Source organism: Nicotiana tomentosiformis, chromosome 7, assembly GCF_000390325.3.
Source record: "Nicotiana tomentosiformis chromosome 7, ASM39032v3, whole genome shotgun sequence".
NCBI classification, from domain to species: Eukaryota; Viridiplantae; Streptophyta; class Magnoliopsida; order Solanales; family Solanaceae; genus Nicotiana; species Nicotiana tomentosiformis.
The window spans coordinates 96,601,006-96,673,094 of record NC_090818.1 but is presented as its reverse complement, the minus strand read 5'-3'; the positions used below and the strand labels follow the sequence as shown (position 1 = coordinate 96,673,094).

The 72,089-nt window shown below is 39.6% G+C and overlaps 5 protein-coding genes across 10 annotated transcripts; 2 read left to right on the top strand and 3 right to left on the bottom strand.

Annotated features, from left to right (window-relative positions):
• Nucleotides 1-3,632: 3,632 nt before the first annotated feature.
• Nucleotides 3,633-9,644, top strand: LOC104106641 (protein PIN-LIKES 6). Its single transcript, XM_009615229.4, has 11 exons — nucleotides 3,633-3,855; nucleotides 4,064-4,306; nucleotides 4,586-4,665; nucleotides 4,740-4,864; nucleotides 5,209-5,330; nucleotides 6,033-6,221; nucleotides 7,395-7,469; nucleotides 8,572-8,672; nucleotides 8,917-8,969; nucleotides 9,063-9,257; nucleotides 9,337-9,644. The coding sequence occupies exons 2-11, from the start codon at nucleotides 4,139-4,141 to the stop codon at nucleotides 9,456-9,458; spliced, it is 1,230 nt and encodes a 409-aa protein (XP_009613524.1). The 5' UTR covers nucleotides 3,633-3,855; nucleotides 4,064-4,138; the 3' UTR covers nucleotides 9,459-9,644.
• A 315-nt stretch (nucleotides 9,645-9,959) lies between these two features.
• LOC104106640 (uncharacterized) lies at nucleotides 9,960-14,369 on the bottom strand. Of its 6 annotated transcripts, none has more exons than XM_070181760.1 (3): nucleotides 14,251-14,369; nucleotides 13,545-13,632; nucleotides 9,960-11,847 (listed from the first exon to the last, which is right to left on the bottom strand). In XM_070181760.1, the coding sequence occupies exon 3, from the start codon at nucleotides 11,845-11,847 to the stop codon at nucleotides 10,183-10,185; it is 1,665 nt and encodes a 554-aa protein (XP_070037861.1). In that variant the 5' UTR covers nucleotides 13,545-13,632; nucleotides 14,251-14,369; the 3' UTR covers nucleotides 9,960-10,182. The 6 variants fall into 6 exon arrangements, with proteins under 6 accessions (XP_070037861.1, XP_070037859.1, XP_070037860.1 ...); XM_070181758.1 differs by lacking the exon at nucleotides 14,251-14,369 and adding an exon at nucleotides 13,870-14,197 and having other exon boundaries at nucleotides 13,545-13,674; XM_070181759.1 differs by lacking the exon at nucleotides 14,251-14,369 and adding an exon at nucleotides 13,870-14,197.
• Nucleotides 14,370-27,463: 13,094 nt separating this feature from the next.
• Nucleotides 27,464-30,077, bottom strand: LOC117279278 (uncharacterized). Its single transcript, XM_070180836.1, has 5 exons — nucleotides 30,058-30,077; nucleotides 29,462-29,709; nucleotides 29,042-29,350; nucleotides 28,818-28,877; nucleotides 27,464-27,609 (listed from the first exon to the last, which is right to left on the bottom strand). Exons 1-5 carry the CDS (start codon nucleotides 30,075-30,077, stop codon nucleotides 27,464-27,466), a joined length of 783 nt encoding a protein of 260 aa, XP_070036937.1.
• LOC138896058 (uncharacterized) lies at nucleotides 30,076-55,077 on the top strand. The gene is made up of 5 exons (XM_070180835.1): nucleotides 30,076-30,201; nucleotides 33,440-33,499; nucleotides 34,669-35,124; nucleotides 35,299-35,598; nucleotides 55,021-55,077. The coding sequence occupies exons 1-5, from the start codon at nucleotides 30,076-30,078 to the stop codon at nucleotides 55,075-55,077; spliced, it is 999 nt and encodes a 332-aa protein (XP_070036936.1).
• Nucleotides 55,078-57,039: 1,962 nt separating this feature from the next.
• LOC138896057 (uncharacterized) lies at nucleotides 57,040-57,357 on the bottom strand. Its single transcript, XM_070180834.1, has one exon. It carries the CDS (start codon nucleotides 57,355-57,357, stop codon nucleotides 57,040-57,042), a length of 318 nt encoding a protein of 105 aa, XP_070036935.1.
• Nucleotides 57,358-72,089: the final 14,732 nt, after the last annotated feature.

Genomic DNA, 72,089 nt, shown 5'->3' with positions numbered 1-72,089 from the left:
TTATGGGGCTTTACACTAAAATACTTCAAAATTTTCCGGGGTGTTACATGAATAAGCCTTTTCCTGAGTTTGGGGGTTAATCCCGTTCCCAGGTATACCTTTCGTTCGAGCAAATGCTCGAGTAGTATCACTTGCTCCAATTCTTCAATCGTTGATTGGGGTAGCATCGGAATCATCGGGAACCACGAAGGATCGAGGGATCCTTTGATCATCATCTTCGTCGATCTTCTAATTTTCTGGTTGGGTTGAAGCTAACGTCTGTGATTGCTATTTGGCATCTTGTTCCCCTTTTGAGTCTGACCTCTTTGTTGATGAAGGTGAGGATATCGGAATTGCTTCTTCGACGGCAAACATTTCTCTCGCGGCCGGTTGTTCTCCGTACACTATTTTGACTCCCTTCGATGTTGGGAATTTAAGAACCTGGTGTAGGGTCGAAGGTACAGCTCTCATATTGTGGATCCATGGCCTTCCAAAAAGGGCGTTGTACCTCATGTCGCCTTCGATTACATGGAACTTCGTTTCCTGGATAGTTCCATCCACGTTTATCGGCAGAATTATCTCGCCTTTGGTGGTTTCACATGCCATATTGAATCCGTTTAGAACCAGGGTTGCAGGTACGACCTGGTCCTGTAGACCGAGCTGTTCTACAACATTCGATCTAATAATGTTGGCCGAGCTACCTGGATCAATTAACACACGCTTAACTTTAGTTTTATTCATAAGTACAGTTATTACCAGTGCATCGTTATGAGGTTGCATGACTCCTTCTGCATCTTCATCATTAAAGGACAAGGTTCCTATGGGTGCGTGATCCTGAGTTCGAGGTCGTTTTTCTCTCATAACCGATGTCTTAGTGCGTTTAAGCACCGGCCCTTGAGGGGTATCGACGTCGTCGATGATCATGTGGATGACGTGCTGTGTTTCTTCCTGTTCATTTTGTTTGCCGAAATCCCTGTTTTTGAAATGGTTTTTGGCCCTGTCGCTTAAAAATTCTCGAAGGTGCCCTTTATTGAATAATCGGGCTACCTCCTTTCTTAATTGCCTACAATCTTCTGTTCTGTGGCCATGGGTGCCATGATATTCGCACATTTGATTGGGATTCCTCTGGGCAGGATCAGTCTGCATGGGTCGAGGCCATTTAGTGTCATTGATGGGTCTGATAGTCGACACGATGGCGGATACATCAATGCTGAAGTTATACTCTGATAACCGTGGTGCTTCCTTAGGTCCGGTAGGCCTGTCGAACCCATTTCTGTTCATCAGTCCCCGAGACCCTTGACCTCGATCACTTATTTTGTTGCCTTGTCCGGGGTTATGTCTCGATTTATTGATTCAGTGGTTTCCACTATACGGTCGGTATCAGTCCCTGATCGGACCTTATTCTCGATTGATATCCCTTCTAGCAGCGGGTTCAGACCCCAACTGATCGTCTTCGACTCTAATTTTTGATTGGTACTGATTATGCACGTCGGCCAAAGTAATAGTTGGGTACTCAATCAGGTTATGCTTCAACCGCCGTGAAGCCGTCGAACTTCGTTCGTTCAAACCTCGAGTGAAAGCCTGAACAACCCAATCGTCTGTGACTGGTGGCAGATCCATTCGTTCCATTTTAAAAACAAGATACGAACTCCCTTAGCATCTCGTTATCCTTTTGTCTTACCTTGAACAGGTCCGACTTCCTGGTCTCGACCTTTATGGCCCCGGCGTGTGCTTTTACGAAGGAATTTGCAAGCATAGCAAAAGAATCGATAGAGTTAGATGGTAAATTATGATACCATATCATTGCTCCTTTTGACAGGGTTTCACCGAATTTCTTCAATAATACGGATTCGATTTCATCGTCCTCTAGGTCGTTCCCTTTGATGGCACATATGTAAGAGGTGACATATTCGTTGGGGTCGGTAGTTCCGTTATATTTAGGAATCTCGGGCATTCAGAATTTCTTTGGGATTGGTTTAGGAGCCGCGCTTGGGGGGGAAGGCTTTTGTACGAATTGTTTGGAATATAAGCCCTTCAATATCATTGGTGCCCCCGAGATCTGATCAACCCTGGAGTTATATGTTTTCACTTTTTTGTCGTTTGCTTCGATCCCCCTTTCACCTGATTCTATTCTTTTGGTCAGTTCTTCAAACATCTTAGCAATTTCGGGATTAGTCCCCGACTCTTGCTCATTTGACCTTACTATAGCTGGTTCCGTTCTGTGGGCGATTTCTCGGGGTGGACTGGGCTCCGACCTGCTCGGTATCTGGGTTTGACTCTGTAACTGAGCTATTGCTGTCTGTTGAGCTTGCAACATTTCGAAAATCATGCGTAAGCTGGCGCCGTTTTCTTCGACGATATGGGTATCTCGAGCTGCAGATCGAGTGCCACCATGAATGCTATTTTCATGTTCAGAATGTAGGTTTGCCTCAATGACCACATGCGAATTAACGTCTAATGGCACTTCGACTCGAGCTTCAATGGCGTCGACAAGCGGCCTTTCGGTCCTGGGTGTCAAGTTGTTGTTCTCACCTTGAAGACCGGCTTCGTTATCGATAGGTAAGGCCATTTAATTGATAGCTTGTCGTTGCTAATCCAAAATCAAAGACGCTTCCAGAAACAAGCGTAAAATGGCGTGTTTTGCGGATTTGTACTAAATAATCACTGTTATCCTTAGCCCCACGGTGGGCGCCAAACTGTTTACCCGAAAAACGGATAGAGTTGAATTTGTACGTAGTTCTAAGTGTATGTGGTATAACTTGACACAAATCGTAAGAGTAAAATGGAAATATCGAATATTGATTGCAAAGAATGAAAAATAAGCAAAGTTGGAAAGAAGATGATTTATGGATTAAGCAAGATGAATCAATCTATCAAACCAGAAAAGGATAACTCTTCAATATGTGGATGTATGATATCTCAGTTACAATATATGTAGAAACTTGGTATCTTACAGAAATAATAACAATCCACTTTATAGTGGAGGGATCCTACTTTAGTTATAATTAAAAATACATAGTGGAAGACCCATGATAAATCAGCTTTTCCATAATTCCTGTCAGGATTCTCTCCTCTAGTGCGGTTGCAATGGCTCTTGTCTATGAGTTCGATATTGACTCGAGCTCGACATCGACCCGAGCTCTCTATCAGTACTCGAGCTCGAATGTGATTCGGAGCCTTATATTGATTCGGGGACAGTATTGGTCGGTCTCTACCTCGTAAGAGCGATAACTTCATCATAGTTCGATTTGGATTCGAGCTCGATAATGATATCGAGCTCGACATTGATCGGTTCCTAGGGCTCGAAGCTTGATGACCTGACTTCAGACTTCAATCTGATCTTCGATCCAATGCATTACCATTTCGACCAGTACGTACGAAGTACTAACCACCGTATACAGATAATATTTTTTTTTATTGTTTGATCATACACCGGAAGGATTTTTTGAAGATGAGTTTTCAATAAGTGAAACTTTTTTCCCTCACAAAACTAAACATTTTGTTTAAAATAAAGTACGTGTTCGATGGAGTACAATTTTAATTTTCAAATTTCTCAACTAAACTTCAAAAATTAATTTTTTTCCCCCTTCAAATACTATATGTCCAAACCTTTGCAAATTAAAACTTCTACATCAATCATTTAACTTTTGAATGACAGTTCGCATCATTTTCTTGTCATGAATATTCGCGAAGCTGTACAAATAACTCCTTTAGTATACCCTTTTCGATGATTGCTTTCTGAACTCCCTTCCTCTTTCTTCGTCCTCACCTTTTCTTTTGGTGGGTTTATTTTCACGACTTGAAACTCTTATTTGCATGTCAGTACTAATAATAGACTACATTTGAATTGAATGGCCTGAAAGATTCCCCTTTTTGGTAGGTCTGCTTTTTCATACACTAGTTTCTACAACATCTATCAATTGTGAATCTATAGCAACAGTATTCGTCTTTTTATGTTGACAACCCTTTCCTAAGTTTTTAACTTTTCTTTATCATTAAGATGCTTGTTAATTGAACAGACCAAGAATCAACCTTTGATTTAGAATGATAAGTAATTGGAGCATTGTTTGTTAATTATTTGCAGAAAGGAGCAAAGCTCTTGGAGTGCTACGACCAAAATTAAACTTTGTAAAAGAATCTCAATCTTTAGCCTGAAAAGATGGAGCTTCTTCTGCAACCGCAGCAAGGAGGAGAGTCTTTAATGGGGACCATTAGGATTGCTGTTTTGCCCATAGCAAAAGTTTTTACCATTTGCTTCATGGGATTTCTCATGGCCTCCAAGTATGTTAATATTTTGCCAGCCAATGGAAGGAAGCTTTTAGATGGGGTTAGTTCTTTTTTATATCATCGATCGATCATTATTAGATAGGGAATACATTGTAGGCATGCCGGATCTAGGAATGGTACAATCTTTAAAGTTATTAACACATTGTACTTCTGAGTTCATAATTTAGTATATGATGTTTGTCTCTCTCTCACACACACACACACACACACACACACACACACATATATATATATATATATATATATATATATATATACACACACACATAGACTGCTTCATTTTAATCTCCAATTGATGTCACTACATGGTTTTATGCAGTTGGTGTTTTCACTTTTGCTCCCATGTTTGATGTTCTCTCAACTTGGACAAGCCATTACGTTTGAGAAACTGCTTCAGTGGTAAGGATTGAATACAAACTTCTCAACGCAATTCCAAAATAGTGGATTCAACTGATATTCGTTCATTTTATCAGGTGGTTTATCCCTGTAAACGTTGTCATTGCCACCATATCTGGTTCTATTATAGGTTTAATTGTTGCCACAATTGTACGCCCACCATACCCGTATTTCAAGTTTACCATTATACAGATTGGAATTGGTAAGTGCTGTGCTGTTCCCTTGTTACCACTCATAATTATTCTGAATTGGTGGTTATGGAGTTAACTGCATTTAGTAGTATGGTTGCCTGAAGTTGGTAGTTGGAGAAAATATAATTCAAGTGTCCAGAGTGCATTTACAACTTTCTTTTCACAGTACACCTAACGTCATAATAATAGTTAAAGGTTCCTTCTATGTATGGTATGCTTAAAACATAACTAAATTTGTAATATGGCTGAAAGTTCACATATAAGCTTGTAAATTGTTTATACTATTTATATGTGTTGGCATCTGGAATTCATTACATGATCAGATGCATTATGAATTTTTACACTTGTAATGCAGGGAATATTGGAAATGTACCTCTAGTCCTGATTGCAGCATTATGTCGAGATAAAGAAAATCCTTTTGGTGACTATGAGAAATGCTCTCGAGATGGAAATGCATACATCTCATTTGGCCAGTGGGTATGCAATACTTTAGAATTAATGTTTTGGATCTTTGCCATCCATTTTGATTAATGTAGTTCTATACATCTTTTCTTTCTTGACACTTTTGAGGTTTTCTACTACTACTTATTTTGCATTTCCGTCATTATGAACTTTGGACGCATTCTCGTGTCTGACTGAAACATACTTTAGTGGATATCTCAGTTTCCCGAGAAGATGTAGAAACATCAAGGACAACGCAAAAACTATCACTATATTCCCGATATCCTATTAGCTATGTTCCATTAGAAGCATCAATTGTGTACGAAGTCTAGATTCTTGTGGAGATGTGTACATTATTAATGCATTTAGACACCAAAACATTTGATTCATTTATTTTTTGAAATTTTGAGCCATGTTCCATGTTAAATCGTTTAAATTTCTTATTCACACTATGTCCTGGCTGACCGGAGTGCAGAAATCTCGTGTTCATTTTGGAGTGTATTTGACCAACCAATGGGTCTTCTTGTCCTGCTTCTCATTTTCTGTCAAACCTTCCCCTGAAAAGATAGAACCCCCAGAGTTTTCACTAGAAATTATTAGGCAATATAGTATAGTAGTTTGTGTCAAACACATAGCTCCAAAAGTAATGACTCCTGAATCTTTCTATAAACGTTTTTGAAGTACACAAAACTGTTTTTGCCAAAGTTAACAGTGATTCATTGTCTTATTTGTGCTTAGGTTGGTGCAATTGTCGTGTACACCTATGTATTTCATATGCTCGCACCTCCTCGTGAAGGTACCTTTGATGTTGAAGATGGAAATATTCACATCAAGACTCCTAATAAAGATAGCCATCCAATGGGTAGTTCCACAGAGAAAGTTCCATTACTCACAACAGCTGGCCCAAGTGCTTCAACGGAAGAAAAGGTGAGACTGCCTTGTGCTATGTTTAGATAAATTGCCCCTTTGCCAATAATGTCATTGTTACAAAAAAGATTGCCCCTTATGCAACCGGAGAAGAGCTTTAAAATTTTGGTAGTAGGGTTCAAAGCATGCCGTAAACTGATTTCTCTTGCGATATTCCTCGGTTATTCTAGTAACATGTATAGCTTCTTGTAAACAGAAAATGCTGTTTGTTAAAGACCCTGAATGATTATGGCACTCAGGCTTCTCCTAACCATCAAAAGCTCCTTTACTCTTCAGAGAACTTAATTCAAATAAAGATAATCACAAACCAATTTCACATTTAGGTGCATCTGGATTTGCAATGTTTCAAGTGAATTGAGTTTGAAAATCTAGAGTAATTACATTTGGGTGAATTAGGACTCCTAATAATACCTAGATATCCAAGAGTGGTGGTTAGTACAACCAGTTCACATTTAGGTGCACATGCACTTTTTGCAGTGTTTGAAGTGAATTGACTTTTAAAAAATCTAGACCATTTACTTTTTTGGTGAATAAGGATTTCAAATCCATAGCTAGATATCTAAGAGTCATGTTTAGTACATCTCAAATTCTCGCTTAGGTGTTTCTGGATGAATCAAAATTAATGTGTGATTACTTTAACTGTAATCTACAAATTTCATATCCGTAAATCATGGATTTTCACTGGAATATTAAACTTATGATTTTGAGGTTTTCAAAATTCAACCTTAACTTGCTTGTACATTGAGGCATGACTGTAGCCTTTCACTTTGACCAATAAGATGAAGGCTTTGATGGTGTCTCTTCATTGCTTTTAGGGGTTGAATTACAGTTGATAGATGACTGGATGCTGCCGTAGGTTCATATCTTTTTGTTTTATGCCAACATAGTGATAACAAAAATAATAAATATGCCTCAGTCGCAAACAATTTGGGGAATCCCAAACTAGCTGGGGAACTTTTGATGGATGATTGGATCAACACGAAAGGATCCAATCTCTCTCGTGATGTCAACATAGTGATGAAGGATAATTAATCTTTCTGTTGTTTTCTGGATCCTGGATTCTCATAATGCAATGTGATACTAATATTTTGATATGGATTTCAGTGATCCAAGTTTGATTTTATTGTACTGATACTGACGGTTTCATTGCTCGTCTCTTTTTTTTTTTTGCAGAGTAAAAGTTTCTTTAAATTTCTCTATGAGAAACTGAAACTCAAGCAAATCATTCAACCCCCCATTATAGCTTCTGTAAGTTCAATATGTTGGAATGGACATGCATGATGATTTCACTTCTTTCAACTGACTTCATTTTGGTGCTCCATAATGAATATTTTCACCGACAAAACAACAACACAACAACAACAAATCCAGTGTAATCTCACAAAGTGGGGTCTAGAATATTTTCACTGACAAATTATCTTACAAATTGATTTCGGCTGAAGAACGCTTTTTCTTACTTGTTTAACATATTTTGTAAGATATTATGCTTGGGAAGGCTTCACTTTCTGTTTATAGGCAATTTTTTGCCAGTACATTTAAGCTAAGTTGCTCGGACTCTTCACTTTCGGTGTTGTGTTGACAAGACATGGGTGTGGGTGTGGGTGTGGGGTCCGTACCAGATCTGGTCAACCAATTTTGGGTACTTTGACCAAAATCGATGGAGAAATTCGAGATGGATACAATGTTTTTTTAAATCAAAACAAAAGATAGGGTGAAATTGAAAAAAATAGAATACCTTGTGTATAGAAATTTTTATATCAGTCATTTTCCTTTTTATCTACTTGGATTCTTCTTTTGATCAATATTTTCTCTTTTTTGGAATACCTTGTAAGTTTTCCACATAATGTCTCATAATTTAGACATTTTTATTAATCTAATTTTAGCTATTTGAATTATTTTTAGCCGAATCCCCACACTTGTATCCGTACCTACGAATCTTAAAATTTAGATCATTAAGAATCCGACCTTTAGATCCGCACCCGTATCAGATACCCGCAAACCGAGTCTAAGCAACTTAGCATTTAGAAATAAAAGAGCTTCATAACCTTAATCACAAAGTTCTGAACCATGGGTTCTTACTGACCAAATGTTTAGGTATGGTCTTCTTGGGGTACTATCGAAATTTCATTTAACAGCTTCGACTTGCTGCTTGATGTGTAAATTACTGCGAAAATGCTATTAAGCAGATATACCACTTCTAATGTAACTTAAATTTTCAGAAACAAATGTTTTATCTGTATATCTAACTGTTCTTCAGATAGACGGACTTTCAATGTTTGGAACTTTGGGAAATTATGTTGTTTAGTATTTCATTAATTCAGAGCATATGAATTGTTTATCATTTCAACAGATCCTAGCTATTATCATAGGCTGTGTGCCAGTCTTAAGGCGACAGATATTTACTTCTGATGCTCCATTTTACTTCTTCACTGACAGCTGTTTGATTCTTGGGTAAGTTGATTTCATTACAGAATTTGTTTTATGAAGCTACTAAGGTTTTGCACTACATGCAAAAGTTCCTGCAGTAATGGCATCTATGTTGTTTCTTAAGATTTTCTGTCATCCTAAGCTATTCATATGAAATTGATCCTTCAAGCTATTCTCACATAAGTAAATGTCAATAGAACCTTTTTTATGAGTATGATGATGCTTAGTGAACTAAATAATGTGATGTCTTTGTATTACTTATTACCAGGGACGCCATGATTCCCTGCATATTGTTGGCTTTAGGAGGCAACCTTGTTAATGGCGAGTCCACTCATTTTTTACCTTTTTCGTGATAAAGCTCATTTACGTGTGTCAATATCTTATGCCATGTGCTTAATATTTAATCATGTACAGGACCAGGAACTGGAAGTGCAAAGCTTGGTCTAAAGACAACTGCTGCCATTATTTTTGGGCGGCTGCTATTGGTTCCTCCAACTGGGCTTAGCATAGTTATGTTAGCTGATAAGCTTGGCTTCCTTCCCACTGATGATAAAATGTTCAGATTTGTTTTACTTCTCCAGCACACTATGCCCACATCTGTACTTTCTGGTAAGAATACTGTTTACTTATCAATTAAAAACCTCATTATTTGTATACTGAGTTCGATTATTTCTGGTCTGGTTGGTAGGTGCTGTTGCTAACTTGAGAGGATGTGGGAAAGAGGCAGCTTCTATCTTGTTCTGGGTTCATATCTTTGCTGTGTTCTCTATGGCCGGATGGATAACCCTCTATCTCAACATACTCTTTTGAATCATAAACGAAGGAAGGATTTTGATGAAGATATTTTATATTCCTCTCCTAAGATTCTTCCAGCTTATCCAAAGTTGCTGCTTCTATGCCATCATTGTTAATAGTTACTCGAGAAGATGTATTTATTATGTAGGAAAACCAGCTACAACTATAAATAATTATTGATAGTGAAGATATTGATCATTATCCGCTGTTTGCTGCTTCATATTCTAAAAGCAACTTGTGCTAACTCAGAAAAGTTTATATCAGAGATGGACTGAGCACCACTTTGTAGACTCAGAACAGAAATATCATAATTCAAATATGGCAAAAGCTTGACGTTCTGGAGAAGGCTGTAAATGGGAAGATCTCAAGCATTTTAACCACTATATAACAGCTGGGAGTCAGTAGTACCACAGGATGTGCAACCCTCAGAATCTGTCCAAATTTTGGGTGGTGAATATTAATGAAAATGTGAAAAGCGAATCAACTAGTAAATACAAATTAGCATGTCAACCGAGGTCATCTAACCTGCCCTTATTTATTCAAGAGCAGAATAAGCTCCCACATTGAATACTGATGAGATCGACAAGATCCAAATACAAACCGCTGTGTTCACAACATAGGACCTATATAGTGCCTCGAATAGGTTTCTTCACCGAGTAAAACCTATTCTTTGAAGCTTTACCAATCTAATGATCAGTAACATGTTAAAACAGACGGATCAAAACTAAAAAATAAAAAGTTAAAACAGAGACCACCATTTCCTGCTTCGGTTATTAACCTGCTGAGAGGGAAAAGATTGATTTGTACGTCTCCCTTGTGAGCAGAAAATAGGGAGACTAAGGCTCCTCTCCATCAATGGGTTACCTAACCACAACAGCAGAACAACTCCAACAACACCGACAACAGGTGCAGCAGCTGCAAAAAACCATCTTCCTCGTGTACCCTCACTACCAGATTGTTCATTGACAGCGTCATTATGGATCACTTCCCCAGATTCTGCTCCACCATGACCAAATTCATCATTTTCTTCACCATCAGTGCTACTAGAAGAACCATCTTCATTTATTTCATGCTGTGGGATTCCGTGAGCCATCAAATTGCTACTGGCATTCTGCTTTCTGTACTCATATTCCAGGTCATCAGTTGGAAGTTCATAGCGGCAAAGGGGGCACGAGTTTCTTGACATTAGCCAAGGCAAAATACAGGAGGGATGATACAGGTGAGAACAAGGAAGTTGGTTTACAACTATGCCAACAACAAGAGAATCCTTGCAGATTGCACAAGTCAAACTGTCAAGCTGTTTGTGGTCTTCTTTAACAACCAAACGTGGTAGATGATTTAAAACAGAGACAGCTGCAGGTGGTGCTCCTCTTCTTAAACCATCTGCTTCAGAGAGATGCTCTAGTAACTCCTCGAAAGTTCTAGCATCAAGATAGTCACTGGAATCAGTCCGCAGTTCTAACTCCTGTGAGTTGGCTGACATGTCAGTAACATGTCTTCGACTGCCCTCGGGAATTCTGAAACGAACTGTAGCCTGAAACTCAGGAGAACGTAACTGTCTGGGCCAATTTCCAGGGTGACTGCTTTCATTAAGGTGTAATGACCTTTGAAGTTGAGCTCTAGCATCCAGAGTGTGTACCGCATCAGTATCAACCTCCTCCAATTCATTGTCATCTTCTTCTTCTTCCTCGTTATCGGAGTCCCAGTGATACATACCAGCACCCATTGGGTCAATATCAGTATCAGTTTCGAAGTCACTTCCTTCATCTGAGTGAGCAGAATGATCATTATCAAGGTAACTATTACCATCAACAGAAGCATCAGAGTTCCCTCCATAAGCACTATAAGAAATGGACTCAATTTCACTATTAAAGTTCCTATACCCGTTGAAGGTGACATTTGATTCAGTCTCCCCAAATAGAGAATCAGCACCATCACTTTCAGTGTCAGAATGAACCCTCCTCCACCTCCTAGACCCACTTGGAGTGGTCCGAGAACTGGTGTGCTGCACTGACCTTAAACCAGCATCTCCTTCTATTGATTGATTATCATGCTCTAGACCATTGGCTGGGTTTTGCCTTGCCAAATTTATCATTTGTGAGAAGTGTTGAGAAAAGAGATTCTCAATTGACTCAGAACTACTGTACAACCTTCTTCTCGACACAGGCGTCCTCCTTTGATAATCTCGCATGGGTGTCCCAAGATCCTCCAGGAGTAAAAATTTACAATCAGCACATATATTTATTGCTTCAAACTCACCAGCCTCGTTATCTGATATCAACAATCTATGACATAAAGCACATGAAGGAGGAAGTCCAGCTTGGCCAACAGCCAAAATGCTACTCATGTGGCCAAACACATAATCAGAAAATTCAGGTGAAACAGCATCTGAGTTTGCATCCATCTGCATAAAAACAGAGAGTGCAAGATGAAATCAAAACACAGATGAATATTCAGCAACTGAAACTTGCACAAAAGTAATGTTTTGGACAAGGGAAAGAACAGAAACTACAAGTGGAAAGAGGAGCCACATTCAGATGAGTTAGACATGATGAACTATCTTCTGCTGCTTGAGAATTAGTTCAAAACTACAAATCGTACATGGTTCAACAGCAATGGGGGACTTGGCTGGCTAATTTATAACCCCTATTCTTTACCGAGCTACAATGACATTTACCTCCAAACATTGCGCAAAATACAGAAGAGATATATGTATGATGTATTTGCATGCTCATGCATGATGCATGCATATTTGATGGCTACTACTTAGAATAACTCCAGAATAACCTTAAGATAAAATTTTACAACTAAAGAACAACAACCAACAAGCTTGTTTGAATTGAAAAGGCTGGAGATGCATAATCCACGTCAGTTTGGTGGATATGATCTATTACATATTCTGAGTGTTTTGGGAAGTTGAAAGTTGAGGATGGAGGCTACCGTCTTTGCCACTGAGATTTCGCATAGGTTTTTCTTTCCAAAGGCAGAATAGATACTAAGTTTGAGAACCTTCTCCTGGTGAGTTTGTGGTTTTCATTCAGTTTGACTGGTTCTGGATGGGGCTGCCTTCATTTGTTAAGCGGATATCCTTCCTCATCTAAATGATTTCTCCTCCTTGAAGTACCCTCAGTCTTTGGAATACAACAACAACAACAACAACAACAACAACAACAACAACAACAACAACAACCAACCAACCAGTTGAATTCCACAAGTGGGGTCTGAGGAGGGTAGTGTGTACGCAGACCTTACCCTACCCCTGGGTAATACAACAAAAAAAAATTAAAATTGAATATAGTATCACCTTTCCAAAACACAATCAAGTTGCTTCTAATGCAGCTATTTTTCTATGTTGACCTATATGACAATGATTGCCAATTCACTTAAGCTGCCAAATTCTGCTATGAATACGACCACGTAGTAACGTTGCACAAAATTATCCAAACACATCCCTCTCTACCACAGCCACCATTCAAAGGACATCCGCTTAAGCTACCAATCTTCTTTAACAAGCACATGGATTATTTGTTTAGAAATAACTATCCACTATAGAAACATTAATCGCGATCCAGAGTTTTCTTTCGAAAATAGGGGGAAGAAGGCCAGCCCTCAAATAACTCATTCTTCTGGATAGCTGCTTCACAGATTAAGGATCATCAGAATTAACCTCAGTTGGTGCTCATTCCAGCTTCCTCATTTTCCCATAATCTTTACCATGAAAGTCCAATATAATGGCAAACTGATCAAGCTGACGGTTCATTTTTTAATTCTAACCACTGATCAATTGCCAAAGTTTTCATAATGTAAAGTCTCACTGATCCTCTCATCTAAGTCTTGACAGAATAGAGATCATCATGCCCCTAGTAAAGTTTAATAAGACGATAGAAGACAAAAGGGAGCAAGAAAACAATTAAACTGTTTATAATTGAACAATTAGCCAAAAAGAAGGCAAAGTAATTCACAGAGGATCCAGGTGTAAAGGAACTGGCATTTTTTGCAGGAAGCTAAATTATTAGACTATGAAATCTACAGAGCACATTTGACAATACACACACAAAAAAAGCACAATAATTTTGTGAAAAGGAGTAGGAAAATACACACCAAAAAGATTATGGGTGCAGTCTACCGATCGTCAATTTGTTAATAGAAGCAGTAGCACAGTCGATCTCCTAAATTAAGCAAAAAACAACTGAGGCAAAAACAAAAGGAGAGGATAAAGGGTCAATTCCAGCTGCAATGAGAAAAGACAACGCGCTAAGACATGAAATTTTATTTATAGTAGCAAAAGAGGAAGCAACTTTGGGAATTAATTGACAAATATAAGTTGTTAATAAGCAGAATAACATCAGAATTGAAGATTATTAAGTAACACAAAGCCAAAAAAGGAAAAGAAAAATAGTGAATCAGAGGAGAAATTAGGGCTTACCCAGAAGAAAAGCAGAGATTTTGAACATGAAAAATGAAGAAAAAGTATGAGAGATGGGAAAACCGGGTTGGGCGAGGGTGGGGGTGGGGGGGGGGGGGGGACGATAAAGAAAATGGGAAAAAGAATATTTTAAGTACTAGTCATAAAAGTTGAGAGCATAGAAAATGGGGGGAGCCCCAGCTTAGGAAGAAGCAGTCATTGGTGTGAATTCCGCACCCCACCAAATACTAAAACATTTTTTTTCCAGGACTAGATACTTTTGGGAGAGAGAAAAGATAGAGAAGCTTTCTCCTACGCAGTCTCATCTTGATGACCCACCAATTCCTTTTACCGGAAGACAAATGGAAAAAGAGATTATAAAGTGAATAATTAAATTCTTACCGATAATATAAAAATTCTAGTAGATAATCAACCAGACTACTAACACCTTGACATACCAACTTCAAATGAAATAAAGAAAAGAAAACTTCAAATGAATGTGATATAGGTATGAATATGGTCCAATACATAGACCGTGTCTTTGAGCTTGTCATGATTCTATATTTATTTACTAGATATTATTATTATATCTTAAGGTACGATCTAATTGACAGATATGTGTCATGTCTAATGTATGGATTGGCAGATATGTGTCATGTCTAATGTATGTCTGCAATAGGAATGTAAATAGGGCAGGGCAGGACAAGCCTTGACCAGCTAAAATTTTGACCCGCCCCGTCCTGTCCCATTTACCCTTTTGTCAAAATTTTGCCCCGCCCCGCCTCGTCCTATTAAGAGATGTCCCGTTTAGGCTCTATTTTATTTTTCTCTTTATTTTTTATTTTACAATATGCTTTTAATTTCTTTTACCCTTTCCACTTTCTATTGAAACATTTAAAATATTATTTAGTTGTTTATGCAAATTAATTGAATAAAAATATAATTTTTTATTCATTATTAAAATGTTAGACACGATTTGGACCATAGCAAGTTCTATGAGGTAATATTATTCTGCACTTGCCACTTATTGACTTAAAAAGAAGAAGAAAAAATTGAATAAGATTTGGACCCTACGGAGATCTTGAACAGAGCTTCATCCTTGTCGCAATTCTCTTATATGGCCTACGTAATATATTATTTTTGGCCTTTTATTACGCAAATGTATGATTTTGGATTTTTGACCGCTTCTGTGACATCCACATTTAGAAAAGGAAAGACAAGATTGAAAACTAAAATGGCAAAGTCAAACATATGATACAGAAAAATTTGGACAACATAAAGTTGTAACGACCCGACCGGTCGCTTCGAAAGTTATAGCCCCGTTCCCCCATTTTCTGCTTCTTTTTGTGTTCTTCAACTATATTATGATGTACCGGGTTAGTTGGTTCGAGTCCGGAGTGGTTTCGGAGTGAATTGAGACACTTAGTCTCTTTATTAGAAGCTTAGGTTGGAAAAATCAATCGGATGTTGACTTATGTGTAAACGATCTCGGATTTGAATTTTGTTGGTTTCGTTAGCTCCGTTAGGTGATTTTGGACTTAGGAGTGCATCCAGAATGTGATTTGGAGGTCCGTAGCGGAATTAAGTTTGAATTGGCGAAAGTTGGTAATTTGGCGATTATGTCGGCAGTGAAAAATTTGATATCGGGGTCGGAATGGATTTTCAGAAATTGGAGTAGGTTCGTGCTGTCATTCGTGTTGTCATTTATGACGTGTGTGTAAAATTTCAGGTTATTCGGACGTGATTTGGTAAGTTTCGACATCGTTTGTGGAATTCAGAAGTTTAGAAGTTCTTAGGCTTGAATACGAGGGTAATTTGGTGTTTTGATATTGTTTTGAATGATTCGAAGGCTCGACTAAGTTCGTATGATGTTATGGGACGTGTTGGTATGTTTGGTTGAGGTCCCGAGGGTTTCGGGGTGGTTCCGAGTGGTTAACGGGAGGTTTGGAACTTAGAAAATGTAGCTGAACTGCTGCTGCTGGTGTTTTCCGCACCTGCGGAGAGGGAGCCGTAGGTGCGCGACCGCAGAAGCGCATGGGAGGTCGCAGATGCGGGCAGTGTTAAGTTGGACTGGAACCGCAGATGCGAGAAAGGCTCGCATCTGCGAGCCCGCAGATGCGAGGCTGAGTCGCAGATGCGAAAGTGAGGAGTTGGTCGATTTCCGCAGAAGCGGAGGAAGAGGCGCAAGTGCGCTATCGCAGGTGCAGTATTTGGACGCAGATGCGGAGCCTAGGATTTTAAGTGAGTTCCGCACCTGCGATGGAAATTCCGCAGGTGCGGCATCACAGAAGTGGAAAAAAGGACCGCAGGTGCGGTTTCACTGGGCAGAAAGTATAAATAGAGGACTTCGAGATTTTTCTTCATTTTCACCTTTTTTAGCTCGGACTTTGGAGCTTTTGAGGTGATTTTTGAAGGGGATTCAAGGAAATTCACTGAGGTAAGTCCCTTGAGCCAAAGTACCCTTAGCTATGATGTTTTTCCGTTGATTTCTCATCTAATTAGTGGGGTTTTGAAGTGAAAATTGGGGGTTAGGGCTTGGGATTTTGGAGAGTGTAATTTGGGGATTTGAATGACTAAATAAGGTCGGAGTTTGATAAATTTGGTATGGTTAGACTCATGAGTGAATAGGCTTTCGAGTTTTGTGATGTTTGTTGGATTTCGAGATGTGTGTCTTCGTATTTCACTCATTATCTGATATGCCCCGTGAGTCTCTAGTTTCACCTGTTTATGTGTCTACGCTGGTGGGCGATACTGTCATTGTAGACCGTGTATATCGGTCATGTGTGGTGACTATTGGGAGTCTGGAGACTAGAGTAGATCTCTTATTGCTTAGTATGGTCAATTTAGATGTTATCTTGGGTATGGTGAGTTATCAGATGTTTTGTTATATGGCATTAAGCCAAGTGGGGGAGTCTGCTATCTATGATTAAATTGTTATTTTGAAGGATATAGTGTGTACGGGGTGTGAATTTGATCTGTGGTATTAAGGCAGGGTTACCCCCTTCGAGCATTGTTGTGCTAATGGGGCACGTGTCTTTCAGCCCGCTTGGGCGATGCAATTTAGAATCTAGAATTACATTTAATGGTACCGAGATTTACGGTAATTCTGTATGATTATGGATTATACATTTTAGTATAAGAAAGGTAAGAAGAATAATTTTAAATTCGCATAAGGTATTTTCAGAGTGAGCGTTACAGTTGAGGTATTTATAGAGGTACTTAAGAAGAGTACAATGACTTACGGGCCTTATGGTGGTGTGGTGATATGTTAGGGTATCTTGTAGTGAGCTCTGGGTAAGGATCATGGAGTTCTGACAAGGAGAAATATCAAATTGAGGATAATTCAGAAGAAACTCGAAGTGAATAGGATAACTGGGTAGTAGGCTAGACCAGTATGTTGATGGCATGATAGATGTAGTGTGTTGTGCAGGATTAAGATTTACATGTACAAGGTGTCAATTCATTCTTGAAGGCAAGTTCACGAATTCTGGACAGAATGGTCAGTGTTGTATATTTAGATGAATGTTATAGTTGCTCGGTAATCCCTGAAAGGGGTGCGCGGTTGAAGGGGCATTGTGTTTCGATTTACGGATGTGTCATTCAGTTGTTGTTGAGCTTATTCGTGTTTTGATATTTTCAGTGAGTTGCTCTTCTATGCTACGAGGGGTTGTGATTCGTTGGTTGTATATACCTATGGTGCAGTTCTATTAGGGCCTTATAGCGAAAATGTACGCGAGATGGGTATTTGGGTGATGCATGAGTGGTCGCACATTGGTTATGTTCTTTCGGGTTTGTGTGGAATTGTGTCATTTGCTCTCCATGGTTATGGTAATGCGCTTCGAGTACTTGATGCCAGATTGCGCGTGGTTATTGATTTTGAGCATGGTGGTTGAGGTATTTCATGTGGATTAGTGTTTGGATGGGGTCGCGTATTGCGGCAAAGTTATGTTAAGATATGATCCTTGTGTTAGATTCGTGTGTTATGGTTCTAAGGTGTGTGATGGGTTCTTAGCATTGCATTGGGGTGGTACCCGTCAGGCTTACGGGACAATTCTCTTGTTTGAGTCTTTATTTTGATTGAGTACATTTGGAAGGTTGCTTATTGGTGCACGAATTGCACGGGTTGTGGCTTTAGATAGTGTGGGTGTGGCATGTCAATAGAGTAGTTGGTATTTGATAAGATGAAGTCGTCGGATCTAGGACGGGTGCTATCAGATTTGATTGTGGCATATTTGGAAGGATAATATCGAAAGTCGGCTTAGGAATTTGCTATGGTTCTTGTCGAATGAGAGGGAGCTCCATGACTGGTAGATCTGGTGAATGGTTATGAGTCTCTGTGTGTTTCTTTTATCATCGGTGGTGTACGAAGGTTTTAGAATGGAGTCTTGCTTGATACGAGGTTTATTACCGGCATGGAGTTGTTTCGAGCAGCTACGGTGATTAGAAATCATTGCTTCGAGCATTTGAGCTATATGGTATTTGGAGTTTTGAGAATTTGAGTTATGGTTACGGCTTTTGGTACAGCTTGTCTAGACTTATACAGTGTACAGGTTGCGGGATTCTGACCTTATAAGAAATTTCGGATGTTGGAAATTGGATTCTAAGGCTTGTGAGTTAGGTAGAATTTAAAAAAATTCAGTTATGTGGTGTTATCAGACCTATATGGGATAGGGTGACGTGGGATAACCCCCGGGTTCGTGCGTGGTAAGATGGAATAGTGATTTGGTGGCTTGGAAACAACTCTTGGCACGTTCGAGTACGAACGTATGTTTAAGTGGGGGAGGATATAACGACCCGGCCGGTCGTTTTGAGAGTTATAGCCTCGTTCCCCCATTTCCTGCTTCTTTTTGTGTTCTTCAGCTATATTATGATGTACCGGGTTAGTTGGTTCGAGTCCAGAGTGGTTTCGGAGTGAATTGAGATATTTAGTCTCTTTATTAGAAGCTTAGGTTGGAAAGGTCAACCGGATGTTGACTTATATGTAAACGATCTCGGATTTGAATTTTGTTGGTTCTGTTAGCTCTGTTAGGTGATTTTGGACTTAGGAGTGCGTCTGAAATGTGATTTGGAGGTCCGTAGCGGAATTAGGCTTGAATTAGCGAAAGTTGGTAATTTGGCGATTATGGTCGGCAGTGAAAAATTTGATATCGGGGTCGGAATGGATTTTTGAAAATTGGAGTAGGTTCATGGTGTCATTTGTGACGTATGTTTAAAATTTGAGGTCATTCGGACGTGGTTTGGTAAGTTTCGACATCGTTTGTGGAATTCGGAAGTTTAGAAGTTCTTAGGCTTGAATCCGAGGGTAATTTGGTGTTTTGATGTTGTTTTGAGTGATTCGAAGGCTCGACTAAGTTCATATGATATTATGGGATGTGTTGGTATGTTAGGTTGAGGTCACGAGAGTCTCAGGGTGGTTCCGGGTGGTTAACGGGAGGTTTGGAACTTGGAAAATGCAGCTGAACTGCTACAGCTGGTGTTTTCCGCACCTGCGGAGAGGGAGCCGTAGGTGCGCGACCGCAGAAGCGCATGGGAGGTCGCAGATGCGGGCAGTGTTGAGTTGGACTGGAACCGCAGGTGCGAGAAGGGGGTCGCATCTGCGAGCCCGCAGATGCGATGTTGAGTCGCAGATGCAGAAGTGAGGAGTTGGTCAATTTCCGCAGAAGCGGAGGGAGAGGCGCAGGTGCGCTATCGCAGGTACGGTATTTGGATGTAGATGCGGAGCCTGGGATTTTAAGTGAGTTCCGCACCTGCGATGGAAATTCTGCAGGTGTGGCATCGCAAAAGCAGAAAAAAGGACCGCAGGTGCGGTGTCACTAGGCAGAAAGTATAAATAGAGGACTTCGAGATTTTTCCTCATTTCCACCATTTTTAGCTCGGACTTTGGAGCTTTTGAGGTGAGTTTTGAAGGGGATTCAAGGAAATTCACTGAGGTAAGTCCCTTGATCCTTAAGTACCCTTAGCTATGGTGTTTTCCCGTTGATTTCTCATCTAATTAGTAGGGTTTTGAAGTGAAAATTGGGGGTTAGGGCTTGGGATTTTGGAGAGTGTAATTTGGGGATTTGAATGACCAAATGAAGTCACATTTTGATAAATTTGGTATGGTTAGACTCATAAGTGAATAAGCTTCCGAGTTTTGTGATGTTTGTTGGATTCTGAGACGTGGGCCCGGGGGCCGGATTTGAGTCGATTTCGAATTTTGGCTATAGTTTGGTATTTTTCTTGTGGAATTGATTCCTTTAACCTATATTGACCATATTGTATTACTTATGGCTAGATTCGGAACATTCGGAGGCCGAATTGAGAGGCAAGGGCATTCTGGAGTAGGACTTTGCTTGGTTTGAGATGAGTAACGCTTTCAAACTTGGTTATGAGGGTTCGAAACCCCGAACTATGTGCTATACGAGTGTTATTGAGGTGACGCACATGCCAAGTGACGGGCGTGCGAGCGTGCACAATGAAAAAAGTGGCCTGGTTGATTCCATGGCACTGTATAGTGACTCTATTTTGTTGATATCCGTGTTTTCATCTTGTGATAAAGTAATTGTGCAGTCAATCATGCTAGATATCATGTTTAAGCTTTATGCCGGTACTATTGGGACCCCTAGTGGTTGTTTCTTGCTGTCATCTCACCGATTTCATTGATATTACGTACTTAGTCATGTTCATGCATTTCATATCATATCTCCGTCTCAATTGTTATTTATTGATACATCATATCATTGTTTCGGGCTAGTTTTCATGATATTGTGAGCCTACGTGTGAGACTGGAGAGATTGATGACTGAGTGAGGCTGAGAGCCTGATTATGAGTGACAGTTATGGGATCGGGCTGCACGTCGCAGTGGTTATACTGATTTTGTGATAGCTCTTGGGTTGTAGGAGCCCCCTCGGAGTCTGTAACATACCCTCAGTGAGCGCAGTTGATTTTATTGAGGGATGGATCTTCATGGACATGGATCTTGTCCGAAGTACTTGATACCCGGAGATGGATCTTCTCCATGGGGCTGGATTGGCCTTCCTCGGTATATATTCTGGGATGGATCTCCTCTGGGCCGTATGGGCCATATTCAGTACCGAGTGGTTGAGCATTTGAGAGTGTGAGCACATGAGATTGACAGCATGGTGCATCACATACAACATGTGCATTGCCATGTAGAGATAGCAAAATTATATTCTTTACACTGTTCGGATCTACCTCACTTTACTGTTTTGAGTTGCCTATTTAATTTGGAAGCATGCCTACGTTTCTGTTCAGTTATTTCTATTTTATCTGTATCGGTTGAGTTCGTCACTACCTTTCAGTCTAAATTTTGGACTTGTTACTTACTGAGTATGATGTACTCATGTTACTCCCTGCACCTCATGCGCAGATCTAGGCATTTTTAGTCACGGCAACGGTTGCTGATTGCGGCTTCAGAGTTCGAAGACTACCAAGGTAGCTGCACGGTGTTCGCAGGCCTTGACTCTCCTCCTTTATCACCAGTTGTATTTTCAGTTTATTTCTCTAGACACTGTAGTGGACTGTATTCTAATTTAGACGCTCATGTACACTGTGACACCCTGGTTTTGGGATGGATTTCATCATATTTTGGATATTTCTGTTTTCAAAAAGGCTTTCCTAAATTATTAAATTGCTTCCGTTTTTATGTTCAAAGATTTTTCTATGTTGGGATGTTGAGTTGTGGCTTGCCTAGTTCCATGATAGGTGCCATCACGACGGGGTAGGTTTTGGGTCGTGACAAAAGTTTCCCTAGCACAAAGCAAGAAGCTAGTTACTTATGTTCTAATCAATTCAAAATTTCCATTTCTCACAGAGACAACAAACATATGGATACAAAAGGAAAGCTTGAGAATATTACTGCCAAGTTTATCGATTTAAAAGAATAAGAATATATTTTAGTTCAACCATATTAAAAGTTTGGCTCCTTTTAAGTCAACTCGTGAATGGTTATCATATCAGCAACTCCGTGGAGAGTCCCCTTCTCAACATGGTCCCACCACTTGAACAAAAAGTTATCGATGACAAGTCTAAATAGAAGATAATCAACGATGACATATTTGATATCAGCGACTTCATCTGGGTTCGGGTTCATATTGACATCACGGATGATGAAAAGAAGATAATCAACTGCAATAAAAAGGAAGGATTAGCCACGAGTTATACCTATTCTACCCAATACAACCTACATTCTAGCCGGTCTATGTGATCAAAAGTAGCAACAAATATATATAGGAAGCAATAATGTCAGCGATTATACTATTAAGCGCAACAACCAGTAGTAACAACAACAGTTCTACAGTGGCGGCAACTTTTTCAGTAACAACCAGCAGCATCAGTACTACAACGGTGGTAACATTTACAACGATAACGACAACAACAACAACAATGAGGAGTACTACAATAGTGGCAACACTTATTACAACAACAAAAGGAAGTAATGAGAAAAATGATCAGATAGCAGACCTACTCTATCTGTGGTACATAATTCTAGCTTCAATCCCTGAACAAACACAAGGAAAAATGATCCTATTAGAAATGAAGTCCAAAGCCTACAAGACAAAAAAAAGGCAGTATAAAATTGTCAAAATTTTTGTAAAGTATTGACTAGAAGTTGGATATTGAGTTCCTGAAAATTGTTCAGTGATATGATAAAAAAAGTTTAAGCTTATTAGAAACATCTTCTGCATTACTCCATTGCTCTTTAGTTGGATACGACTGATAATTTGTGTCAGTTAGACTCAACTTGTCAAACACCTCTTTGTATTCTATAGCTATTCTCAGCATTAAATATGTTGAGTTCCACCGAGTAGGACAATCATACTCCAACTTCTTATTACAAGAACAGTGAACCAAACGTGCGGCTTCTTCAAACCTCTCAATTATGCCAGCTGATCCAATCTAATACAAGACACTATCACGTAATTTGCTAATACTATCTCCTATCACCTTTAACCCTTCTTGCACAATCAAATTTAAAATATGTGCAGCACAACGCACATGAAATACTCGACCAGTCAACAACAAATTTTTTTTATTAAGTTTCTCATCCAATAAATTTTTAATCATAGCATTGTTTGTGCTAGAATTATCAACTGTGATAGTTGACATTTTTCATTCAAGATTCCAATCAAACAAACAATTAACCAAAGCACCACACAAAGCATCTTTATCATGTGGAGCAGGGACATAAGCAAATCTCAGTATATGACTTTAAAGCCTCCATGAATCATCAATGAAATGACCAGTAACAGCCATGAACCCTTTTTGTTACTATTGAAAGTCCACATATCGGTTGTTATGGCAATTCTACTCGTGACTTTCTCCAACAACTTAGAAGTTTGCGATTTAAAATTGTCAAAATTTTTTTTTATGTCATTCTTGATTGTATTTCTGGAAACAATCTTAAACATAGGCTGGAGACTCGCAACAAAGTTCCTAAATCCCACATGATCAACTATAGAGAGTGGATACTCGTGTAAAATAATGGCATGTGCAAGTTGTTTACGTAAAATATCTTGATCAAAATAACCACCCCCAGTATCACCCTCATTTTGTACATCTCTTGGCCTATTAGGATACTTAGGTATGTGATCCAATATAGATTTTGTACCATAATTTCTATCATTTTTATATCGGCGATTGCAATACTTACAAACACTAAATGGAACACCATTAAACTTTACCGGTTCGAAATGATTCCATGCTCCGGAATATCTCCTTTTTTCCATTTCAACAACTTCATCAGATTGTAAAGGCCTTTGACTCTCATCGTCTAAGGAAATAGCATTAGAAGATGAAGCTGACAGATTCTTTTCATTTTTGAGATGCCATGATTATCTAGTAAAATAAAGACAAGAAATATCACTAAAAGCTGATATTTAGAAACACAATTACAGGAGAAGCAGATCACAGGGACTGTAACTATCCGTAAATTTATCGTTCAAAACATTTCCTTTTCCCTGATTTTTATCGTTCAAATTGACTGAAGAATCCACCAAAGTGAGTCTTCAGAATCACTGATCATGTTGAACAGTGGAATTAAAGGTTGGGGGTGCTATAATTAATTAGAAAGTTAAAAATTAGTTTTAATTCGCAAAAGTATGATACATAACTAGAAAAAAGGTCTTTGCTAACTACCAAGCAAAACAAGAAATAAAACGATCCCAAGTCAGCATGAGAAAGTATATGAAAGTTGAATATTTGTAAGGTTAACCAGTATTTCAATTGATAATACATCTTCAATCTTGTATTTCATATTCAACAGAAGTTGTGAGTAAGAAGTTGAGAGAAACAGAAATCGAGTGTATTACCTGGATTTGCTGGAGAAAACTTTGCCCCGAGCCCGGAGGAAGAAGAATCGAAGAAGGTTTGAGGTTTGAGGAAGGAGAATCGCAGCAGTTCAAAGAGGAAGAAGAATCGCAGCAGTTCAAAGAGGAAGAAGAAGGGCAGGAGAGTTTCTGAATTTTGAGTTTGGGAATTGGGTTTGAGCATTTGGGGATTTAAGATTTAGGGGAATATAACAAAAGTACGCGGGTCTATCTTATTTTTACCCGACCCAGCTATTAACCCGTATGTGCCCTACCCTACCCTTCCCTATTAAAATTTTTCAAAAATAATAATTTTCCCTGCCCTGCCCCATTTAAGGTTATCCCTGCCCCGCTCTGCCCCAATTGCTATCCCTAGTCCGCTACACATATTTGTTAGCTTTAAGTGTCCAGTAAGTTGGGACTGCAAGATAATGTGTCTAAATAAAAATTCTAAAAAGTTTGAATGGATGTCTATATATTTAGCCTACGAATATTTTGTGCAACTCATTTAAATAAATGAAAAATTATCCCAAAATGGCATACACATTATCCGATATTTGTATATACTACACCATGTAAAGAGTCTGGAACCAAAGTAACGCATAAAATTATTAGAGAATCAAAGTAATGTGAAGGCTAACGGTCCAGTCTAACAGCCGCTAGCCAAGTCAAGCATGTATAGCGCATACCTCGCATGCGCTATATGTCCCCTTATTTTGTTTTGTTTTTCATCCCAAGTGTGTTTTGCATATAGGTGTGACGCTTGTTTGTTCCGAATATGTAACGATTTTTATTCCACGATTTTTTACTTCTTATGCATGGTTACAAATAAATAAAAATAATACGTTAATATTTATATTCATAATAAAAATATTTATACAAAATTTAGCATTTAGTGTAATATACACAACATACTAACCATCAATATGTCCCATAACTTGTATGCCTTAGCTTATTTTGTTGGCCTAAGGAGCATGCCATCCCCACCACCCACATTTACAGGGTCATCAACCTAAACTAGTTTCTTCCATACTTCACATATGGAATTGAATAATATACAAGGATACAATACATTCTGAAATTTCCCTTGAACAACTCTTAAAATATCAAGAAGAATGTCTAGAACATAGCTAAACCAAATCTTGCCGAAAACGAAACGAAAATCCTACATACCTCTTGTATTCTTGCTTCCAAACCTTGTTACCTTTAATACACAACCTTCCTTATGATTTTATAGCTAAAATACAGAGGTGACATGCTTTTATATTTCCAAACCTCGAGTTATAAGGAGAAATGAGGACGACAAAGTCTTACCTATGTCGTAAGCATAGTGTTGATGTGTTTGCTTCTTGATTTTGAGCTGCGGATGATGGACTTGCTTCAAAATCATAAGAAAATTCTCAGAGATATTTGGAAGCTCTTCTTGTGTGTGAATTTTCTGGAGAATGAGGAAAAAGAAGACTAAGTCTTCTATTCATAGTAGGGTTGAAAAGTCAACCACATATGTGCTTCACCGGCCCTTCTTCCGATGCTCATATCTCTTTATCCGGACGTCGTATGAACGAACCGTCAAGAGAGTTGGAAACTAAATTCCAAGTCCTTAAATTTTGTATATAATATTTTCCCAAAATACCTTATATATCATACGAAATTAATTGCTCAAAAAGCTTCATTACAAGGTAAATCCTTAGTCGGTTTTTCTGTAACTTAAATCTGATTTTTCCCAAACTTTATATTCTATATCCAAACATCATATATAGTCATATGATGACTTTAAACTCATTTAAATCATACTTATCAAGTCATTTACACAATATACGATATCACATAAGTACGGGGTGTAACAATCTCCCCCCTCCCCATAAGAACATTCATCCTCGAATGTTGACTGAGGTATACAGAAGCATTAATCAAAGATCCGTATCATACCTGAAGTAGTAAATAGATGCAGATATCTGACTCTCATATCCTTCTCAGCTTCCCAAGTCATCTCTTCAGCATAATTGCTTTGCCATAACACTTTCATTGAAGAAATATCTTTCATCCTCAACCGACAACTCTGGAAGGATCTCTATCACACTTCTGAAGCATGGAGACATGAAACACTGGATGTACCTCCTGAAGGTCTATTGAAAGGTCTAACTCGTATGCTACATGAAAAACTCATTTAATGATCTGATATGGACCTATGTACCTAGGACTAAGCTTGCCCCTATTTCTGAACCTCATAATGCCTTTCATAGGCGACACCTTCAAGAATACCCAATCGCCAACCTAGAACTCTAGATCTCGGTGTCGGTTGTCTGCATATGACTTCTGTCGACTTTGGGCTGCTAGAAATCTCTACCTGATCAGCTTAACCTTATCCACTACCTGTTGGATCAGATCTGGGCATATCAAATGAGACTCACCAACTTCGAACCATCCTATCGGTGGTCTGCACTTGCGCCCGTATAAATCTTTATAAGGCTTCATCTGTATGTTGGAATAATAACTGTTGTTGTATGCAAACTCTATCAATGGTAAGTGTTCATCCCAACTACCTTTGAAATCTAACACACACTCCCTTAACATGTCCTCGAGTGTCTATATGGTTCGCTTGGCTTGTCCATCTATCTGGGAATAAAAAGTTGTACATTCACCTACATCCCTAAACCTTTCTAGAACGATCTCTAGAAGTTATTTATAAATTGTACACCTATGTTTGAAATGATAGATACTGGAACACCATGGAGGCGTATAATCTCCTTGATATACAATCTAGCGTAATCTTTTGTTGTATAGTTAGTTCTAGCATGCAAGAAATGAGCTGATTTATTAAGCCTGTCAACTATAGCCCAAATAGAATCATACATGCTCTGAGTACGAGGCAGGCCTGAGATAAAGTCCATATTCCCTGCTTCCCACTTCCATGTTGGGATCTCTAACTCATGTAACAAACTGCTAGGCTTCTGGTGCTCAAACTTTACCTGCTGGCAATTAGGACACTGGGCCACGAACTCTGCTATGTCACATTTCATTCCATCCCACCAGTAAATCCGCTTACGATCATGGTATATCGTAGTAGAGCCCGGATGAATGGTGTACCTGGAATGATGTGCCTCTGCCATAATTTGCTTGTGTAACCTTGCAATGTCTGGAACATAAAGCCTATCTATATATCTGATGACTCTGTCACTAGTAACTCTGTAAGGTGACTTTTTCTTTTTCCTGGCTACCTGACTCTACTCAATTAGAACTGGATCTTCATATTGCCTCTGTTTCGCTTTAGTCACTAAACAAATGGTAGCTGTATTCTGAATTGCAACTCATGCATCCTCTGAATCTATCAATTTAACTTCTAAACTGGCTAACTGATGGAGTTTATAAGCTAAATCCCTTTTCTGAGGCTGCAAGTAAGCTAAACTCCCCATGGACTTACGGCTGAGAGCATCAGCTATAAAATTAGCTTTACCTGGATGATAAAGAATGTCAATGTTGTAATCCTTTAGAAGCTCTAACCACCGTCTTTGTTGCAAGTTCAACTCCTTCTACTTAAATATATACTGGAGGCTCCTATTATCTCTATTGATATCAACATGAACACTATAGACATAGTGCCTCTAAATCGTCAGTGTATGAATAACTGCTGCTAGCTCCAAGTCATGTGTAGGATAATTTTACTTATGCTTCTTCAACTGTCTAGAAGCATAAAAAATTACCTTTTCGTGTTGCATCAACACAAAACTTAGGCCAATTCGAGAAGCGTCTTAGTAAATAACATAACCCTCAGATCCCTCTAGAAGTGTAAGAACCGGAGCTATAATCAACCTGTTTTTCAACTCTTGGAAACTCCCTCACATTCATCTGACCACTGAAATTTGGCTGCTTTCTGTGTTAATCTAGTAAGTGGCGCTGCAAGGGAAGAAAACCGTCTATGAACCTCCTATAATACCCTGCCAAACCTAGAAAACTACGTACCTCAAGTTGCGTCATAAGTCTGGGCCTATTCTTCACTGCCTATATCTTCTAACCATCTACTTTGATGCCCTCTGATGATACTATATGTCCAAAAAATGCTATCGAACACAACTAGAATTCGCACTTTGAGAATTTGGCATACAACTTCTGGTCCCAAAGGATACCTAACACTGTGCATAGATATATATATATGGATGTTATGATTCAAACTTGGAATAAACCAGAATATTATGAATAAACACTATCACAAATAAGTCTAGATAAGGCCTAAACACGATGTTCATAAGATCCTTAAACACCATTGGGCATTAGTCTGCCCGAACGATATCACTAGAAACTCGTAATGGCCATACCTGGTTCTGAACGCTGTCTTAGGTATGTCACACTCTCTGACTCTAACCTGATGGTAGCCTGATCTCAAGTCTATCTTCGAGAAGTAGTTGGCACCCTAAAGCTGGTCGAACAAGTCATCAATTCTGGGAAGGGGATATCTATTCTTGATCGTGACCTTGTTCAATTGTTTGTAATATATGCACATACGTAGGGAGCCATCTTTCTTTTTCACAAATAAGACTGTTGCTCCCCAAGGAGAAGTGCTGGGTCTAATGAAACCCTTATGTAATTGATCTTTCAACTACTCCTTAATTTCCTTTAATATTGCTGGTTCCTTTTTGTAAGGAGGAATAAATATTGGTTTCGTACCCGACACTATATTGATGGGAAAGTCAATTTTCCACTCTGGAGGAAGACCTGGAAGCTCATCTAGAAATACGTCAGGGAACTTATTCACTATTAGAACTTATTCAAGAGTCGGCATTCCATTCTCTATGTCTCGAACATGAACTATATGATAAGCATCCCTTGGCGATTATCTTCCTCGTCTTAAGGTACAAAATAGATATACCTTTTTCGTGATATAGAAACACCTTTCCATTCTATAGCTGACCCTTCTGGGAAATTGAACTGGACCGTCTTTGCTTTACAGTCAATATTAGCATAGCAAGAAGACAACCAATCCGTACCAAGTATAACATCAAAGTCAACCATTCCTAACTCAATCAAGCCAGCTGTAGTACTACGGTCTCCAATCACAATAGTACAACCTCTAAAAACACACCTAGTTACTACTGAATCACCAACTGGGGTGGCTACCTCAAAACGTTTAATGGCTTCTGGTTCTATCCCAAACTTAGTATTAACAAATGAAGTAACATAATATAGTGTAAAATCAGGATCTATCAACACATACACATTATGAGAATTCATTGACAAAGTACTTATAACCACGTCTTGTGAAGCCTCCCGGTCCTAACGACCAACCTAAGTGTAGTTGCGATTCTGGGGACCATCTGTAGTAGGAGCTCCGCCTCGACCTCTACCACAGCCCGCTGGTGTTTGAGGAACTTGCCCTTGTGCGTGTGCTGGTGCTGGTGCTGGTGCTGAAGAAGCTGCAACTGATCTTGCTGGCTGAGCTGAACCACTACTACCCGTAGACGGGAAATCTCTCATAAAATGGCCTGACTCGCCACAAACATAACATGCATCTCCACCCAACTGGCATCGGCCCAAATGGCATCTATCACAATCAGAACACCTAGGGTAAAGTGAACCACCCTAACTAGAAACACCTCAATGCTGGGATCCTGATGCCTGACTAGCTCTAGACTGTGGGGGTCGATCAGGTTTTGGCCCCAGAAATTGTGAAGGAGTACTAGATGATGGCTGCATAACACTCTGCTGTCTACTAGCACCAGATGTCTCACTAAACAGACATGAAAATCTACCTCTCTTTCTTTAGCTTTTACCTCTATCAGCGCTCTACTTCTGTTTCCTTTCCTCAAGTGCTAAGGCGGATGCCTGAATACGTGGAATGTCCACACCCGACTATATAGATATGATTATACACTCATTTACTAAGTAAGGACCAAGTCCTGCTACATACCTGTGTACCCTGTCCTCCATGTGTGATACAACTGTAGGAGCAAACCTCGCTAAAGAATTAAAGAGGAGGTTGTATTCTACAACACTCATACCCTCTGTCTCAATGTTTGGAACTAATCCAATCGTGCTCTACATGTCTCTACAGGTAAGTCATGGTGGAGGAATGCCTCTGAGAACTCCCGCCATGTAGCTGGAGCGGCATTTTCTCCCCTAGACATCTCCCAAGTGGTATACTAATCTGCTGCTAGATCCTATAATCTTTATGCTGCCAATTACTGACTCTCTATCTGTGGCATGCATAACTCTGAGGGCTCTGGCTTCTCTGTCTAGAAAATCCTGGGGATCCTCTGTTGTACTAGATTTCGTGAAAGTTGGAGGCTCTAATCTGAGGAAATCACAAATCCTAGAACCCGTATCGTCACCCTGAGGACTTGTATGATGTCGTCTGAACTGAGTAGCTGTAATGCTATTCAACAATCTGACGACCTCCCTCGTATCATAGTGCTGAGGAGCCGGAGGTGCGATAGCTAGAGCACCCCTAACCTCTCCCTGAACAAATAGAGTCTGTGAAGCTCCGGATAGAACCTCATGTCTGGACTCCTCATGCTCATCTAACTCAGGGGGTACTCTGCTAGTACCCTGGCCAGCAACGCCTTTGCCCTTCTAGACAGCTGTAGGTCTCTTCGGCGACATCATTACATAAAAAACTTTTAGTTAGAAAGTTGAATTCTTATAACATAGCTCTACCGCACGATCTAGAGAAGAAAGAAGGACAACCATCTTACAATGCCCTATAGCCTTCTGTTCATAAATATGGTGCGCAACATACTCTTGATGTAATGACCCGGCTAGTTGTTTTGAGAGTTGTAGCCTCATTTTTTCATTTACTGCTCAATTTGTACTTTATAGTTATTATGTGACTTGCCGGAGTAATTGGTTCGGGTCCGATGAGGTTTTGAAATGAATTGAGACACTTAGTCTCCAAAATGAAAACTTAAGTTAAAAAGGTTGACTGGATGTCAACTTATGTGTAAACGACCCCAAAATAGAATTTTGATAATTTCAATAACTCCGTATGATAATTTTGGACTTAGGAGCGTGTCCGAAAAAGTATTTGGAGGTCCGTAGTTAAATTAGGCTTGAAATTAAAATAGAAATTTATGTTTGGAAGTTTGACCGGGAAGTTGACTTTTTGATATCGGGGTCGGAATCTGATTCTGGAAATTTGAATAGGTCTGTTATGTCATTTATGACTTGTATGAAAAATTTGAGGTCAATCGGACTTGATTTAATAGGTTTCGGCATCAAATGTAGAAGTTAGAAATTCTTAAGTTTCATTAAGCTTGAATTGGGGTATGATTCGGGGTTTTAGCATTGTTTGATGTGATTTGAGGTTTCGAATAAGTTCGTATGATATTTTAGGACTTGTTGGAGTATTTGGTTGAGGTCCTGAGGACCTCGGGTGAGTTTCAGAAGGTTTACGGATCGATTTTTGGACTTGGAGAACAGTTGAAGAATTTCTGGTGTCCAGCTCTGGTTTTCTTCTTCGCATTCGCGAGAGAGGTCTCGCATTCGCGAAGGGGAACTGGGGCAGGCGAGAATTTGTTCTTCGCGTTCGTGAAGAAGGGACCGCATTTATGAAGGCCAAGTTTGGCAAGGCATTGCGTTCGCGAGGTTGCCTTCGCGTTCGCGAAGAGTAATTTTGGGCAGCACAATTTTGTGCTTATTGAACGCGAGGCAATGGTCGCATTCGCGAAGAAGAAAAGCCTGGACAGAGAGTTTAAGTTCTGAAAATGGGACTTCGTCCCATTTTCCATTTTTACCGATTGGGAGCTCGGGGAGAGGCGATTTTCGGGAGATTTTCAAGGAAAACATCGGGTTAAGTATTCTTAACTCAAATTTGGTTAAAGTACCCGAATCTATGGTAGCTTTTAACATTTAATTGGTGGATTAAGTTGAAAAATTTGTGAAAATCCCTAAGTTTAGATTGAAGATTTGAGGGTCGAGTTGATATTAGAATTTAGTGATTTTGGTATGGTTGGACTCGTGGTTGAATGGGTGTTCATATTTTGTAACTTTTGTCAGGTACCGAGACGTGGGCGCCACAGGCTATTTTTGAGTTAAATTTCGGATTTTGTTGAAAGATTAGTATTTTCTTATGGAATTAATTCCAATAATTTGTATTGATTGAATCAAATTAATTATGATTAGATACGAGGCTTTCGGAGGCCAATTCATGAGGCAAAGGCATAGCGGAGTAAAGAATTACACGGTTCGAGGTAAGTGACTTGTCTAACCTTGTGTGGGGGAAATTCTCCTTAGGATTGGTATTGATGTGATAATTGTGATGTGTTAAAATTTGTGTACGCGAGGTGACGAGTGTGTACATGGACTAAATATGGAAGGTTATGCTTTTAAATTGTGTAGATTACTGTTGCTAATTAATTAAATTATTTTATCTTGTTATATTCATCATCATTGATCTATTTATATATATTTTTGAAATTTGTTTAACCTTTTCTTGCTAATTGCCTTACTTGTTTAGTTGAAACTTTGTTTCTTTGATTCTGTGCATTAATCAAAGGTTGAATTTCTTAATTGAATTAGTATTAATATAAAGTATTTGACATTTTTAAATCTGGTATTAAGGCAACGTGCTAAAAATTGTGAAATATTATTTTTGCTGAGTTATTCATTCCCGAATATTTTGTGAGATTTTTATACTCATGATGTTTGAGCCGTGAGCTCCTTATTGTGAAAAATATTATTGTTGTAGATTTATTTTGGCAAGTTGAAATATTTGGGCACTTGAGGTGCAAATAGTGATATATTGTGATATTGATACGCATGCGGTGGTATGTGGTCTGGGTGTTGAAACGCATGCGGTGAGATAAGGGTGGCTTGATACGCGTGGCTAGTATGAGAACTACTAGAAGTCACACGATGTGATAAGGGTGGCTAAAACGTGAGATCCTATTTCGGAAAAAATATTTTCTTTAAAATTAAATGTGACGGCTCCCGCGGTGAATTTATTTATTATTTGGGACTACGAGGCGGTACCTCGGGAGTGCCCTTGTTGATATTTCTTTATGGCTGCATTTGCCTTTGGTTATTTTGTGTTTTCCTTAAAGTTGTAAATTTCTGTTTTCCTTCCGTGAGGTATTAATTGCCCTTATTCTGTGTAGTTAAATTGTGACATATTATTTGATTCATTCCCATTGTCATTTTTATTATTATATTGTTAAACTTTTCACCCTGTCTTTTTATTATTTCCAGTAGGGCCTAACCTGACCTCGTCAGTACTCTACCGAGGTTATGCTTGGCACTTACTGGGTACCGCTGTGGTGTACTCATACTACACTTTTGCACATCGTTTTGTGCAGATCTTGGTACTTCCTATCAGACCAGGTATCAGTGAACTAGCTGCACGCGGAGACATCAAGGTATATCTGCCAGCGTCCGCAGACCTCAAAGTCCCCTTCTATCCTTATTGTGTTGCTTTCCTTATTCTCTTTAGACTCTGATGTATAGAGACACTTAGAATAAATTCTTAAAAGCTTGTGACTTATTTCTACCGGGTTTTGGGAGTTGTGATTATTTAAGTTGTCATTCTTATTTATTTCAGTTGTTAAGAATTGAGTTTCATATTTATATTCAGTTATTCCGCATAATTGATAGGCTTACCTAATCTTAGAGACTAGGTGCCATCACGACATCTTACGGAGGGAATTTGGGGTCGTGACAAGTTGGTATCAGAGCTCTAGGTTCATAGGTGTTATGAGTCACAAGCAGGTTTAGTAGAGTCTCGCAGATCAGTACGGAGACATTTGTACTTATCTTCAGGAGGCTCTGGAACTGTTAGGAAAATGTTCACTTCTTTGATTCCTTATCGTGTGCATTTGTTGACTTCGAAATTCTAAACCCTTGTCTTTCTATTCTCTCATAGATGGTGAGGACATGCACAACTGGATTCGATGATCAGACACCCACGCCCCATGTTGGAGCCGCAAGAGGCCGAGGAAGACCACGTGGTGCAGCCAGAGCACCTGCACGAGCTGCTGCAGCAGAGCTACCAGTAGCTTCAGTTGGAGAGCAGGCACCTGAGATGCCTGTTACTACCCCTGCACTTCAGGAGACTCTTGCCTAGTTTTTGAGCATGTTTGGCACTCTGGCTCAGGCAGGGTTGATTCCACTTGCTCCTGCCACATCTCAGGCCGGGGGAGGAGAACAGACTCCCGCTGCCCGTATCCCAAAGACACGAGCCCAGGTTGACCATGCCCCAGAGGTTATACTAGTTTTCCCAGTTTAGCCCGAGGCTAGGGCAGCAGTTTTGGAGGGGGAGCAGTTCAGGTTCAAGAGGTACAAGAAGTACCATCCTCACACTTTTAGCGGTTTGGCTTCAGAGGATGCTTAGGGTTTTCTTGAGGAATGTCACCGTATCCTCTGTACTATGGGTATTGTGTATTCCAGTGGGGTTTCTTTCACGGCATTCCAGCTTAGAGGAGCGGCCTACCAGTGGTGGCGAGCATACGAGTTGGATAGTCCGGGTGAGGCAGCTTCACTCACTTGGACTTAGTTTTCATATATGTTCTTAAGGGAGTATGTTTCTTAGAGTTTTAGAGATGCTTGGCGCGCCAAGTTTAAGCAGTTGCACCAGGGCTTTATGACAATATCGACGTATGTTGTCCTATTCAGTGATTTGGCTAGGCATGCACCAGCCCTGGTTGCTACTATCAAAGAGTGCGTCCGTCGATTTATTGAGGGGCTCCACCCTAGTATCAGATTCAGTATGGCTCGAGAGCTAGAGATGTACATCGCATACCAACAGGTGGTGTCAATTGCTAGGAGATTGGAGGGTATGCGGATCCGGGAGAGAGAAAAGAGGGAAGCTAAGAGACCTCGAGATTCTATCACATATAACAATTCTCGTGCCTCAGCTACAACCCGTCATGGTAGAGGCTATGTGGACCGTCCTATTCATTCAGCACTTCCAGCTGCCAGTGGTACTCCGGCTACTCCCAAACCTCAGGTTCCATATTATGCATCGCCAGTTTCTACTGTACCTCCTGTACGGGGTGCTTTCAGCGGCCAGTCCAATAGATCAGGCCCGAGCCGGTCCTAGCTGCCACATCCTCCGAGGGCTTGTTTTGAGTGTGGTGACACTCATCATATAATGAGGGATTACCCCAGATTCAGGAGGGGTGCACCTCCATAAATTTCCTAGGCTCCACCTATTCTGCAGGGCCCTCAGGCTTCTCAGCCCATGGTTACTGCACCAGTTGCCACTCCACCTTCACAGCTAGCTAGAGGTGGAGGTCAGACAGGTAGAGGTCACCCTAGAGGGGGAGGCCAGGCCAGATATTATGCCCTTCCTACTAGGAAGGAGGAAGTTGCATCAGATTCTGTTATCACATGTATTGTTCTGATTTGTCATAGAGATGCATCAGTCTTATTTGATCCAGGCTACACTTATTCTTATGTGTCATCTTATTTTGCCCCATATTTGGGCATACCCCGTGACTCTTTGGGTTCTTCTGTTTATGTATCTACACCCGTGGGTGAATCTATTATTGTTGACCGCGTGTATCGGTCGTGTTTGATTGTTATCAGTGGTTTTGAGACCATAGCTGATTTATTATTGCTCAGTATGGTGGATTTTGATATTATTTTGGGCATGGACTGGTTGTCGCCCTATCACGCTATCCTTGATTGTCACGCCATGACTGTGACGTTGGCTATGCCAGGTCTACCACGGCTAGAGTTGAGAGGTACCTTGGATTATGTTCCTAGCAGAGTTGTTTCATTTCTTAAGGCTCAACGAATGGTTGAGAAGGGGTGTGATACGTATCTGGCCTATGTGAGAGATGTTAGTGTTGATACTCCTACCGTGGAGTCAGTTCCGGTAGTAAGGTATTTTCTCGATGTATTTCCAGTGGATCTTCCGGGTATGCCACCCGACAGGGATATTGACTTTGGAATTAATTTATTACCAGGCACTCAGCCCATTTCTATTCCACCATATCCTATGACCCCAGCAGAATTGAAAGAATTAAAGGAGCAGTTGCAGGAGCTGCTTGATAAGGTTTTTGTTCGGCCCAGTGTATCACCTTGGGTTGCTCGTGTATTATTTGTGAAGAAGAAGTATAGTTCTATGCGGATGTGTATTGATTATCGCCAGTTGAACAAGGTTACAGTGAGGAACATGTATCCATTGCCACGTATTGATGACCTATTTGATCAACTTCAGGGTGCCAGAGTATTCTCAAAAATTGATTTGCGGTCAGGGTATCATCAGTTGAAGATTTGGGAACCAGATATTGCAAAGACTGCCTTCAGGACTCGGTATGGTCATTACGAGTTCCTTGTAATGTCATTTAAGCTGACCAACACCCCAACAATATTTATGCATTTGATGAATAGTGTATTTCATCCCTATCTCGATTCTTTCATCATTATGTTTATTGACGACATTCTGGTGTACTCCCTGAGCCAGGAAGATCATGAGCAGCACCTGAGGACTGTGCTTCAAACTTTGAGAGAAAAGAAGTTATATGCAAAATTTTCAAAGTGTGAATTCTGGCTTGATTCAGTGGGATTCTTGGGTCATATAGTTTCGTGCGAGGGGATCAAGGTAGATCCGAAGAAGATTGAGGCAGTGCAGAGTTGGTCCAGACCATCCTCAGCTACGGAGATCCAAAGTGTTTTTGGCTTGGCGGGGTATTATCGCCGATTTGTAGAGGGTTTCTCTTCTATTGATGCACCTATGACCAAATTGACCCAGAAGGGTGCTCCGTTCAGATGGACCAAGGAACGTGAGGAGAGCTTTCAAAAGCTTAAGGCAGCTTTGACTACAGACCCAGTATTAGTGTTGCCTACAGGTTCAGGGTCTTATACTGTGTATTGTGATGCATCGTGTGTTGGTCTCGGTGCAATGCTATGCAAGATGGTAGGGTGATTGCCTATGCATCCAGACAACTAAAGGTACATGAGAAAAATTATCCGGTCCACGACCTTGAGTTAGCAGCTATTGTTCATGCCTTGAAGATTTGGCAGCATTATTTGTACGGTGTCCATTGTGAGGTTTATACCGATCACCGGAGTCTACAACATCTATTTAAATAGGAAGATCTTAATTTGCGGCAGCGGAGGTGGGTGGAGTTGCTTAAGGATTATGATATCACCATTCTCTATCATCCTGGAAAGGCCAATGTTGTGGCCGATGCCTTGAGTCATAAGGCAGAGAGTTTGGGCAGCTTAGCATACTTACCGGTAGCAGAAAGGCATTTAGCTTGGATGTTTAGGCCTTGGCCAACCAGTTTGTTAGATTGCATGTTTCCGAGCCGAGCCGAGTTTTGGCTTGTGTGGTTTCTCAGTCTTCTCTTTATGATCGTATCAGAGAGCGTCAGTATAATGACCCCCATCTACTTATCCTTAAGGACACAGTTCAGCACGGTGATGCCAAGGAAGTCACTATTGGAGATGACGGTGTATTACGGATGCAGGGCAGGCTATGTGTACCCAATGTAGATGGCTTGCGTGAATTGATTCTCCAGGAGGCTCACAGTTCGCGGTACTCCATTCATCCGGGTGCTGCAAAGATGTATCAGGACTTGAGATAGCACTATTGATGGATGCGGATGAAGAAAGACATAATGGAGTACGTCGCCTGGTGCCTAAATTGTCAACAGGTGAAATATGAGTATCAACGACCAGGTGGATTGCTTCAGAAGTTAGAGATTCCAGAATGGAAATGGGAACATATCACTATGGATTTCATTGTTGGGCTCCCACGGACTCAGAGGAAGTTTGATGCAGTTTGGGTGATTGTGGATAGATTGACCAAGTCAGCTCATTTCATTCATGTGGTTACTACTTACTCTTCAGAGTAGCTGGCTCAGGTTTACATTCGCGAGATTGTCAGGCTTCATGGCGTACCGGTATCTATCATCTCTGACCGGGGTACGCAGTTTATATCACGGTTCTGGAGGGTCGTACAGCGAGAGTTGGGTACTCGTGTGGAGTTGAGTATAACATTTCACCCTCAGACGGACGGACAGTCCGAGCGCACTATTTAGATATTAGAGGATATGCTTCCTGCATGTGTAATAGATTTTGGGGGTGCTTGGGATCAGTTCTTTCCACTTGCAGAGTTTGCTTACAACAACAACTACCAGTTGAGCATTCAGATGGCTCAGTATGAGGCCTTGTATGGTAGGCGGTGCCGGTCTCCAGTGGGTTGGTTCGAACCAGGCGAGGCTAGATTATTGGGTACATACCTGGTCGAGGATGCTTTGGAAAAGGTTAAGTTGATTCAGGATCGACTTCATACAGCCCAATCTAGACAGAAGAGTTATGCGGATCGGAAGATTCGTGATGTTGCATTCATGGTTGGTGAGCGGGACTTGCTTCGGGTTTCGCCCATGAAGGGTGTTATGAGATTCGGGAAGAAGGGCAAGTTGAGCCCTAGGTATATTGGGCCTTTAGAGATTCTTGAGAGAATTGGAGAGGTGGCTTACAAACTTGCACTACCACCTAGTCTCACTACAGTTCATCTAGTGTTTCATGTTTCCATGCTCCGAAAGTATCACGACGATCCGTCTCATGTGTTAGACTTCAGCTCAGTCTAGTTGGATAAGGATCTATCTTATGTTGAGGAGCCAGTTGTCACGCCCCAAACCTAAAGAGGCGTGGCCGGCACAAGGTACCATACTTGACCCGAGCGTACCACTCTGTAACTGTGAACTCTAGAGGGGTAACCCTCAACCTAGGCCGATGAGGCCATATTCTGAATCATCTGAAAATATCGTCTCCCTCATATGAGGGGTAAACATGCCCAAAAACTCATATATATTTAAATATATCTATATCTATATATAAATGTGCAGGCTGACGAGGCCGCCAATGAACATCTACTGATATACAAACTATACAGGACTTGTCTACAAGCCTCTAGAGATAGTTGAACTGTATCATGGTCGGGACAGGGCATCGATCTACCCATCAAACCTGTATATATAAAACGGACTCCAAGGTCTTGACATGGTAACTCCGGGAAAGTGGAGCTTACCAACCAAGCTGATATTTGGCTCTGTCTACTAGGAAGGTCTATCCAGCTGTCTATCAGGACCTGCATGCATGAAATGCAGCGTCCCCAGCAAAGGGACGTCAGTACAAATAATGTACTGAGTATGTAAGGCAGCAGAATAACTGAAAGCTAAAACTGAAATGATGATATAATAACTGAATGTAACTGGGAGTCAAAAATAATATGAAGATATGCTTACCTGTTGATACTGACTCAACTCTCTCCATATAGTATGTAAAATAGTTGTCCGGCCCTATAAGGCTCGGTATATGTAACTGCCCTGCCATAGTAGGCTCGCTCATAGGCGCTCGGCCATACTAGGCTCTGTATCTCAGCCATTTTGGGCTCGCTTATAGGCACTCGGTATATAACTTACCATCTGATCAGAGGTTGCCCAATAGGGGCCTGCCCACCGATTATAGCTCGATGGTGGTGAAAATACTGTAATATTGTATATATATATATATATACTCTCTACTCTCTTGGCTGAAAGAAGACAATACTAAACTGAATATGAAGTCCCGATAAGGGAGAATACTGTAACTTCTGGGACTAGGATAATATGAATAAATTCAGGAATACAAACTTCTCTTTATGCCTCGTTATCAAACTCATGTAGTTACGGGATCATGCCAAAATGAAGAAAGGTTTAGCCTTAACATATCTTATCACAATCTTTCTAATCACCAACTTGAACTCTCCTCTTCTCACCTTAATCTACAACAACAATAATAATACTATCATTAAGTTACGAAAGGTATAACTAACGCACAACGAACGACAAGCTTATTTTGTATTAAAACAGACAACATCTCCCCTATAATCCTTACTTCCTCCAAATTCAAGATAACACTAACAACACCAAAAACAACAATAACAACATATATACATTATTTTCCAACCTTATGTACACCACACAATACTACAAAATAGCCCAACACACCCCAATCTCTTCATACACAAAATGACCACCGTAGTAGTGTCAACAACCCGAAAATATTACGACGAACGACCAGCCCAACATCCTGCATTTATGTGGTGTTTATCCACACCCTTCCTCCTCCAAAACTCCACAAAACAGTAGTAAAACATGCAGCCCAACAGCACTACAAAACAGTCCACAAAACAGTCCGCTACACGTGAATAACTCGAACTCACGGCTTCCGATCACCGTCCCGTGAGTTCTTACAAATATAGAACGACTTACTATGCATCTATAGAAGAAAAAAATGGATGAAAGAGAGAAGTAAACTTACCTTATTTGTTGGATAACTCGGCTCCTATCTTGGTTCTTCAAACTCTAGGCTTTACCTCCAATTAGAACTTGAAAGTGAGAGAAAATTAATTGGGGTTTGTGGGAAATTTGTGGGAGGATTTTTGCAGAGATTAAGTCTGGTTATTTTTCCCTATTATCAGCCTAATATATGAAGGGGATAATCCTTTAAAAAGGCCTCTTTGAACGACCTGAACTGGCCCTTTTTTGGACGACCCGAACAGGCCAAATATTGGATTCTCGTTTAAGCAAGTAGGTGACAGTCTACGCAGTCTCGCAAAAATACCCATATCTCTCTACTCCAATGTCGTATTGACAAACGGTTTAATGATTTGGAAAATAGACGCATAGAGATTTCATTTGATGGGTGGAACACCCCATAACTCTACGTATATTGGGAGAAAATGGCAGTTACATTTGACCCAAAGTTTCAGTAAAACTTATGAACGTAACTTGTGATGACTTTCATCGACTTTTGTTCCACTACTCGCTTGACTTCAAAACATAACACACGACTATCATACGACTAACATAACTCATAACATAACCTCCTTATCATGTTAAACACCATGTTCTTACTCTAAAAGTACATGCTATAACATTCCCAATTTGTCGATTTTCGATGAAATATTATGTTTTTCAATTCCTTTAGCTTTTGAACCTTCCAACCATCTTTGTACTTATTGTTCATGATCTTTAATATTTGTAACCTCCGAGGTAACATAATTAACTTACTTTGTAAATTTTTCAAATATGATTTCATTTCTGAGCTTACATCCATTGACTTACGACGTACTCGTACATTCGAAAACATGGGTTGTAACATCATTCCCCCCTTTGGAACATTCGTCCTCGAATGTTGACTGGTGCACTTATCAGTCTCATAACCTATAGCTCTCATAAATACTTTAATGTTGGCCTTTCCATCTAGGCAACTGTTCTATGAATAAATTCATAGGCCAGTGCATTCCCCCCTTTAGGCCTCTTTCTCACAGCACGACTTGTGGTCGGAATCCTTCCAATCTCGTAATTATTGTGACCTTCTGTCATGCAGCATGTTAGACTTTGTCCTTGTATGTGCGCCTATGCGACTCTTCTGTTCCTTTTCCTCCAGCTTTTAGCCCATTTCTAAGCCTCACTTTGGGAACATATACAGAACTATGACAAGTTGTTCCTCCAGGTGTATATAAGTGTAGTGAAGTTCTTCGCTCGGTACTTTGTCAAACTTACGACTGTTGCAATATCTTGTTTCGTAATCTTGTAAATATATCCTTATGGCTTTACTACATCTAGGTAGATTATACTACACTATCACATTTACTTCAGTTTATTATTGCCGAGATTTGCTACCCAACTCCAGGTTACCTCTCGCTGCTTATCCTATATGTATAAATCTAAGTCCTTTAGTTCTTCCTCATTACTGTTCATCTTAAAAATGACAGCCTGATATCATCTCATACTTTGGAACTTTTATCTGCCTATTGTTGATTTACCTTAATGTTGATCTATAATCTACCATTGATAACTTGAAACCTCCTACGTAATACATTGTCCTTAGGGATCACGTCTCATCAGGAAACATCTGAAGTTATTTGCTTGATCCATCTAGGGACGATACTATACTTCAATAACTGTATTTCATCGCATCCCAACGTGATTCATCTTATGAGGGGTATTCTAATCTCATGCAATTCATGAGATCCCTTCTCTTTGAATCATTAATCAATCAATGGACTTAACATCATCCTCTTATATATCACAATTACACCATTATTCTACTACCAGGGCAACATTTTATCTCTTCAAATTGCTCATAGTCTTAGACTCCTCTGAGTTCATTCAGGCTATACTGAGTTTTTTTTATAACTTATGGAAACCATCAGCTCTCTTATTTTGATGGGCTTAATTCTGAGGCCTTACCTATTCTCGTCACCTTCTCAATAACCTTGTTGCTCTACCATACTTTAGCTTGCGACCTACACATATCTATTTATAGTACTCACAACCTTCCTTTAACTTTCTAGCATCATATATTTCTTTATGTTATTCTGGAACTTCAAGCGAGACATCAAATCGTCTCTAACTCTTCTTTACTCTCTTCACTAGACCTCTCGGTACTTGGAAACTATAGGTTAGAAGATATGTCCCTGACAACACCACTATCATTTATGGATACTGAATCATGGCGCTTCTAGCCCGCTATCTGATGTATGGACTATTCACAACCTTCTACATTTGAGCATTTCGTACCTTCTTAACCTTTACCTTACTTAGCTTTTAATCTCGCATTGTATATTCTGTCTCTTTCATAACCTCCCTTCCACATTGGTAGAATTCACTTCCACCACTTGAAGCTCTACTATAAACTTGCACCTCTAGTGCGTACACAATCTGGCAGGAGCTTCATAATTACTCCTTATAAGGCTGGTACTTTTTTTTTTCTGGATTTATTGTAGAGCCGTTATAGAATATGGTCGTTGTACTATCTTTCTTGTACCTCTAATCTTAAGAGTGATTTTGCAATGTTCTAAATCATGATTTCTATAATTATATTGGTCTAATAATCAGACTCCTAATTCACTTACCTGATGTAACTCATTAGTTTCCTCTTCTCTCCCAGCCTTTAAGTAGGCTTAAGCTATCTTCTAATTTCATTCGCACTTATTTATCAATAACATCTGGTGTGGGAACCCTTACTGCCTCTCCTCGGCGTCGTGCTTGCATAATGTTCTGGAGTTGTATCATGTCTGTAGGATCTGAATAAATGCAATATCATTACTTTCTCCATTTACTGCATTCTTCCTTTACTATTCCATAGTTACCTGAACCACTTAACTCCAATTTAATACCATATTACACCATCTTCCCCCCTTTAGGGGAGTATTAACATTTAATGCTATGAAGACTTACTTATAAATATTTTACCTCTTCATCTTTGACGTCTTTTCACGTCTTTATTGACTCTTACTCGCCTTGCAGTAACCCTTATGTACCAAGGATAATTGAATATCTTACACACGACGGTATCAGATACCTAGTGTAACTGAAACACTTAGTCCTTTAAACTTAACTTTGCTCAAAGTGCTTGCTTTAGGGAAGCGTCTTCCTGAGTGACCTTTAAAGATTATTCTTCTCTTGTCGATTGTATTATTGTTGGAATGCGATATTTGAAATTCTCTTGATGTCGACTATCATCACCTTATTCGATCCCTAATTGATGTTCAATTTATCTTGTTCACTAGCCCATGTTGATTTCTATTACTCCAGGGGTCTAAATTTTTTTGTTTTGGTAATCACGTTGGACACACCAACTCATTTCTCGAAATGAGGATATGACTTTTGGCCTATACTCTTTTATTGTCTCAAGACCTGTCACCTCTTTTTTTTTCCTTCACTTGACTATAGACTCTGTCATCATATCATATTTTGATTTACCGTTATCACCCATTTATCACATCTTACTCATAATACTTCATTTACTCTCTTCTTATTCTCCTGTTAATACTTCTGTTTATCGTATTATTCTGAAAACTTCAACAAAACATTGTTTCACTTTTAGCTCCTCTGGCTCAATACACCATTTCGGGTTACTCTAACCTAAGCTGGATCTTGATATCCTATCCTTCTCTTAAACTATATATGTTAGCTCCCATAGGGCATAACTGAGATGGGTGTGGCCAATTGTACATACCTCTATTTCTGTTGAAGGTAACTTAGAATCCTTTTATTTCTCTGCCTGACATGGAAATTCGGATAATCTTCATTAACTAGGTACCTCGTACCCTTCTTCACCTTGCTTCCGTTACCTGTTGAAACTTATACTTTTACCTTCTGATACTCCCATGACGGGGTATGTTAGATATTCCCGTCTTAGGGTAAATGGGAAATTCACACATATGGTAAGCATGATCTAATATGGTCTCAAACAAGGCCATGTAGTCAAGAATTCTCTATCTACTAATGACCTTACCTGCTGTTGTATTAGCCCTCTAGCTAGCTATACTTTTTCTAATTTAAAGCATCGCTATATCATTAGCAAACATAAGCTTTGGCTCGAACTCTTATGACTCATCTCTATAGCACGATTTGGATTTTAATGAAGGGTAACAGACTCCTAAATGCCTTGTAGCCTCCTGCTTATAAGTGTGGTGTACAACACACCCATAAACAAGACTCTACTAGACACGGCTTATAGACTCCCTAGGAAAGAACTGCTCTGATACCAAGTTTGTCACACCCCAAACCTAAAGAGGCGCGGCCGGCACAAGGTACCATACTCGACCCGAGCGTACCACTCTGTAACTGTGAACTCTAGAGGGGTAACCCTCAACCTAGGCCGATGAGGCCATATTCTGAATCATCTGAAAGTATCGTCTCCCTCATCTGAGGGGTAAACATACCCAAAAACTCATATATATTTAAATATATCTATATCTATATATAAATGTGCAGGATGACGAGGGTCCAGCTGTCTATCAGGTCCTGCATGCATGAAATGCAGTGTCTCCAACAAAGGGACGTCAGTACAAATAATGTACTGAGTATGTAAGGCAGCAGAATAACTAAAAGTTGAAACTGAAATAATGATATAATAACTGAATGTAACTGGGAGTCAAAAATAATATGAAGATATGCTTACCTGTTGATACTGACTCAACTCTTTCCATATAGTATGTAAAATAGTTGTCCGGCCCTATATGGCTCAGTATGTGTAACTGCCCTGCCATAGTAGGCACGCTCATAGGCGCTCGGCCATACTAGGCTCTGTATCTCGTCCATTCTGGGCTCGCTCATAGGCGCTCGGCCACAGTAGGCTCGGTATATAACTTACCATCTGATCAGAGGTTGCCCAATAGGGGCCTGCCCACCGATTATAGCTCGATGGTGGTAAAAATACTGTAATACTGTATATATATACATATATATATATATATACACACTCTCTGCTCTCTTGGCTGAAAGAAGACAATACTAAACTGAATATGAAGTCCCGATAAGGGAGAATACTGTAACTTTTGAGACTAGGATAATGTGAATAAATTCAGGAATACAAACTTCTCTTTATGCCTCGTTATCAAACTCATGTAGTTACGGGATCATGCCAAAATGAAGAAAGGTTTAGCCTTAACATACATTATCACAATATTTCCAATCACCAACTTGAACTCGCCTCTTCTCACCTTAATCTACAACAACGATAATAATACTATCATTAAGTTACGAAAGGTACAACTAACGCACAACGAACGACAAGCTTATTTTGTATTAAAACAGACAACATCTCCCCTATAATCTTTACTTCCTCCAAATTCAAGATAACACTAACAACACCAAAAACAACAATAACAACATATATACATTATTTTCCAACCTTATGTACACCACACAATACTACAAAACAGCCCAACACACCCTAATCTCTTCATACACAAAATGACCACCGTAGTAGTGTCAACAACCCGAAAATGTTACGACGAACGACCAGCCCAACATCCTGCATTTATGTGGTGTTTATCCACACCCTTCCTCCTCCAAAACTCCACAAAATAGTAGTAAAACACGCAGCCCAACATCACCACAAAACAGTCCGCTACAAGTGAATAACTCGAACTCACGGCTTCCGATCACCATCCCGTGAGTTCTTACAAATACAGAATGACTTACTATGAATCTACCGCAGACAAAAATGGATGAAAGAGAGCAGTAAACTTACCTTATTTGTTGGATAACTCAGCTCCTATCTTGGTTCTTCAAACTCTAGGCTTTACCTCCAATTAGAACTTGAAAGGGAGAGAAAATCAATTGGGGTTTGTGGGAAATTTGTGGGAGGATATTTGCAGAGATTAAGTCTGGTTATTTTCCCCTATTATCAGCCTAATATATGAAGGGTATTTTAACGACCCGAATTGGCCCTTTTTTGGACGACCCGAACAGGCCAAATTTTGGATTCTCGTTTAAGCAAGTAGGTGACAGTCTACGCAGTCTCGCAAAAATGCCCATATCTCTCTACTCCAATATTGTATTGACAAACAGTTTAATGAGTTGGAAAATAGACTCATAGAGATTTAATTTGATGGGTGGAACACCCCATAAATCTACGTATATTGGGAGAAAATGGGAGTTACATTTGACCTAAAGTTTCAGTAAAACTTATGAACGTAACTTGTGATGACTTTCATTGACTTTTGTTCCACTACTCGCTTGACTTCAAAACATAACACACGACTATCATACGACTAACATAACTCATAACATAACCTCCTTATCATGTTAAAAACCCTGTTCTCACTCCAAAAGTACATGCTATAACATTCCCAATTTGTCGATTTTCGATGAAACATTATATTTTTCAATTCCTTTAGCTTTTGAACCTTCCAACCATCTTTGTACTTGTTGTTCATGATCTTTAATATTTGTAACCTCCGAGGTAACATGATTAAATTACTTTGTAAATTTTTCAAATATGATTTCATTTCTGAGCTTATATCAACTGGCTTACGACGTACTCGTACGTTCGAAAACATGGGTTGTAACACACCATTGGCCATTTTGGACAAACAAGTTAGAAAGTTGAGATCAAAGAGCATCGTTTCAGTAAAGGTACAGTGGAGGGGTCATCCGGTTGAGGAGGCGACTTGGGAGACCAAGCATGATATGCGTAGCTGTTATCCTCATCTTTTCACCACTCCAGGTATAATTCTAAACTCGTTCGAGGACGAACGTTTGTTTAAGAGGGGGAGGATATAATGACCCGACCAGTCATTTTGAGAGTTGTAGCCTTGTTCCCCCATTTACTGCTCAATTCGTGCTTTACAGTTGTTATGTGACTTGCCGGAGTAATTGGTTCGGGTCTGGTGAGGTTTTGAAATGAATTGAGATACTTAGTCTCCAAAATGAAAACTTAAGTTGAAAAGGTTGATCGGATGTTGACTTATATGTAAACGACCCCGGAATAGAATTTTGATAATTTCAATAGCTCCGTATGATGATTTTGGACTTAGGAGCGTGTCCGGTAAATTATTTGGAGGTCTGTAGTTTAATTAGGCTTGAAATGGCTAAAATAGAAATTTGAGTTTGGAAGTTTGACCGGGGAGTTGACTTTTTGATATCGGGGTCAGAATCCGATTCTAGAAATTTTAATAGGTCCGTTATGTCATTTATGACTTGTGTGCAAAATTTGAGGTCAATCGGACTTGATTTGATAGGTTTCGGCATCGAATGTAGAAGTTGGAAATTCTTAAGTTTCATTAAGCTTGAATTGGGGTATGATTCGTAGTTTTATCATTGTTTGATGTGATTTGAGGTTTTAAATTAGTTTGTATGATGTTTTAGGACTTGTTAGAGTATTTGATTGAGGTCCGGGGGACCTCGGGTGAGTTTCGGAAGGTTTACGGATCGATTTTTGGACTTGGAGAACAATTGAAGAATTTCTGGTGTCCAGCTCTGGTTTTCTTCTTCGCATTTGTGAGAGAAGTCTCGCATTCAAAGGGGAACTGGGGCAGGCGAGAATTTGTTCTTCGCGTTCGCAAAGAAGGGACCGCGTTCGCGAAGGGTGATGGCAGTATTCATCGCGAACGCGTGAGGGCGTTCGCGTTCGCGTAGAAGGGCGAGGCCAGGCTGGGGCAATAGGCATTAAAGGTTCTTGTTCGCAAAGGCCAAGTTTGGCAAGGCATCACGTTCGCGAGGTTGCCTTTGCGTTCGCAAAGAGTAATTTTGGGCAGCACAATTTTGTGCTTCGCGAACGTGAGGCAATGGTCGCGTTTGCGAAGAAGAAAAGCATGGACAGAGAGTTTAAGTTTTGAAAATGGGACTTCGTCCCATTTTCTATTTTAACGATTTGGAGCTCGTGGAGAGGCGATTTTCGGGAGATTTTCAAGGAAAACATCGGGGTAAGTATTCTGAACTCAATTTTAGTTAAAGTACTCGAATCTACGGTAGTTTTTAACATTTAATTGATGGATTAAGTTGGAAAATTTGTGAAAATCCCTAAGTTTAGATTGAAGATTTGAGGGTCGAGTTGATATCAGAATTTAGTGATTTTGGTATGGTTGGACTCGTGGTTGAATGGGCGTTCATATTTTGTAACTTTTGCCGGGTTTCGAGACGTGATCCCCACGGGCAATTTTTGAGTTAAATTTCGGATTTTGTTGAAAAATTAGTATTTTCATATGGAATTATTTCCAATAATTTGTATTGATTAAATCGAATTAATTATGACTAGATACGAGGCTTTCGGAGGCCAATTCACGAGGTAAAGGCATAGCGGAGTAAAGAATTACATGGTTTAAAGTAAGTGACTTGTCTAACCTTGTGTGGGTGAAATTCCCCTTAGGATTGGTATTGATATGGTAATTGTGATATGTTAAAAGTCGTGTATGCAAGGTGACGAGTGTGTACACAGACTAAATGGGGAAGGTTATGTCTTTAAATTGTGTAGAACACTATTGCTAATTAATTAAATTATTTTATCTTGTTATATTCATCATCATTGATCTACTTTTATATTATTTTAAAATTTGCCTGACCTTTTCTTGCTAATTGCCTTACTTGTTTAGTTGAAACGTTGTTTCTTTGATTATGTGCATTAATCGAAGGTTGAATTTCTTAATTGAATTAGTATTAATATAAAGTATTTGACATTTTTAAATTTGGTATTGAGGCAACGTGCTAAAAATTATGAAATATTATTTCTGCTGAGTAATTCATTCCCGAATATTCTGTGAGATTTTTATACTCATGGTGATTGAGCCGTAAGATCCTTATTGTGGAAAATATTGTTGCTGTTGATTTATTTTTGCAAATTAAAATATTTGGGCACTTGAGGTGTAAATTGTGATATATTGTGATATTGATACGCATGCAGTGGTATAAGGTCTGGGTGTTGAAACACATGCAGTGAGATAAGGGTGGCTTGATACGCATGGCTAGTAGGGGAACTACTAGAAGTCATGCGGTGTGATAAGGGTGGCTAAAACGCGGGATGCTATTTCGGGAAAAATATTTTCTTTAAAAATTAAATGTGAAGGCTCCCGCGGTGATATAAGAAAATGAGATATTGTGAATTTATTTATGATTTGGGACTACGAGGCGGTACCTCGGGAGTGCCCTTGTTGATATTTCTTTATGGCTGCATTTACCTTTGGTTATTTTGTGTTTTCCTTATAGTTGTAAATTTCTATTTTCCTTCCGTGAGGTATTAATTGCCCTTGTTCTGTGTAGTTAAATTGTGACATACTATTTGATTTATTTCCATTATCATTTTTATTATTATATTGTTAAACTTTTCACCTTTTCTTTTTATTATTTCCAGTAGGGCCTGACCTGATCTCGTCACTACTCTACCGAGGTTAGGCTTGGCACTTACTGGATACCGCTGTGGTGTACTTATACTACACTTCTGCACATCTTTTTGTGCAGATCTAGGTACTTCCTATCAGACCGGGTATCAGTGAACTAGCTGCACATAGAGACTTCAAGGTATATCTGCCAGCGTCCGCAGACCTTGGAGTCCCCTTCTATCCTTATTGTGTTGCTTTCCTTATTCTCTTTAGACTCTGATGTATAGAGACACTTAGAATAAATTCTTAGAAGCTTGTGACTTATTTCTATCGGGTTTTGGGTGTTGTGACTATTTAAGTTGTCGTTCTTACTTATTTCAGTTTTTGAGAATTGAGTTTCATATTTATATTCAGTTATTCTGCATAATTGATAGGCTTACCTAGTCTTAGAGACTAGGTGCCATCACGACATCTTACGGAGGGAATTTGGGGTCGTGATACCTTAACAAGACTCTACTAGACATGGCTTGTAAACACCCTAGGACTGAACTACTCTGATACCATATTTGTCATGACCCAGCCTAGGGCCGTGACGGATAACTGACACTAAGTGCCGATCATCACTAAACCTGTTGATAATCTACTAATCATGAATATAAACTGATAAACTGAACAAGAATAAGCATAGCTGATAAGAACTGTACAATCTGGAAAGCCGACAAGGCTAACACAAGCTGATATATAAAAACATACTAACTGCACAGGTGCATTTCTACAAGACCCTAGGAGTGCTGAACTAAACAAGTACTGGATGAGACAAGGCCCCGACATACCCAAACTAGCTGGCTGTACACATACCAAAAGATAAAAAACTCTGAAAGTAAGCGGAGTGACTCCAACAACTGGTGGATGGCTTACTGATGTGGCTCAAGCGCTGATCTATCTGTACCTGCGTGGCATGAAACGTAGCACCTCAAAAGGGATGTGAGTACGATATGCACAATATATGTAGGCTGGAAAGTATATGTAAAGCATACTAAAGTATGACTGTAAGCTGGAAATCTGAAAGCTAAACAAGAGTCTGAACTAGCAACTGATCTGGAGCTGAATGGAAGTTTAAGCTAAAAGTGTGTTGAAACTGAACTACTATCTTAACTGGTACCTGTTTGGCGTTATGGGCTATATCCCCAATCAGGTAACTATACATATGAACTAGCCTTATGTATATTCATGCAATGCAAACTGTAGCTATATACTCGTATATAACATGTATGACTGGCATTATGGGCTATATCCCCCTAGCCGAAAAATATATAATCAATATGACGGCAGGTGTTATGGGCTATCTCCCCCCAGCATATAATCAATAGGCCTCGCTGGAATTATGGGCTATATCCCCCCAGTATAAACAATGTAAGCATGTATGAGGCATAACACACATGACAACATCATATGGACTCAAGAGATCATGAAGGAAACTATAAAAAGAATCACAAACGTAATCTGACGCTCGTCGTCCATAAGTTGGACGGAGGAGCCTATACCCATTCTAGGGAGAAATTGAGTATTTACATGATATAATAAGGCTAATTAACTCATTATGATCCCTCTAGAATCAATTTAGTACCAAGGAACTCAAAATTTGTCCAAATCTTCAAATTTCCAAATATTTCGACAGAGTTTCCCCTAAAACTGGATGATCCCCAAAAATTCAGCAAGCACCACCATATACACGGGTATGTATAACCTTCCAAGATGATAACATACAACTAAAGGAGATCCATTTAACCACAGTTGTGTCAAATGATCGACAAATCGAAATTATGAACGTAATGTCGGCTCATAGTGGCTAACTTGTGACATGAAAGTCTAAATATGATTTAGGAATAATCTAAGCATCAACACATGATAATTAAGCTTATATAATCTAAAAGGAAGATATTAGGATATATGGGGTTAGGCATACATAAAAACATCAAAGGAACGGAAAACATCGAAGCTCGGATGGGATAGGCCAAATGGGCGAGGCTCCTTCATCCCAAGCACTATATCAAGCCAATCGTGGCACAAATCAATATAACCTGGTGCGTCGTGCAGCCCTATCCCATAATATAATCAATATAACATTCTGCGACGTGCAGCTCGATCCCATAATATCACTCACACTCAGGCCCTCACCCTCACTCAGTCATCAATCTCTTTAGTCTCTCGGGCTCATAATGCCATGAAACTAGCCCAAAATGATGATATGATGTGTCAATAAATGGTAGTAGAGACTGAGATATGATAAGCATATGAATGCGTATGACTGAGTATGTAATGTAATGAAAGCAGATAACTCAACAGCAAGAATGACTTCAGTGGGTCCCTACAGGATAAACATGTAGCCTAGATATGGTTTCTATCATGGATCACAACTCAATAGCTCTAGTACGTAAAGATTCCATGGTTACAGATAAGATTAGGTAACTACACAGTACCACAGAAATAACGAAGTCACTATTCACACGGTGCACGCCCAGACGCCCGTCACCTAGCATGTGCAGCACCTCAACATCAAACACATAGAACGTAATTCGGGGTTTCATACCCTCAGCACCAAGTTTAGAAGTGTTACTTACCTCGAAAAAGTCAAATTCCAATACCAAACAAGCCAAGCGATGCTCCAAAAATGCCATCTCGCGTGTACTGACCTTCGAACGGCTCAAAACTAGACAAAAGCAACTCTAATAAATAAAATTATGCCGAAGGAAAGAAACCCAATCAATAAAGATTGAATCTTTAATCAAAAGCCCATATTCGGCCAAGAAGTCCAACTCGGGCCCGAACCTCGGAACCCAAAATCTGACAACCCATTCAATTACGAGTCCAACCATACTAATTTCATTCAAATCCGACTCCGAATCGATGTTCAAAACTCAAAAATTCACTTTATGAAACTTTAGGCTAAAACCCCCAATTTTCTCTTTTGGAACCCTCAATCAAATGTCGAAAACGAAGATAGATTCATGATATAAAATCAAAAATGAGTGGAGAACACTTACCCCAGTCCACATGGTGAAAATTGCTTCAAAAATCGCCTCAATCCTAGCTCCACAGGTCTAAAAATGCAAAAATGGTCGAAACCCTCGAAATAGAGTACTCTATACTTCTGCGTAGGCATCCTCTTACGCGAATGTGGAAAACCCATCGCGTTCACGATGAATAAAATTAATCTGACACCAAATTACTCTACGCATCGGCGACACAAACCTCGCGAACGTGATACACACAGGAGATGTAATTGTGTGAATGAGGTAGACACCATGCGAACGTGAAGAAGAAGGTCATCGACTTCCCAGCTCAGTCAAACACACTATGCGAATGCGTGCACACTGGCGCGAACGCGATGCTCACTCTGCAGCAACCTACGCGAATGCGTCTGAGAACCCGTGAATGCGAAGAATAACTTGACCCCAGCCATCAAACAACCTTACGCGATCACGATCCTTGCTCCGTGATCGCGATTATGAAAACCAGATACCCTGAGCTGTGCAGAACCAGCAATGCAAAATGAAGGAAAAATAGTCCGAAATCAACCCGAAACATGCTAGAGCCCCTCGAGACCCCATCCGAACATACCAAAAAGTCCCGAAACACATCATGGACTTACTCGAGGCCTCAAATCACACATAACAACAACTAAACGATGAATCACACCTCAAATCAAACTTGATAAACTTTGAGCTTTTCCAACTTCCATAACTCATGTCGAAACATAGCAAAATCAACCCGAAATGAACCCAAATTTTGCACACAAGTCCCAAATTTCATAACAAAACTATTCCAATTCCCAGAACTATAATCCGGACCCGATATTCACAAAGTCAACTCTAGGTCAAACTTATGAACTTTCAGAACGTTCAAATTTCTAATTTTTGCCAATTAGTGCCGAAACCTTTTAGAAATATCCAAATGCAAATCCGGGCATACACCCGAGTCCAAAATCCCCATCCGGACCTAACGGAACCATCAAAACTCCGTTTCGAGGTCAAATTCACAAAAGGCAAACTTGGTCATCTTTTCCAATTTAAAGCTTCAACAAAGCAATTCATCCATCCAAATCGATTTCGGATAACCTAAAAACCAAAACAGACCATTCGCATAAGTCATAATACATTATATGGATCTAATCATGCCCATAAACTAACGACCAAAGTGAAAATGCTCAACACGACCGATCGGGTCGTTACAGTCTTGATAGTCCAATCTTGAGTGAGTTATGTGCCATGTGTGTGTGAGGTTTTGTTGTATTTTATGCATTGCATTTGATGTCTAGAACTCGCCCCGTGTGTTTGCAACGCCAAATGGTAGTTTTGTTCAGTCTTGAAAGTGATATAGGCATTTTTTGTTGAGCCAATTATATGTTATTACCCACCTAATTATGATGTATTTTAATTAACCTTGTTGAGCTTGTAATCCTGTTTCTGTGGCAACCACAGTGCAAGCCCTATCCATTTGTTTGAATTGACTATATATTTGAACCTTGTACCTCTCATGAGCACTTAAACTTGTTATGAACTTTGTAAAAGTTGAAGTATGGGTGATTGCTTTGGCTTTTGAGTGGAACTAATGAAATAAGGAGAACGGTGCACTGTTTTGAAAAAGTAAGAGCCACTTGAATTGAAAGAGAAAAAAAAAATAATTGTATTGTTAGGAAAATATTCATTGATAAGTGGTGACTTTTGCTATAATTATGCTTAAAGAAGTGGGAGTTAATGTATAATGATGTTAAGGTGGAGTATGGTTTGACATAAGTGTGGGGTTTTTAATGTTAAATTGTACATAGTAAAGTGCATAGGGAGGTGTAGTCACTCTTATATCTAAATTTATCCTACCCATCCCACAACCTACATTACAACCAATTAAAGTCCTAGTTGATCCTTAACTGAATGAGCTCGATTAGTAAAGCAGTACACTATGGGCAAGCCTATGGTTCTTCTTTTGTGTCATATGAATGTTGTTTCTGAGAATGAGTGAATTCTTTCTATCTTGAGTTCCTAATTATTCTTAAATTTTATGGTGTGTGGAACTACTCTCTATTGTGGCGCGGGCACTTGATTCATGAAGGAAAGGTAATGTCATTGACTTCTATGTTGAGTAAGTGAGTGAGTGGTGAATAATGCATGGTACATTTGAGGAAAAGCAATGGTTTAAGTGTGGGGTGTTGATGGTAAGCTATAATCTCGTGTTTTAGTCGCTTATTGCACTCAAATTTACTGCATTTTAATTGAGTTTGAGCTTTAATAGCTAGTGTTCTGCACTAATTGTGTATTTTATGCCTTGTAGGAGGATTCTGAGCTATGTAAATGTTATGGAGCTAATTCAAGTGATTTAGAGCTTTGATGTCTAAGCCCAAGAAATTAAGCCGGTACCGCGTTTGGGGGTCAAGGACTGAGCCTGGGTATCAAAAAGGGAGCAAAACGAATTACTCTGAGAATTCACCACATCCACGGTGCGTGAAGCGGTGCGTGGGGTGCCATGGCTGCCAAAATTTCCCGCGGCTTATCAGAACAAGCTCTCTGGATTTCTCCACAATCGCCCCGCATGGCGCATCGCCCCATGCGGCGTGCCTATACAATTTTTACAGAGTATTTTCCTATTTCGCGCAGGAAAAGGTGTTTTCACCTCAAGATTTGACTCCAAAGTACCATGCATTATTCACAATTCGCTCACTTACTCAATATAGAAGTCAATGACATTACCTTTCCTTCATGAATCAAGTGACCTCACCATAATAGAGAGTAGTTCCACACATCATAAAATTTAAGAACAATTAGGAACTCAAGATAGAAAGAATTCACTATCTCAGAAACAACATTCATATGCCCCAAAAGATGAACCATAGGCTTGCCCGTAGTGTACTTCTCTACTAATCGAGCTCATTCAGTCAAGGATCAACTAGGACTTTAATTGGTTGTAATGTAGGCTGCGGGACGGGTAGGATACATTTAGTTATGAGAGTTACTACACCTCCCTAAGCACTTTAATATGTAAAGTTTAATATTCATAGCCCCACACTTATTTCTAACCATACTCCACCTTAACATCATTATACACTAATTCCCACTTCTTTAAGTATAATTACAGCAAGAGTCACCACTTATCAATGAATATTTTTCACAAAAATACAATTAGTTTTTTCTTTCTCTTTCAATTCAAGTGGTTCTTACTTTTTCAAAACAGTGCACCTTTCTCCTTATTTCATTAGTTCTACTCAAAAGCCAAACCAGTTACCCCATACTTCAACTTTTACAAAGTTCATAACAAATTTAAGTGTTCATGAGAGGTACAAGGTTCAAATATATGGTCAATTCAAACAAATGGGTAGGGTTTGCACTGGGGTTGCCACAGAAACAGGATGACAAGCTCAACGGGTTTAACTAAGATACATCACTATTAGGTGGGTAATAACATATAATTGGCTCAACAAAGAAACGCCTATATCACTTCCAAGAATGAACAAAACTACCATTTCGCGTTGCAAACACACGGGGCAAGTTCTAGACATCAAATGTGAAGCACAGAATACAACAAAACCTCACACACACATGGCACATAACTCACTCAAGATTGGACTATCAAGACACTCTAGTCCAATCAGTTACGTAAAGTTAAAATTATATAATTTAAAGTACTTAAGCAAGAGTCAAAAACTGAGCCTAAGCGTCACAACTAAATCACTTACTATTCTCAAGGCATAACCAAGTCAAGAGATATTTCTTTCAATTTAAATCATAGCACAAGAGTTCCTACACCTAACAAAAATAAAAACTAACTACACCCTATTCAAACAAAACCCTTGAAAAAGAACCAGGGCACAAAGAAAAACCAAGGAAAAATTATTACACTACCTAACAAAAGAAAATATTTTTGTCTTTTTCGTTCGACTTTAATCCCTCAAGAAAACCGTCGAATGATATCCATCGTCGGGAAAAGTCAAAAATTTTAATAGTTTTTTGGTTTTTCTCATTTTTCTATCTTTAACTGCTAAAACAACAAAACTAAATTACTAACACAGATACATACAACACAAATTTTTCCCCACCCCACACTTTAAGTTGTGGCATGTTCCCATGAAACACAATTAAAAAGCATAAGGTAGAGAAACTTCCCTGAGTTTTCAGTCGGGGTCTGAGTTGATGTCGGGCTCTATTGCACGCGCCCGAACCTATGCACACATCCATGCAGACATCATTTTCTAAGCCTTCTTGGGGTACACCCCACACTTATCTTTCTCAATCACTGGGACCTTCTCTTTCGAGCTTTTCACTCTCCACTCTACACTTGCAGATGGCTTCTTCTTTCTCACCCCATATCCACATTCATCTCGAAAGTCACCGTCTCATCACCCACTCTAAGCATGAGCTTTCTATCGTGTATGTCTAATATTACTCTGCCCATCGCTAAGAATGGTCTTCCTATAATATAGGGTACCTCTTTATTCTCCTCCATCTTCACCACTATGAAATCTACAGGAAATACAAACTTATCTACCCGAACTAAGACATATTCCACTATCCTCTCAGGGATTATAGTTGTTTGGTCTGCTATCTGAAAAGATATTGGTGCAGACCTTATCTTTCCAAGCTCATTCTCCAGTTTCTTGTAAATAGACAAAGGCATTAAATTAATTGAGGCACTACAATCACATAAAGACTTATCAAAATATTTTGCGAAAATATTATATTATCTTGTGACATTTTAGCTGTTTTCTTGAGAGCCTGTGGTTTGGGCATGCTGCTTTGTCCGGGAGTATGGCTATTGAAGGCTTGGGATATCCCTGGGTTACTTTGTATTGGGTTTGTGATTGCCTTAGCGGGCTTGTACTTGTTTCACTCTATAATTTGTCATCTTTAAATATGTATTATTTCATTCTGGACCTGTAATAATTTGTAAACAGACGATGGGGAGATTAGTGAAAGAGGGGTTGGGGGTATCCTAATTCTTTCATAGACGGGTAGAAAACATGCCTATAGGACCTACTTACTTTTCTTGTTACTTTGCTTCGATATGCTTTATTTATGTGCACACATAGAAAACTATGCCTATAGGAATCACAGACACACTTCACTTAACTTGACAAAACATGTTGGCTCAAGTAATTGCCACACTTGTTTCTAGGTGTACTGCTAAACGCTTTAGATAGCATGCCAATACGATACAATAACACATGTTTTGCTAATGTCCATCTAGATACCATGTCTGTAGGGTTTCAATTAATCAATCAATCAGTTGCTTCTATTGCTCTTGGTAGGCTGCTCTTTTAGATATCATGATTATAGGATCTTAATCAACTAATCAATTACTTTGTTACTTCATCGCATTGCCACACTTAGACGACATGCCTGTAGGGATAAAGTATATAAAATCAATTTCAATTGTTAACTACTAGAAATCTTGGCTATAGGACACTATCACCTACCTAAGAAACATGTCTGTAAAATCAACATTGGTAATTCAAAATTTAGGGATGGTTTCACTGCCTTATTACGCAGATAACTAGAGATCATGCCTATAGGTTTGTAATGACTTTAATTTGAAAATCTGTTAGCCTAAAGTTGCAACGCTGCTTGTACGATACTGGAATCCATAATCACCTAGAAACCATGCCTATATGACTTTAAGTTTTGATCCTGAAAGCTGTCTATTGTTGAAACTGCCCGCGTGCTATTTGTTGTTTATGTGTGGAGGTTAACTTGAACCCTTTCTTGTATTTATGTGTAGTCCTATATGTTTTGAATGCGTGCTAGTTTTATCATTTTTGAGCATCCAAAGTGAAGTCTAGAACCACCCAAATAGAGGTCCAAAGCCTCCTGGACCATAGGCATCGGACGGGTAGTGCACGCATAGGGTACGACCTAGAATTGAATTAGAGCGCCTTTAGGTAAACAACTTTAACATATTAATCGGGTAGCAGGAGATGATAGTCTGTGCCCGCTGAGTAATATGAGCAACCCCTACCTCAAGGGAGTTGCGAAGTATTATTTACATTGCAAGGGGTGATCCTTTAGGCTAAAAAACATAGGACCCCCTTTCTTTATGAACTTGTTATTTACACTTAGTCGTTTAACATAGATCAATGTAGTTGTATCCTTGAAGTCATCACGATTTGTACCGATTCTCATGTGTTATAATAAGACTCTTTGACTTCTGAATTTCCCTTTATTTATTTGATCCCCTAGCCTAATTACATAATCCAAATAGTTTGAAGTTCGGGCAGGACCCACAGTTGTGGACCTCGAAGAGTGCCTAACACCTTCTCTTCGAGGTAATTTGAGTCCTTACCCGATCTTTGGTGGTGTTGGATAGTCAAATAGAGTTATTCGCAAATAGGTGCCCTAACGCACCTTAAAATCATTAGGTGGCGACTCTTCTCTTTTAATACCTCCTTTAAAAGAGTTGTCACACGTCGAAACCCGCTTTCACGAGAAAAGGGGCGCGACATGAGTCTTTCAGGTTCAGGGTCAAAAGGTGGAAGATCGTTCAAAATGTTACTTCTTTTCAACATTCAATCTGAAAACTTGTAGAGTCAAAAACAGCAAAACAAATTAAATCTCTAAAAAAACAAATAAAAGTTTGTATTAGAAAAGTAGCTAATTCCTAAATCCACGGCAACGACTCTAAAAACTTGTTGCAGCCAAACGCATACGCAAGTATACGCGGTGGTCAAGTAATAAAGTGACTAAAAGTCGGATGTCGAACCCCACGAGGACTTATGATTAACTATTAAATAAATTAGACTATCCTAATTATATAAACAAGAATTATACCTAGATGTATTTGATTCAAAACTAATTAAAATAAAGAAAAACAAATAGTGAACTTTGAACAAAAGAATAGCAGATTTTTATGTTATCAATGCGATGAAAACGATCTAGGGTCATGGGCTATCTAACATTCATATTGTATTCTTCAATTGAATTGACTAATTAATTTATTTGGTTTATCGGTTGACGAGGTTAATATTGCTCATAATAATCTATCGATCTTTTACTCGCCTATTCAAGATAACCTAACACCTATATGTCTATAGAGTTAGAATCAACAAGAACACATTCGTAATTCCCATATAATAACCAAGAAAGGAAATTAGCATATGTCTATATTAAACGCGAATCCATTCCCCGATCCGATGCCCGAGTTCAAGAACTTGCTCTACTCAATCCTATGTGCAACCTAGAATTCCCACTTTCGAGTTCAACTCTAGATTCGTAGATAGTATTTAATTACGATCAAGCAGTCAAATAATTAAGCGCATGATTGAATAAATAAACCAATACGATAAACTAAAAAATCAAAATTAATATTAGAATAACAATACTCAAGAAGGAACCACAACCCTAGAACGTGAAGTTTAGCTCCGCATAGACATGGTAGCCAAACAACAAATCATACAAAGAAATATAATAATTACAAAGTTTGGTGGAAGAAAAGATAAAATCTGGCCTCCACAACGGCTCTGTGCTCTTCTTAGTCAAAAGATTTCTCAAAAACGTCCAACCTCCATAATAATGACGTTTAGGCTGGATTTAAAGGCTAGGGAGGAGTCTCCAAGTCCAAAATTGAGTAGAAAACAATTTATTTGCGGACTGAGGCACCAGGCTTTAGACCAGGCAAGCCCTAGTCTGTAGCCAGGTGGACCAGGCTTTAGACCCGTTGAGGCATGGTCTGGGGCACAGTTGATCGGGCTTTAGACCAGGCGAGGCCTACTCTGGGGTGCAGTACCCTTTCCTTAATCTAAATTTCTCCTTTTCGTGTGTCTTCAACATCGTTTTGTGCAGCTTTCAATCCTTTATGTATTCCAATCATCCTACACATAAAAATAACTCAATTAAGCTCAAACATCGCACAATTAATCATTAAAACACTAAAATATAAGGTATGCAATGCATTAAAAATATACATTTATAGCTAAACATCAATTCATCCGTGCCACATAGCAAAAATCTGAACATTAGCAGTCGATCAACTAGGCGAGTACCGCAATACCTAAGAAGTATCCGTTAGTTAAAACATAGTGCGCCTTCAGAAATGCGCACTCTTCTCAGGTGATATCAAATAGTACCATCATTCTTCTAAACATCTGAAACCATATGTATTGCCGAGAACTCATGCCTTCCCTTCGAAACTGAACCGCAGCTTGCACATGAAAATTTCAATTCCACACGTAGTACCGCATCTATCATGTTGGCATATGAAAACACGAGAACCCATTATCCACCCTGATTCACAAGCAGGACACTTACTCAATTAGTCTGAAACCTTCCACGCGACCCCTATCCAAGAGAAAATCACAAAATGCAACAAACTCCCCGTGCATGTAGAAAATATCCGTCTCAAGTCGTGGTAGAAATCATCGAGAACTCTTCAAAATCCTTTTGCGCATAACCAAGCCATCAACATTGAATTCCTGTAACTCAACCAAGTCACGCATGTTGCAAAAACTCAAGAATATTGCCACAAAACATCAGTAAAGCCTCACCATATTATAAGAATCAAAAGAACCGATCATTTCTATTAACATACTGATTCAACCTACTATCAACCCGACGTATTTCTTTGAGTTCCATCCGAATTGCCTTAAAATTACACTTCTCCTTGCCAACACATCGTCTTAAAGCAAATAAGCTGTTGTATGCCCTCTTAGGTGCCCAACAATACTGCAACCGAGATACCCACACTGAAAAGACCTTATGTGAATCTAAAGTTGTTTCTTTAACGTCTCAAATGCTGAAATGTAGAATCCATAATGATCATAAATACCACAAGTCCCGGTACCATCCAATGTAAATCTCAGATCTTATACTTATACAAATCCGGAAATTTTACAAATACCACATATGAATCTTTAACCCATTAGAACCATCGCAAAAGTCATCCACTCTGCTCACATCTGAATTGCACCGCTCAAAAGAGCCAAACAACCCGTGTTCCTTTAGCACACCGACATCCAAAGAAGTAACCCACATCTCTAAGTAACTGAGCGAGTCCCTTTCCTTACCACATTACATTCACCACAATTAGTAACCCAAATCATTCTAAGATTTCCAATATGTCCAAAAAAAAGTATAATACATGCATCCCAAAATTTCCTTGCTCAAGTCATCCTCAAAACCGACCTCTACAAGTCATAACTGATCTGCAGATATGCCTCAGACCAAAACTAACACAACACATAACTATGTAATCTGATCGCTGATAGTAGTCTCCCCTATTGAACAAAACATTCGATAACCCACAATACCTTTACTCCATAACCGCCATGATCTCGCACTGTAATTCAACTAAATCCTTCATAAGATCATGTAACACAAATCATGAGATACCTCAAATCATCTGCTAAGTTCACATTCATCCTCGAGACGGTCAAGTCAACTTCCTCAAGCGATCAAAGCTCAAATTGCATCACACACAACCCAGTGGTAGAAAGAAACTCTCCGCATAAACATCATAAGGATTACACATCCGTAGACCACCCCCTACAGGAGATATCCCACCTTCTTAGCCCCAAATTTGCACCTACCATAGTCACGACCAGTACACATTCATTAAATCCGTCTGAGTCTAAGCTCGTCAAAAAAACATAAATCTATTTCATCCCGCAAATGAACAACACGAAAGATCCCTAAACATGCTAATAACTCGAGGATGTAGAACATATCAAGACAGAAATAAAGCACCCAATAGTCCTTTCTACATCCCAAGAAAACTCTTCTCATCACATCCAAACCATATGAGCACACCCCATAGTGATATCATACTAATCATATATCCATCCAACTACCCACTCACACATTAGTCCTACTCGTCGGGATACTACCAGACATACGAGTCCAAAAGCACATACTCGCAAAACTAAAACCACCAAGCTCAAGATGCGGCCAAAACCCGCCTCAACTCCTCCAAACTGGCCCAAATCCAAAACACAGAAAACATATCTCGCACCTCATTCATGGAATCACAAGCCGTCAATGCACAGCTGATACCGAGCGCTCACATAACATATGAGTGAGTGGAAGGAATTTCAAGAGATACACTTCAAGCTACACCAACGCCACACGATAAGGAAAGAAAGATGGAAAATTTTCCTACATACCTTGTAGCCTCTCAAAGATAGGTATGGACGTCATCATACCAATCCGCAAGACTCTACTAGACACTTGCTAATGACTCACAGAACCTATCAACATAGAGCTCTGATACCAGCTTGTCACTATCCACTAGTCGTGATGACGCCTAACCCAACCTGTTAGGTAAGCCAAATAACAATCAACATATTCCAAATGAGATTAATGCGAAATAAATGATGAAATAACTAAACCTTTATACAACAACCCAAGGACTGGTAGCACAAGTCATGAGCCACTAAGACTTAGATTTATAAAACTGAAATGAAATAATTGCAACATCTATTTGGAATGTACATGAACATAATTCGAATCCAAAGCTATCAAGGAAAAGTGATAGCCATAACTTGAATGAAGGTACATCTTCAATGCCATCTCCCGCTATACACAATAGCATCAACTCCAAGATATGCACGGAAGGTGCAGCAGTGTAGTATGATTACAATCGAACCTATGTACTCAATAAGTATCCTAACTAACCTCGGCGAGGTAATAACAAATAGAATTATAAATGATACTCACAGTCACCTGTACAAGTTCTTAAATCCAACAGGTATAGAACAAATATATGATCAAATCAAGAAAATACAAGTAAAATCACCTTGGTACTCATAATTCTTTGTTTTAAAGCTCGCACATATAAGGAAGGTATGAAAATAAATCAGGTAAACAGTCAAGGATTTGCAAGTAAAGATAACACGCAATAACCAAATATCAGTCTATGCAGCGCGTAACCCGATCCAAATAACGATAAGCCAATAAGGCCTATGGTGGCGTGCAACACAATTCAAATAACAATAAATAGCTCTCCCAGAGCTCACATCAACCAGAAACCCATCAGTTTCTCACAATCTGTGTACACCATCAAGAGAGAAGCATGAGAGGGTGACCCTAGGGGGATGGATCCGTATCCACGCGCAAGCATGGCCAATTCAATCTGCCCTGCATGGTCAAAAGCTCAATATCAACCACATGAGCAACTCACGTGCTGCACAGACAACTCACGTGCCATGATATCACTATCTGGAACTGCATGGACAACTCACGTGTTGCACGGACAACTCACGTGCTAATACTCATAATTCGCCTGGCTTGGTCACAGACATAAAAACACAATCTGCCTGGGGTGGTCACAGGCATAATAACACAATCCGCTCGACATGGTCACATGTATAAAAATACAATCCGCCCGGCGTGGTCACATGCATAACAACATAATTTTCCCTGCGTGCTCACAGGCATCCAGTCCAAAGCATATCACACCGAAGCAATTATACAAGAACACATGTATGTGATGAAAACATATCAGATTTTATGCTCCCAGACTTGTATAATGACATGCTAAAGTGTAGGCATGTGTAAAGTGTGCTATCATAGGTCAAATCGACAATTTCATATCAGAAATAGCAATTTTCAAGTTTATTCAGGGAATTAGCCTCTATGTAACCACAACATGGCTCAAATAGTTCAAAACAATGTTACAAATATTAGAAACATTATAGCTTAAAGCTTAGCAGTCAATTCTATGCTTATCATAGCCTAAGCACTACCCTGAGCATGGATAAATACCCCGGTACTCGCACATGGGCGCAATCCCCATACATGTGCGCACAAATAACACATAGATATCACAAATAACTCAGGCAACTAGTGCTTCAACCAAGTTTAGATAAGATACTTACCTCAAACAAGCCAAAACAAATACCGAGCAAGCAAAACAACACTCTAGAGATGCCATCCCATGCGTATCAACCTCCGAACTGCTCGAAACTAGCCAAAAGCAACTCAAAAACATCAAATAATGCCTTGGGAAACAAACCCAAGCGATAAAGGTCGAATCATTAAACAAACACTCAAGGTCAACTAAAAGGTCAAATGCGGGCATGCACATCGGAACCCAACGAAACTTACAACATCTAACAACCCATTCAATTATGAGTCCAACCATACTAATTTCACTCAAATCTGACTCCGAATTGATGTTCAAAACTCAAATATTTACTTTAGGAAAATTTGGACAAAAACCTCCAATTTCTCTCTTAAAAAAAATCAATCAAATGCCTAAATCAAAGATGGAATCATGAAATACAATCAAAACCAAATAGAAAACAATTACCCCAATTGACGTGGTGAAAATTGCCTCCAAGATCGCTCAAATCCGAGCTCCATAACTACAAATATGAATGAAATACTCAACCCTTCAATAAATGGACACTGTCCAGGAATCTTCACATCTGCGATAGCCCAGCCGCTTTTGCAGCGTCGCTCCTACAACTAATTCTTTGCTTCTGCATAATCAACTAACTAGACTACCTCTCACACCTGCGGAATATGCTCCACTTCTGTGACATCGCAGGTGCGAGGAAATGCTCCGCATTTGCGCTCTTTCCTCTTCTGGGTCAAAGCTACCGCACCTGCGTCTTCGCATATGCGATGAAATCTCTGCTATTGCGGACTCCTGCTTTAGCTCCAAATTGCGCTTTTGTACTTTGCCTGCCACACCAGCGGCTCCGCACCTATGCCCAAATTTCCGCAGGTGCGGTCATATCAGAACCAAGCCAAAAACCAACATCAACAAGCATGTTCCCAAATGATCCTAACCACATCTGAAACTCATGCGTACCTCTCAGGACCCCGTCCGATTATACCAACAAGTTCCAAAACATAACACGGACCTACTCGAGGCCTTAAATCACACATAACAACATCAAAATCATGAATCACACATCAAATAAAACTTAATGAACTTTTGAACTTCCAACTTTCAAATCTCGTGTCGAACCATACCAAGTCATATCAGAATGACCTCAAATTTTGCACACAAGTTCCGAATAACATAAAAACCCTTTTCCAATTCCCAGAACAACAATTTGAACCCAGTAACACTGAAATCAACTCTCGGTCAAGCTTATGAATATTTCAAACCTTTAAATTCCAACTTTAGCCAAACAGTGTCGAAACATTCTACGGACATCCAAATGCAAATCCGGGCATATGCCCAAGTCCAAAATCACTATCCGGACCTAACCGAACCATCAAAACTCCGATATGAGGTCAAATACACAAAAGTCAAACTTCATAAACTCTTCTAATTTAAAGCTTCCTAGTTGAGAATCATTCTTCCAAATCAATCCCGCATCACCTAAAAACCAAAATCGACGATTCACCCAAGTCATAATACATCATATGAAGCTATTCAAGACTTCAAACACCTTAACAGGATACAAATGCTCAAAACAACCGGTTGGGTCGTTACAGTTTACCGGGTTTTAATGGTTATTCAGCATTGATGTAATGTGAGGCTTATTGGCTTTATTTAATCTTCCTAGTAGTTATTTCTAGTAGATTTTCTTGTTTGTTAGGCTTACCTAGTCTTAGAGACTAGGTTCCATCATGACTACCTCCGTGACAAGTTGGTATCAGAGCCCTAGGTTCACAGGTGCTACGAGTCATAAGCAAGTTTAGTAGAGTCTTGCAGATCGTTATGAAGACGTATGTACTTATCTTTGCGAGGCTACAGAACAATTAGGAAAATCCACTTCTTTTATTCCTTATTGTACGACATTGATTGAGCTTGAAGCACATGTCTTACATTCCCCTGCATCCACTCATATACGATATTGTGCACTCGGTATCAACTATACACCGATGATTTCTGATACTGCGGATGGGCTACGAGGTGCCATGAATGCTCGATCATTGTCTCGAGGTGTTGTCTAGACTGGGGACACAGACGTGTTGGTAGATCTTCAGTTGTTCAAGTGTGGGATGCAACGGGTTCTTGTATCTAGTTGGTGTGTACGAGCTTGAGAAGATTTAATCGGTTTCCTAGTTGTCATGATCGTGGTAGGGTCATGAGAGGATGTTGATTTGAGGATAAATGGTGGTATTCGAGACTGTATTTTGTATGGGACTTACATTCAGTGAAAGGTACATATTTTCATTCAAGGCACTTGAGTAAGCGGGTGTCACAACCCCAAATTCCCACCTTAGGATGTCGTCATGGAACCTAGTCTCTAAGACTAGGTAAGCCTACCATTCAAGAGAATATGAGAGAAATAAAGACCGAAAACATGATATAAACTGATAAGTCTCATAAAAATCTCAATAATGAATCACAGCTACAAAACTTCAAAAATCAGGTGAAACTGAGTCATAAGCTCTACAGAAAGTACTAAAATCTCAATATACATCACTGTCTAAATAGAGGATAAACAGTAATAAAAGAATAGAGGAATGTGACTCCGAGGCCTGCGATCGGGGCAGGAATACCTTGGAGTCTCCGAAAATAACTGAATAATCACTAGCGCCCGGCACGAGCAGATGTACCTGGATCTGCACAAAAATATATAGAAGCGTAGTATGAGTACACCACAACGCTACCCAGTAAGTGTCAAGCCTAACCATGGTAGAGTAGTGACAAGGCGAGGTAAAGACACATACTAGGACAAGATAAACTGAACAGAGTATAATAAAGACCAATAACGGAAAACGAGGAAATGAATGATAACAAAGTAGTAAATAATGTAGGCTAATAACAGAATTTAAGGCAAGAAAGGCAACAAGAAGTGAACACATAATGAGAACAACGAGTAGCCAAATGGGTCCAAGAGTAGATTTCGACTACCCATAACCCCACACCATATATGTGTTTGTTTTCAATTCCGAGTCCAAATCGACTCTCAAAACTCAAATCTTCATTTTTCAAAACTTTGACAAAAATCCCCAATTTTCCTCTTTGATTATCATATATTTGTTGTTAAATCTAAAATGTAATTATGAAATATAGTTGAAAATTGATTAGAATCACTTACCCAATGTTTGTAGATGAAACTCTCATCTTCAAATCACCTCCTACCAAGTCTAGGGTTCTAAAATATGAACAATGAGACTTAATACCGACTTTCCAGCCCTTATGTTAAGTTGCAGATGTCGCAATTGCGACACTGGGTTCGCAATTGCAACCCTCACAAATGCGGCTACTGACAGCATAGGAGAACTTCGCAAATGCGACATTGGGTTTGCAATTTCGAACCATATTCCCATCACAAATGCGACAAATTATGTCACAATTGAGATCCTACCCAATTCTGCCTATGTTCGCAATTGCGAGAGGCATAATAATTGCGATACCTGACCCTCACCTGCTCATTTCATAATTGCGAGGCTAGTGCACGCAATTGCGACATCAGAGACACCAGCAACCTGTTTTCAGTCCAAACCTTTCCGAAACATGTCTGAAACTCATTTGAGCCCTCAAGGCTCCAAACTAAACATCCACACAAGTATAAAAAACTCATAACAACTCGCTTTCACGATCAAAACACAAGAATAATATCTAGAACTACGAATTGGACATCAAAAAGCATGAATTTCAAAGAAAAGTTCAAGAACCGCTAGAATTGCAACCAATCGTCCGAATCCTATCAAATCAACTCCATGACACCAAATTTTGTAGATAAGTTCTAAATAGCATAACAGACCTATTACTCATCAACCTACCGACCAGTGATTGGGAAATCTTCTAAACCTCAAATTGCCAACTTTCAGCAAAATAACACAAATCAACCTACTGACCTCCGAATTCGATTTCGGGCACATGCCCAAGTCCAAATCACTACACGAACCTATCAGATCCATCAAAACCCGATCCGGAGACATTTTGACAAAAGTCAAACTTTGGTCAACATTTCTAACTTAGGCTTCTAACCCAAGAACGAAAGGGTCCAAATCCGCCCAAAATCTTCCCGGAGAGAAACTAACCAACCTTGCAAGTCATAAGAACTCAAATACACATGTGTGAAGTATCAAAAGGGGAAATAGAGTGCAAATACATTTAACGACCGATCGGCTCGTTACATTCTTCCCCTCTTAAAAAACATTCGTTCTCTAACATGCATAGAGACATATCTGAAGTGATGAAAAGGTGAGGATAACGACTCACCATAATACTTTTGGAGCATAGAAACATGAAATACCGGGTGGACCGTCGATAGGCTAGGTTGCAATGCAAGCTTTTAGGCCACCTCACCAACTTCCTCAAGGATCTCAAAAGGACCAATATACCTAAGTCTAAACTTTCCCTTCTTCCCAAACCTTATCGCAGCCTTCATGGGTGAAACCCGCAACAAAATCCTCTCTCCCATCATAAATTCTACATTACGAGCCCTCCGACTAGCATAATGCTTCTGTCTAGATTGTGTTGTATGAAGTCGATCTTGAATCAACTTGACTTTTTCCAAGGCATCAGAACAAAATCGGTGCCCAACAACCTAGCCTTACCGGGCTCAAACCAACCAGCCAGCGAACGACACTATCTCCTATATAGGGCCTCATAAGGATCCATCTAAATACTCGATTACTAGCTGTTGTTGTAGGCGAACTCTGCAAGCAGTAGGAACTGATCCCATGAACCCCTAAAATCCATAATACAAGCACGTAGCATATCCTCCAAGATATGAATGGTGCGCTCGGACTGTCCGTCCATTTGGGGGTGAAATGTTGTACTCAACTTAACCTGTGTGCCTAACTCACGTTGCACAGCTCTCCAGAAATGCGATGTGAACTACGTGCCTCGATTAGAGATAGTGGACATCGACATGCCATGGAGATGAATAATTTCACGGATATAGATCTCAGCCAGCTGCTCTGATGAATAGGTAGTCACCACCGGATGAAATGTGCCAACTTGGTCAGTTTATCCACAATCACCCACACTGCGTCAAATTTCTTCATTGTCCATGGGAGCCTAAAAAAAATAGTAATACACTCCCACTTCCACTCGGGAGTCCCATGTCTCTACAGCAAACCGCCGGGCCTCTGATGCTCGTACTTCACCTTCTGACAGTTCAAGCACCGAGCCACATACTCCACTATATCTTTCTTTATTCATCTCCACCAATAATGCTGCCTCAAATCCTGATACATCTTACCGGCACCTGGATGAATGGAGTACCGCAAACTGTGGGCCTCCTCAAGAATCAACTCATACGGCCCATCTACATGGGCACGCATATCAGGCCATGTATCTGCAACACCCCGTCATCTCACATAGAAACCTCTTTAGATTCATCATGCTGCACTATGTCCTTAAGGACAAGCAAGTGGGTGTCGGCACACGGACGCTCGCTGATGCGCTCATATAAAGAATACCAAGAAACCACACAAGCAAGAACCCGTCTGGGCTCTGAAACATACAATCTCACAAACTGATTGTCCAAAGCCTGAAAATCCATGGCTAGAGGCTTCTCTTCCGCATGTATATATGCCAAACTACTCATACTCTACCCCTTTCTACTTAAGGCATCGGCCACCACATTAGCCTTCCCGGGATGATAGAGAATAGTGATATCATAGTTTTTCAGCAACTCTAACCATCTCCGTTGTTGCAAATTATGATCATTTTACTGGAACAGATGTTGGAGACTCCGGTGGTCGGTGTAGACATCACATGGAACACCGTACAAATAGTGCCTCAAAATCTTCAATGCATGAACAATGGCTGCCAGCTACAGGTCGTGCACCGGATAATTCTTCTCATAAACCTTCAGCTACCGAGACGCCTCGGCAATTATCCTATAGTCATGCACCAACACCATGCCAAGCTGTTACACCCCATATTTTCATACGTAAAAGTATGCCATAAGTAAATTTATGAAAGCCCGGAAATGAGATATGACATCCCATATTTGTTTTCGTATGCTAAAGTTTTGTCGTAAGTTAATCGACGTGATATCGGGAATAAGGTTATATTAAGATTATAAGAATTATGCTATTTCAAACACGTGATGAGTAAATTCGCGAAGGAGAGAGGGTAGGCAAATCAAAGGAAATGAGTTTCATCGAAGTTTGGTAATTTGGGATAAAATACGGCCCTAGCTAAAATACCCGGTATTTATAGACTAGTACCATACAAGGTACCACATGGCCATGATTATTGGGTAATGGGATATTACCTAATTAATTAGGGATATATATATGACAAAGACTAAGTGGCATGATGTGGCAGCCCCCCCACTCAAATTAAGTGACTAACAATCTTGATTGAAAGGTGGCATCTAAAGTGATATACATATGATACTTACGTGTAAGAGATTTGGCAACAGTTGGCTTAATTGGACTTAAAATAACCAAGACGCTACACTCAATCAACAAGACTTAAAATGGCTTCATTTGGCTTCATCTAAATCTTATAACCTTTTCCTAATTCAAACATTTCAAACCACACGCTATACTCAATCCAGCAAGTTTTCAACAAAATTTCTTACGAGAATTATTAGTACCTTAGCAACGAAAAGTTTTTGCGGTTCTAAAGGAGTACGGTGTAATCTTTCTCAAGAATATCATACGAATTTTTCCTACTCCAGGTATGTTAATGCTATCCCTTCTTTCTTTTGGCATGATCCAAACGATACAAATAAAACGAGCAAAATACGCAACTTCCATAAATGACTCTATTCATAGAAATGCTAGAGATGCTTATGTTCTTGATTCCCCATGTGTCCAATTATTTTATCACTTGCTCATGGGTCTCAGAAAATACGTAGTTGATAAAGTTTATTTCATGATATTAATCAAAGACATAATGGTCTCATGACATTCCAAAAGATTTTATTAACGTACTTCTCATGCATTGCATTCATTTATACATGTACATTGTCCCATGACTAGATGGCGTTATATACGCGTATATATATATATATATATATTATATCTATATATGGGATATGGGAAAAGGTTATGGCGTTATATACGCACCACCACCTGATCAGCTGGTATACGTTGATGATTTGCCCACAATGGCTGAGATGATATGATGGGATGCCCTCAAAGGCTTGATGATGTTATGAACGCATATACCTATGCATGGTATGACATTTATACGCATATGCATGGCATTGTAAATATTATTTATTCACAGAGTTATTCAGATTTACATGTTGAGTCTTTTACTCCATGTTTCTCATGTCTATCATTTACTGATTTTTATTCCTTACATACTCGGTACATTATTTGTACTGACATCCCTTTTGCCTGGGGACGCTGTGTTTCATGCCCGCAGGTCCTGATAGACTGGTTGAGAGTCCTCCAAGTAGGCTATCAGCTCAGCGGAAGGAGTTGATGCGCTCCATTTTCTCCGGAGTTTCTTATGTAGTCAGTATAAGTAGGACATGTACTGATTAGTATGGCAGGGCCCTGTACCGACCTTTACGACATTTCTGTACTCTT

What these genes read in the sequence shown, in the direction of transcription:
- LOC104106641 (XM_009615229.4), top strand. Translation starts at nt 4,139, where the DNA reads ATGGAGCTTCTTCTGCAACCGCAGCAAGGAGGAGAGTCTTTAATGGGG. An exon ending in GAAGGAAGCTTTTAGATGGG is followed by an intron (nt 4,307 to 4,585) that starts GTTAGTTCTTTT and finishes GGTTTTATGCAG; the next exon opens with TTGGTGTTTTCACTTTTGCT. An exon ending in TTTGAGAAACTGCTTCAGTG is followed by an intron (nt 4,666 to 4,739) that starts GTAAGGATTGAA and finishes TCATTTTATCAG; the next exon opens with GTGGTTTATCCCTGTAAACG.
- LOC104106640 (XM_070181760.1), bottom strand. Translation starts at nt 11,847, where the DNA reads ATGGATGCAAACTCAGATGCTGTTTCACCTGAATTTTCTGATTATGTG.
- LOC138896058 (XM_070180835.1), top strand. Translation starts at nt 30,076, where the DNA reads ATGTGTGATACAACTGTAGGAGCAAACCTCGCTAAAGAATTAAAGAGG. An exon ending in CTGCACGCGGAGACATCAAG is followed by an intron (nt 33,500 to 34,668) that starts GTATATCTGCCA and finishes TATGTTTCTTAG; the next exon opens with AGTTTTAGAGATGCTTGGCG. An exon ending in CTTTGGGTTCTTCTGTTTAT is followed by an intron (nt 35,599 to 55,020) that starts GTATCTACACCC and finishes TATGCCTTGTAG; the next exon opens with GAGGATTCTGAGCTATGTAA.
- LOC117279278 (XM_070180836.1), bottom strand. Translation starts at nt 30,077, where the DNA reads ATGGAGGACAGGGTACACAG. An exon ending in GTCAGCTATAGAATGGAAAG is followed by an intron (nt 28,878 to 29,041) that starts GTGTTTCTATAT and finishes ACGTATTTCTAG; the next exon opens with ATGAGCTTCCAGGTCTTCCT. An exon ending in TCCCATCAATATAGTGTCGG is followed by an intron (nt 27,610 to 28,817) that starts GTACGAAACCAA and finishes TTTATCATCCAG; the next exon opens with GTAAAGCTAATTTTATAGCT.
- LOC138896057 (XM_070180834.1), bottom strand. Translation starts at nt 57,357, where the DNA reads ATGCCTTTGTCTATTTACAAGAAACTGGAGAATGAGCTTGGAAAGATA.